The 60,211-nt window shown below is 39.2% G+C and overlaps 2 protein-coding genes and 1 long non-coding RNA gene across 3 annotated transcripts; 1 reads left to right on the top strand and 2 right to left on the bottom strand.

The window, feature by feature from the left end:
• Positions 1–12,100: 12,100 nt before the first annotated feature.
• Positions 12,101–14,762, bottom strand: LOC130653799 (uncharacterized). The gene is made up of 3 exons (XM_057456309.1): positions 13,222–14,762; positions 12,873–13,173; positions 12,101–12,250 (listed from the first exon to the last, which is right to left on the bottom strand). The coding sequence occupies exons 1-3, from the start codon at positions 14,760–14,762 to the stop codon at positions 12,101–12,103; spliced, it is 1,992 nt and encodes a 663-aa protein (XP_057312292.1).
• Positions 14,763–33,008: 18,246 nt separating this feature from the next.
• LOC130654315 (uncharacterized) lies at positions 33,009–35,250 on the top strand. Its single transcript, XR_008984394.1, has 2 exons — positions 33,009–33,097; positions 34,982–35,250. It is a non-coding gene; the product is annotated as an uncharacterized LOC130654315 (long non-coding RNA).
• A 2,012-nt stretch (positions 35,251–37,262) lies between these two features.
• LOC130654314 (aldehyde dehydrogenase family 16 member A1-like) lies at positions 37,263–52,251 on the bottom strand. The gene is made up of 12 exons (XM_057456871.1): positions 51,890–52,251; positions 47,323–47,613; positions 46,962–47,239; positions 46,222–46,374; positions 45,903–46,100; positions 44,235–44,330; positions 43,624–43,866; positions 39,224–39,375; positions 38,753–38,923; positions 38,471–38,675; positions 38,136–38,321; positions 37,263–37,828 (listed from the first exon to the last, which is right to left on the bottom strand). Exons 1-12 carry the CDS (start codon positions 52,077–52,079, stop codon positions 37,529–37,531), a joined length of 2,463 nt encoding a protein of 820 aa, XP_057312854.1. The 5' UTR covers positions 52,080–52,251; the 3' UTR covers positions 37,263–37,528.
• Between the last annotated feature and the right edge of the window lie 7,960 nt (positions 52,252–60,211).

Here is a 60,211-nt window from a genome sequence, read left to right as displayed (position 1 = left end):
ATAATCAGCATAGTCTTTTCCAATTAATTCTGTCTGGAGTACCCCAAGGATCAATTTTAGGACCTATTTTATTTAACATTTTTATTAATGACTTTATTTATTAAAAGCCAGTGTACACAATTATGCTGATGACAATTCCCTTTCTGCTTTCTCAAACTCAATTTCAAACTTAATTAAACTTTTAGAATGTGAATCTAATATAGCACTAGTGTGGTTGAAAAATAACAAAATGATGGCCAATCCAAAAAAATTTCAATCAATCATTGTCACCAGAGATAAATGTAACAATTGTGATTTAGTGGTAAAAATTGATGACAAGTTAATTAAAACAGAAAGCGAAGTTAATTTACTAGGAGTGACCATTGATAATGGCTTGAATTTCGACTCTCACATTTCTAAACTTATCAAAAAATCATCAGCACAATTGAATGCACTGTTTAGACTTAGCACGTTTTTATCTCACAAAGCCAAATTAGCGCTGGTACAAAGTTTTATATACTCTAACTTTAATTATTGCCCTTTAGTATGGAATTTCTCTTCATATAAATCTTTGTTGAAGATTGAACAAATTCAGAAGAGAGCTTTGCGTTTCTTATTAAATGATAATGATAGTACTTACGACGAACTCCTTTTGAAAGCAGGAAAATACCAAATGAGCGTCTATAGACTTAAAACATTATGTACAGAAATATATAAGACTTTGCACGAACTCAATCCGACATACATTAAAGATATCTTTAAATTTCATGGGAGTGGTAGACCAGTGAGATCACAAAATGTTAATAATTTAACAGTCCCAAATATAGATACCGTTAGTTTTGGAACAAAAAGTCTCTCTTCCCTGGGGCCAAAAATATGGAATAAATTACCCAATCACTTGAAATCCTCAGAGTCTCTTAGTACTTTTAAAAATGCGATCAAAAGTTGGAATAGAAGTAAATGTTTTTATGAGGTATGTGAATTGTCCCAAACACGCTTTTAGTTAAATTTTACTCTTTTTTGTATATATAAAAATTTAAAAATATTTTCTCTCATTAAATTAATATTATTTAATATTATTTCTATTTGCACTTTAATTTCAGTCGGTTTTGATTAGCACTACTTTTTAGAGCTATGCATATAATTTTTCTTTTCACGAAACTTGTATATAATGTACCGACTATAAATAAATTTACAAACAAAATCATGTTTATTCTTAAAGAAAAGATGAGCATTTACTCATACAACCCGAAAGCAAATATTTGGACATTTGGAGAGACTTAAGGATCTTTCAATGCAGAACATCGTTATTGATGCTCAAGGGTCCTCGTTCAGGGTGAAATTTCCAGACATCTTTGTCGACTATGAATTCTATTCCGGCACTAGCGGGCTAGTAAAGGAGTGGAACAGCCACCCTTTCAGTCTCTGGTCCACTCAACTTAATTTTGTTACCTACTGTGCAACATCTGCTTGCGGTATTTCTATGCAGCATCTTACCTCCAAGTTGCCTATGGTTCGTGCCGTATATCGATTTCACGCCTATTTCCAAATCCGTAAAATTCTATCGGAGCTTGACATTTCTCTACCGGGCTCAGTTAGATTTCAACGTCTAAACAACCCGTTCAACAAACAAAAACTCCAGCAACTGGCTCGCGAGTTTGGAGTACCTGGTAGTGAGCAGGAGTGGAGGAACGAAACCATCTTCAGTAGTTGGCAACTTCATCGCAAAGATTATTGAAAAATCCAAGGGCCTCACTCGTATTGGTATTGAACGGTTATCCCAAAGCGTGCGCTTCTATGCCTACCTAATTCTCGAAAGCCAGCCAAATGCAAGATCTGGAATCATTGGAAACCAAGGCAGCGCAATTGATGCTCAACGCCTGTGTCTGACGACATTTGAAGCCGTGATAATTAGAACTAGCGATACGGTAAAGGAAATTGCCGAATTTCAAAATCTGCTGAAATATGCGCGGTCCAAGGTGGATTTTAGTGTTGCTCATGGCGTCTATATGATCCCAAGTGACATGAGCCTTAATATTGGAAATGTTGTGAATTTCACGAACAAAATTTTGATTAGCAAGGATTATTTTTCAATCGGTATAAATCCGAAGACTAACGCGAAGCAGGCTGTCATCATTATTAAGCGCCGCCCTCCACAGGTGAGCCACGTGGATCCCTAAACATGAGAAACACAGGGTGGAGACTACGCTAGCAATAGAGGCCGAAAGACACGATGACAACAAAGCTGCCTTAATTACAACTGGGTTAGTAAGTATTTTACTGTACATTTGGTTGAAGAAATAAAAATGTCTAGTGTGTTTTGATCAACACATTAGATCGCCTAGCGTCTCCGCAGGAGCACTAATATTTACGAAAGTTTGCCTCTCTTCCCAACGTAGGCCACAACAAAAGCGACGGCAGCAGCGATTGTCATGTAGAGGTGTTTGGCAGCGTATTCAACAACTTTTGCTGCTACTCTAAAGAAGAACGAGACAACCGTGCCAATAATCCCAGGTAGCGCCGCACCTGCCTTACCTGCCAGGTATTTTAAAAAATTTCCAAGCCTTTCCAGCTGTTTTTGTATAAAACCCTTCCCCCAGCGCTTCCTGCTGCTGCAGCACCCGCTCCCCCACCACCTGTAACTGCGAGTACGATGGTGGAAATCAGTAGACCAACAGCCGAGACGATGCTTGCTATAGTAATCCCTTGCTCCTTAAACAAGATTCTAAGCTTTTCAGCCAGAGATTTATCACCTTCTGCGATTTTCATCAGCGTTTCCTTAATTGCTTTCAGTTGGCTCTGAATGTCAGATGATAGTAAACCGTGTGCTTCTCGTAGTGCTTCCTTTTGATCTTGGAGTCGTTCTAGATCTTCCCTAGCCTTTGCAATGTCTTCGTTCCAGATAATTTGCTGTTCCTCTGATAGAGTCGCAGATTGCGCTAGCACTCCAGGTGTAGCTTTCTTTGTCTCAAGCCTTTTCACCTTGGCTTCTGCTTTGGCGATCTCGCTGTCGTAGAAGATCATCTTGCTTTTCAAGTGCTTCAGGTTACCCCTTAGTGTTTGAAGCTCGAGGTTGAGCCCTCTTCTTTCACGCTCTGTGAAGGCTTCGCTGGCGCCAAAGGGAGTCTCTTCGATCAGGCTCTCCGTTTCATCAAGGACATTCTCGAGCAGCGGCATCATTTCGATATCATCAGCCTTCTCTTCAACGTGAACAATCTCGTTAAGGAGTTTCTGAGCCATTGCTTTACTGCCTTCGTTTGGTGTAGTATAGTCGGTAAAGCCCATGGCTCGCAAGCGATTTGTACCTAACCTCCTCCGAATCTCGGCAACGCTCCTTAATTCACCATGCCTTTTCGTGATCTCTATGCCATCGAAAAGAAGCTGGTTTCCTCGTGCCTCAAACTCGTTGTAATATCTCGCGATTGGCTACCCCAGCTCCTCACCAAGGTGTTCGTAAAGATCGTCGACCTTTGATTTTAGTAGCTCTTCCCTCTGTCTTGTCGTGGTGTCTCGTGCTGAGCCGCTAGGCGATTGACCCTGCTCCTGATCTGGCGTTAGCGTGGAGCTGGCATCAGGCTGGAGCCTACTGAAAGATCCATCCTCGTCTGGAATGTTTTCCTCTGGCGTAAAGTCGTCTCCTTCGTATATTGGATTAATCGGCATTTATTTGAAACGAAAATCAGCTAATAATAAAGCATGAGTAACATATTCGGAACTAAGCTCGATCCCTACGCGGAGATTAAAACAATGATGGCTATAAAAGGGAAGAAGCAGCGTGTAAAAGTAAGTCATGTGCTTAGTACGATTAATCAGAACAAGGACTTGTATGTTGACATCCCCTACATGGGGCAGAACGATGTAATTTTTCCAGGCAGTATCAAACTACTTTTCGATCTGGAACTTACGGGAACAAGTACGAAGCGCACTATCGTCAGCAATATAGGTAAATCCTTGGTGCAAAATCTTCGTATCACTTTGAATGGCAACAAGGTGCAAAATATTAGTGACTACAGGGTGCTCGCTACCTACAAGGACCTATGGTTGCCTAAGTTTGATCGGGAAAACAACTTGATCCTAGAGGGGATCAATCCCAACGACGGTACAATCCGCGCCCTACAGGTAAAAGCGACTGATCATGCAGGCACGGACGAGGAAAAAGCGATCGTCTCAGCCTATGGCAGCACCTTTTGTATTCCTCTAGGAAAAATGTTTGAATTGACAAGAGACTTGCCGTTCTGCCAGGCAGGATTATACGACAGGCTGCAATTCGTTATACATTTTGCATCATGTGGTGACGTTAGCAAAGATGGAGGTACGGCAGCTGTTGGAAATACCGCAGCTAAAGCACCGGATGCCGCGTATAAGATCACTAATATCACACTAGAGTTTGACAAGGTTAATAACGAGGGTCTCGCGAGCGCTATGGTGTCGCGGTATAGTCGTTTTGCGCTACCCTATGAGAGGGTACTCCGTAGCAAGGCTGTCACGATGAAAAAGGCTGACACAAGCTACAATTTGCAAATTGATACGCCTGCAAAAAGTTTGAAAGGCGTTTTACTGCTCTTTGTAGACCCTGGACGGGCGCTAACGAGGTGTTTTATAACCCAAAGATCGAAAAAATCTCGATCACTGTCGAGGGTGCGATGCTCCCAAAAGATCACCTCGAGCAGATCGTAAACTTATTCGGTAGCCACGATTCGGAGGTGACGATTGGGCATTTCTTCACAGAGAGATACGCCCTGTTTGTTGATTTCCGAGCATCACCATCATAGTCTCCACGGTTCCGGAAGGCAATTACAGAGATTGTCAGACGGTATAACATTGCATATGACAAAGAAGGCAGACGAAACAACCGGGAATATTAAATGCTACGTTTTCCTACTTCAAGATGCTCAACTGAACCTCTTAGATGGCCGTTATCACTCTGTGGAATACTGAAAATAAATGGCAACTATCGGTGTTCTTGTGGCTGGTGCTGCGATTAATGCATTAGCCTTTAGCGGATCAAATTTCCTGTTCAGTAAACTCGGTGGGCATGGTGAGGCCGAGCGTAAAAGGCATGATAAAGCAATTGAACAACTTCAAGCAGCTCAGCAACAGTGGGTGAGAGATCGGCAGGCAAAGATCGACTGGTTTAACAATCAACGAGAGCTGAAAAGGCAAGCTGGAGAGAGCTTGAAGGAGCTCGATGAAGGCATGAGGGAGTACTATATCGCAACGATCGAAAAAGCTCCAAAACTATCCGATTTTTACACACCTTCCAAGCAACAACAGCATGGTGAACTGACGTTCATCGTTGGATCCCTAGCCCTCCTTGGTTTTGCAGTGTACAATTTCGCCTAGCGGCCGTGTCAGCGGTTATATGAGCAAGTAAAACAGGGTTATAAATTGGACTTAAAGAGGTTATGTAAGACAGATTATTTATCTGCCAACTCACTCCCTTAACACGACTGTAGAGCTGTGTACATTTCAGAGCCTGGTTTGTACCAGCTGGAACTGTGTTCCCCTCTCGGATTATATTCTCATCAAGACTGGAAGCCGCCGAAGCATTCAGAACGTGGGTTTTCGAAGAGGTTTTGCCTTCTATCAGGAAAACGGGTGGTTTTCAAGCATTAAAGAGCTCGCTCTCAAGGATAAGGCCCATGATAGTATATGTAAAATGTTTTCGACATGTAATAAACATGCCGAAAGCACATATTCCCACAGAGAAGGAGGTAGAAAAATTGAGCAGTATTTACTATACCCCTGAAAATCTCTGGACTGGTCGCAAGGCTGTTGAATTGCTCACTGAGCAGAGTGGACTACCTAAAAAGAAAGTCGTACACTGGCTGTCGAGCCAACTCTTATGGCTTAGACATATTTGAGGACCTAAAAGGATTGATTACCCGCATTTTACCAATAAAAAACCTAATGAAATGCAACAATTTGACGATGTAGCCTCGCGCTACAAGGTAGCTAGACCATTGAGAACGAAGAAAGCCAGCAAAGTCGCTGACATGATCAAGGACATTTACGCGAAGCCCGAAGGCAAAGCAGGACCTTTACGTTATCCGAAGATCTTCCAGTGCGACAACGGTAGTGAGTTCAAGTCGAATGTGACAAAACTGCTAGAGGGTAAAGGGGTCGAGATTAAGCGCGCAACCACCAAATATCATCATACGTTCACAGCCTTTGTCGAGTCCTATAACAAGGTGCTCTCTGAGAGACTTTTCAAACCTCAGGACGCGCAAGAGTTGGTCACTGATGAAACTAGTAGCATCTGGGTGAAAAACCTTTACACTATCGTGAAAAGCATGAACAATACCAAGACTGCCATGATCGGGATGAAACCCAACAAGGCGATTAAGATGGATGAGGTACCGCTTATGAAAAACGGGCAGCACCCAGATCGCCTAGCGGCCGTGTCAGCGGAAGGGCCGTCTCCGCAGGAGCAAGAGAAGCCTCTACCTCAGGATGGTCTCTACCTTTACCTACTGCAACCTGGAGAAGAGCATGGTGATGCGAAAAGACGTGCTACCGACGCTTTTTGGAGTAAAAAGACGCATAGGTTGGATCGCATCGAGCAGCAACCAAACAACCGTGTGCTATATTACTTGCAAGACGGGCCTGAAAGAAGCTTTGTTTCAGAAAAACTCATGGAAATTCCGGAAGATGTTCAAGTACCTCCCGAGCATGTTAAGGAGTGGTAAGCATAGTTTTTGTAATCTATTAAGACGGGCTTCGCCCTTCCGCTGACATCGCCTGGCGGCTCCGCAGGAGCACGGGTTACAAAAAAAATCCTAGATCTCGGCAAGCTCCATCAATCTTTGATGTGTATAATTACAACCTAATCGAAAGTGCCTTGGACGTTCGGGATTTACTTTGATGCATCCACGCTCTCGTAGCCAGTGGTAATGTACAATGGCATTTGGAGTTTCTGCAAGAACGACGAGTTGACCGTTGGGATGATCTGTTAACTTGTTGCGAATCTTTTGCGCTACATAGCCTTGTTGCCCACATATAAAGACATACGGATATTCATCGTTGTTATTCTTTTGGATTATAACCATTCCGTTATCCTTTCTAGGGTCTTCAAGGTGAGGAACGGCTCGCTTATGTAGTTCTTCAATTTCTTGCTTTTGTGCGGCTATCGTTCGATCTCTGTCGTCAACATCTTCCTCTAGGGTAAGAATTTGACGATCCTTGTCCTCCAAGTCGTCGTTGAGGAGCGCCAGCGCCGCTTAATTTTCTTCTACAATTCCAGCAAGCTTGCGGACCTCTCGAGGTAAAACCTCTTCAACAACCCATTCCAAAAATGGTTCTGCCTTGGATTTCTTACACCTTAAAAGGAAGTAATAGAGACCGGGTTCTGTCAGTAACATCGTGTCTGGATGAAGGGGGTCGATATCGACCCCCTTGTCTTCTGCGGTACTTTTAACCTCCCAGGCCCGCTTTACATTCTTCTCCGGTACATGTGCCTGAATAGCTTTTCTACCATCACGATTATCATCATAGCCGACAGCTCTCCACACGTCTTTGGCTACGAGGCATCGGCCTCTTTCCTTAATGTACAAAGAACGAACTTTGCTGTCTTCGAAAAAATTACTGACCAAGGACATCTTTCTTATACACGCCAAGGCTTAACCACAGTTTTTTTTGTGATTCGAAAAAAGTCACAAAATTACTGGATCCAAGCTGACACGGGCGATCGATGCATCCACGATCTCGGAGCCAGTTGTAATGTACATTTGGACGAGTTGACCGTTGGGATGATCTGTTAACTTGTTGCGAATATTTTGCGCTACATAGCCTTATTGCCCACATATAGCGATATTCATCGTTGTTATTCTTCTGGATTATAACCATCCCGTTATCTTTTCGAGGATCTTGCGACATGTTCCATGTCGCTGTCGTAGCTCTGTGATTTCTTGCGCTTGTACCGCAAGTTGTCTATCTTTTTCTTCAAGATCATCCTCCAGCACCATAAGTTGTCTATCCCTGTCCTCCAAGTCGTCGTTGAGGAGCGCCAGAGCTTGACGCTGCTCTTCGATGGTCTTGAACTCTACTTTTTGACGTATTAGTGGGAACATTTTGTTGCAGCAATATTTCCTGAACCTTCTCGCTTTGGGTTGGTGGCTTCTAAACACCAGCTCATACATACCCTCTTCATTGATGTAGAGGTCGTAGTATTGAGAGTCGGATGACCATTTCACAGGTTCCCCGGGGGAACCGCTCAGTTGCCACTTTTGAGTGTAATTTTCCTGACTACAGTGGTTGCGGATGGTATCAAATGTGTCTTTTTTGTACTCCAGTGCGCCTTGTACTACTTCTTTAGCACGAGTCCTAGGGCGACCGTTGATTTTTACGGTATGTAACTTGGTATTGTTAACTTCAACAAGACAAGACATCTTTCTTATGCACGCCAAGGCTCAACCACAGTTTTTTGTGATTCGAAAAAAAGTCACAAAATTACTAGATCCAGCAAGCCTTCGCATTTTCTGGGCAGCACCTCTTCAACAACCCATTCCAAAAAGGGTTCTGCTTCAGGTCTGCCACACCTCAAAAGGAAGCAATAAAGGCCTGGCTCTGGCAGCAAAACTGTGTTTGGCTGGGTGTGGACAGATCTGTCCACACCTTGTCAAGGAGTGGTAAGCTGACGATATTTTTTGTAGCCTCGTGAATCTACAAGAAAGTTGAGTCTTCGAGCGCAGGCACTATACACGCCAAGGCTCATAGATCCAATAATGAACACCAAGCTGAGGAAGCCATGGATATTTTTTGCATAACTCTTTAATATCCCGAGTCGTGTTTACCAGTTTGCTGTCATCGTCATCATGCACTGCATCTATCAGTCTGTCGTGGGCTCTCAAAAGAGCCTGATACACAGCTTTAATTACGCTCTCATTATCCATCTTTTCTTATATGTCAAGAGTCTAACTTGCATCCAACAATCTTGTAACTTCTAGGATGCTCCAGTCTTACGTACAAGCAAGCGTGCTTTGACTTTTTGAGCTGAGCCTTGATGTTTTCCCAGTCGCTGATCATGTTTGTTTCCTCGTCGATCAATTTCAAATCCGATCGTTCGTGGGGGTACCACATGAACAACTGCTTTTTTTGCCTTTGAAGGTTCTTCGGCAAGGCGGTATACGACTGCGTTAGTAGCCAGAGACTGTGTTTGCGATGTCTACCACTGATTGCAAGCTCAAGCAAGGGCTGTCGCTTTTTATCAAGCATCGTCTCGGCTATCATATCGTCAACGATAAACAACGTCTCTTCGCCCGCCAGCAATGATAACAGTTTTTGGATCCATTCGAACAGCTGCTCCTTGGGCTCCACCAGAAACACGTAGTCGTTGTTCCACAGCGAGGACCTCTCTTGATAGGTCTTATTCCAGCGGATTGTAGGGCAGAGAATGACAATGTTGTCAAAATGCTGCCTATACTCGTTCTCAATCAAATTCAGGACACGCTGCGTCTTGCCACAGCTTGTAGGCCCAGTAAAGATTGCCGTATGCGGGTCTTTGACAATGTCCATTTTATTCTGAGGGTATTGCTTTGTGTTTGCCTAGTGACAGACACGAAGCTTGTAGGGCGCTTACTTAGAGATGAAGCGGTTACCTTTTCTAATGTTCTCGCTTGCCCACATTGGTTGGGTATTTGTATAGTGTAGTCTTCTCGTCACCTCATCAAGCGATGGGACATCACCATTTTCATGATACCGTAGCGGCATTTTATGATCTATGTGCCACTCCCCGTAATTATCCCATGTCATGCCATCTGAAAACTGAGCTTCGATATGTGACCGCAGTGTCGCGATATCGCACCCGAGATATTCTTCGGAACTAAGATCCTTTTTTACAGCATGCCAGACCCGACATCCCACAACACTGGCGCGATGTCCGGCGGGGTCGCAGTCCCTGCAGCGGGATATCCGCCTACCATGTTCGATACAGATACCACCACCTCCGCAGTCTTTGCATGTTGATCTTACCCTGCCGTGTTCCAGGCATATGGCTCCACCTCCACAGTCTTTACAGCAGGATATCCTCCTACCATGTTCAATGCATCTACTGCGTTCTTGCGATTCCTTCTTTTTATCTAGACATTTGACACAATACTTTCGTTCCCCGTTCCCTTTGATTCTAAAATTGTTTAGCGGCGAAAGACTTTTTTTACACTTTGAACAGCATTTCTTGGTCTCCATGTTTAACTCGTGTTTACGCTCGGGGTAAACACGAATGTGGTCAACTATTTTGTAGGCATCATGGAACGCTTATACCACCCTTGTTTTATCGCGTAATCGTCGAATAATATCGCTCCTGTCATATATCCAGCGAGCTTCAAGCCGTCCTCCGTGTCCATCTTGGCCCCCGGTCTAGAAACTCCCAGACAATAGTATAGGATACTAGTCTGACAGATTCCCACAAGGAATCAACGACTTCTTTCTCATACTCTTTGCTGCTCATTTATTATAGGTTATCGCATCTTGAAAATGTCGATATCAGGTTGACGCTCTTCGCGTTGCTTTTGCGTGGGTTGAGACGGGCTTCGCCCTTCCCCTAACACGGGCGCACGTACTCCTGTGGAGACGCTAGGCGATGGCTCTGGGGTTTCAGCAGGCTGCTTACGTATGTAATAGACTGCCACGCAAACGGCAAGTACGACAATACCTGCTGCGCCATAGAGATATGCACTGTCCGGGAACTTGTGAGGACCTGCGACAGGTTCCTGATCATCTTGCGAAGTACTTTTTCCCAAGTTCTTCTGTAAGTCAGCCTTGTTCTTGCGATTCCATTCAGCAAGTCTTTTGCCAGCAGCAACACGACCCTCATTCTTCTTGGATATGACTTGGTTAGATTGTTCTTCACTCATTTATTTAGTTGGAGACTTGCCCACTCCCCATCTTTTTCTTGCTGTTCGTCATCTCGCTTTTCATCTGTTTTGGACACATTCTTCACGGAGACGTGGTTAATCGTGTGAGCAGCAACCATATGCTAATCGCATGTGAATATATTGCCTCGGCGGTCTTTTCGCCTTTCTCGTTAATTTCACGTTGAATGAATTCCGCATACGCTTTTTCGATCACCTCATCTGGTGCCTTGTCAGCAAAGCTTTCAGTACATTTCTTCGGCAAGAGATGCTGTTTGCCTTTGCGTATAGCATCTTTCAAAGCTTGACGTTTGTCGATAGGTTTTTCACGATGTTCAAAAGCTTCTGGTGTGTCGACTTCGTCAAATATTTCTGAGATTGCAGACATCTTTATTAGAAGCCTTCTATAGCGCAAAAAGCAGAGCACGATCAAGACGTACGGAAGAATTATTGCTACAGTGAGGTCTATGTCGTGAAAGCGATCACCTTCTGGTGTCAGGATTACCCAAGCGCGTGAGTAGGAGTCACTGTAAATGCTGCACCAAGCTGTGTACCGTGCCTATTTTCCCCTTGTTTACACGATCAATAATTTCACGATTGCTCATGTGAAACTTCAAAAGACTGTTTCCCATATTTTTCTTGCTGTTCGTCATCTCGCTTTTCATCTGTTTTGGACACATGCTTCACGGAGAGCTGAGTGTGATTAATGGTATGAGCAGCAACCAATAGTGGCGCTAGATATTTTCCAAAGGCAGAGTACACAAGGATCCCCAAATCTGCCATGGAGTCCCTTATAATCGGATCTTCCTCGATGTCTTTTTTCAGACCCTCCGCACTATCGAGTTGAACAACATTACCTACGGCCTTCGCGTACATGATAATCGCATGTGAAGATAGTGCCTTGGCTGTCTTCTCCCCCTTATCGTGGAGCTCTCGTTGAACATAGTTGGCGTACGTCTTGTCGATCGCCTCCTCAGGAGCTTTGTCGACAAATCCTTCGGTACATTTTTGGGGTAAGAGATGCTGTTTGCCTTTGCGTATAGCTTCTTTCAAAGCTTGACGTTTGTCGATAGGTTTTTCACGATGTTCAAAAGCTTCTGCTGATGTGTCTACAACATCAAATATTTCTGAGATTGCAGACGTCTTTATTTGAAGCCTTCTATAGCGCAAAAAGCAGAGCACGATCAAGGCGTACGGAAGAATTATTGCTACAGTGAGGCCTATGTCGTTCATCATTTTTATTTTTCAAAACAAAACCCTCGCAAGGGAACCCTCTAGGTTTTTGTTGTTTTTGTTGTTGTTGTTTGAATCCAGAGGGTTTTTGATTCTGTGAGTGTACCACTCATAGCCTTTGGTTCACCATATCCGAGGTGTTTTTCAGTGCTGTCCTGCTTTGCAGGCTTAGCGTACTTGCTCTTTATACTCTATACAGAATGTCGTGCTTGTACTACACATTAACGAAACCCACCCTTTTAAGTGAGCACTTTCAGAGGCCGTTCCTAGCACTGACATTTAACCGGCATTTGGCACAATTTTTCCCGACTGGCACAATTTTTCCCGTCGTGACACAGTGTGGGAGAAACCGGGGCGAGACGGCCGCTTCCAGCTAGGACGTGCTCTCGCCCGCGCACTTCTACCCTTCAGCCAGGATCTAAGCCTGCTCCCACAATTTTACTATAATTCGAGCTTCGTATATAGGCTATTCAGTATCACCTTGAGTACCACCTGTGTGAAAATTCACGCATCACCGGCTAGCTCGTTTGCACATCATACAGAAAACCTCTTGATTATTCAGAAATGTGTTTATCATTTTTGAATGGATGAGGCAAATGAGTTTTATCTTGTTGCTACCGCTTTATACTGAAGAGGAGTGACTCAAAGTTGTGAAAAAAGAACAACACAAATATTTTTCAACGCGACCTACAACTCTAGCGGTACTGTGTGGATGCCATCCTCGAGTACCTTCCGCTTATCATAAAACGCCGAGAGCCCCAGCTTGTTTTGTTCGTACGTAACCATCCCCTGGTTGCGCACCCGGAAACCTACGTTTTTCGCAGTGTCAATAGAGCCATTCAATGCGTTCTTATACCTCTTCCATGTCATAGCGTTCCGCTTCTTTGACATACCCTTACAGGAGAACTTTGTGCCCTCTTTCCCTTCCACAAAGTAACACTTGATTGAGTCAGCAATCATCCTAAACCCGATAAATCCCGGTTTGAATATCCCTCCTGTTCGACTTGAGTACTTATCAGTGACGAGCCAGTTTTTCACGTCTTTGTCGTACTCATCAAGCAGTTTAGGGCGAACGACATCTGGCAACTCTTCTCCAGAGATGGCAAAATAGGCACTGTCCGTATCCATGTAAATATATTCAAAGTCTCGACGATCCACGTACTTGTCGATGAAGTCGTAATAGAACTCAAGCATGCGCAATTTGGCCAGCTGGTACACCGCAATGCCGCACTGGTACGCTCTGTCGATATGCACCTTTTTCTTTCCTTCTCGGATCTCGTAAGCATCACCTATCTCTTCAAGATCTTCAAGGTACGGCGATCTCATCGCTGCATCCACCTTCTTTTCATCTCTCGTAAAAGTGGTGTTCGCGTGCCTCGCTTGATCTTCGATCATTTTCCCATAGAACGAGGTCCCTTTCAGCTTTGCCGTATCTCCAGCAATACGCTTGTCAGGATCCTTGTCGGCTTGTCGTCGTGCATCCGCAATTTCTTCCGGAAACCACGCAAACGGTTTACCTCGCTTATATTTGATAAATTGGTAAAACGCTGTCACCTTCAGGCCATGGTCAAGGTACCACTCGAGCAAGGTTGTGAAAAGCAAGATCTTTTCAGCTTCCATCAACCCTAGGAGCTTACGTGTGCCTGAAATACGTTTGCACCCTGTTGCTTTTAGGTACTCGTGCATGTGCTCGGGGATCTGCTCGTCGGGTATCTCCTTGACCACAAATAGCGGAGCCATCTCGCTAAACTTTTCATGCAGCTCCAGAGAGACCTCGATGTCGACCTGCGCAAAACCAAAGAGGGATCCATTTTGCATACCTTCTATCAACAGTCCGATGTTGTGCTCAGCCGTGGGTGGGTTGCTCTTGATCAGCTTCTCTTTACCACATGGAAAGTAGTTCATCAACCTACTCGGGTACAGTAGGTTCGCGTCAAGCCCCAAAACAGTTTTGCACTTCCGTGGCTCCTGGTAGATGTGAGATCTGATACCCGTCACGTCTCTCTCGTGGTACCTAAAGAACACGATCGCAGGCCCTCCCACAATGCCCGTCTGCAAGAGCTCGTTGGCCTCATTCTTCGTGCACTCAGTGCACCTTTTTGCACGCCTTGCACTTCTTATTGAAGCAGTCTTACACTTGTGCTTGCATGGTTCTCCTGGCGCGTATAGCTCTAGCTTTGGATTCAGTCGTAGAGACTTGTTCAAGACGTAGCGCATCGATACGCCTGGAATGCTTACTGCGTCTTTCAAAATGTCTATCTCGTCGTTGTAGTACTGCAACCTTGTCTTGTCCACTGCTTCGATGAAAGGTTCCACGTCGGCTAGATTGTACTCGCGCAACCAGTCCATCATGGTGACGCAGCCTCGCTTGTAAAACTCTGCACGGAATGTTTCGTACTCTTCAGGAGAGAGGTTGTTTTTCCCAATAAGACTGCTATAGAAATGTTCGTACGCCACGGGTCCGACGTGGGTTAGCTTGTCATAGCTCGTCAGCCACTCGTATGGGAACACCAGCTTTTTGAGCTTGCAATCCAGAGATTTGCACCATAGGTCGTAGCTCATACCAGGAGCAATAAAATTTTTGATATCGAGAAATTTGAACCTCGAGGTCGTGAGAAACATGTAGTCGTTGTCTTTCTTCGCCACGTTGATCTTTTCGCTATCGTTTCTGACAATTTGATCGACAAAGTACCGCTTGATCATGTTCAGGTCATACTTGCCATTGTTGAAGCCGATCACAGCCACTTGGTTTACCCACTCGTGTCATGCCTTCTGAGTCTTGTCTGGAAGCATGTCAAAATCATTGGGTCTCGGGTACATTCTCTCCACCTCTTCCACGATGAGGGCGTGTCTCTTTTCGAGCTGCTCCACAAACCGTTTAACCAAGATCTTTGGATCATCGTGCTCCAGGAACGTTGGATCCCAGTTCAGACTATCGTGAATGGCGACGCTGACCGGCACATGCTCCGATACATACATCAGGTCTGCTGTTTGCCGCTGGTGTAAAAGTGCTAGGATGGCCTCGAAATCAAACACGATGTAGTGAGGGTAGGGTCCAAATTCTTTCTTGAAGTACCTCTTGGCTTTGGGTGGGATCTCACACTCCCACACTGTCACGAGGTTGTAGCCAAGTTTTCGGATGCCTTCCTCCTTAGACTTGGTGGCCGTATATCGATATTTATTCGTTTTGTTCCTTGGCAGGGGCATCCGTGCCACTTGCAACCGTGGTACTCATAGACTGTCTCAGTCTCTGGCTCATAGCCGTCTACAAGGCAGACTTGGTTTTCCTTTTTGCCATAGCGTATGACCCGTTCTCCTCCATGCCCACACAGCGCGTGATGGATGTGCCTTCCCGTTTCCCTCGACATGTGCTCGAGCCATTTACAAGCGTCATAACTGAAGCCCTCACCGTAAAAGACCTTCTCTGACTTGCTAGGCATGCGCTTGACCTTCTTGCCTTTGCAGATGATAGTCGGCTTTTTTCCTTGACATATCTTCTTATGTCTCGTAAGATCTCCGCTGCTTGTAAAGATTTGCTTGCAGGCTTCGCATTCCCATTTCTGTCGTGCCAGTACGTCTAAATCCTTGATGTAGAAACAGTGTCCATCCAGCATGCCAAGGTTGATTGTGTCTAAATTTTTTTTGTATTGATTCTGACCGTACACGAGTCTCCATGGCGCTTTCTCCGAGTTGGTCTTGGGTTCAAAGACTCTGATGTTGATCTTGAAACACTTCGCTATGCCCTCGAAATCAACGAGCTTTGTAGGACGCACGTCCTCACGCTTCAGTTTGGGGTTCTCGTAGTACTCGCGTGCTAGTTTGAGGGCTGGCCTTGTAAGGTACTCTGTTCCACGTTCTACCCCGGCCCTCTTTTCAATGGCTAGGCATCGCCAGACACATAGGTTGTCCGTTCGCTCTTCTTTACCATCCACAGCGTAGATGCACCTCTTTTTTCGCAACCAGTCTGGCAAAGGTCCACAGCTTAACAGGGGCTCCCTTGTGGAGATGATCTTGATCTGCACATGGTTGAAGACTATTTTCCCTTCGTACGATCCTAGGGTCTCGATTGTTCTTTCTGGTGGCAAGTACGCCTTCCCCAAAAACTTGTTATCTCCAAGATCTAATCGCTGCATTTCACATTTTTCGATAAAGGCTTCGATGTCAGCTAGGCTCGTAAGCGATCCTTCGCTTCCCTTGGTTTTGTGATACGGAGCCGTGCCACCTCCTGCTTCGTAGATGGTGCAAGCAAAACTGTAGACTACCTTGACTCTCATCTCTATGTAGGGTTAATTTTCGCATGATGGCCTCCGCCAGTGGCTGATTAAGGTTCTTGTTGAACCGCCATGTCTTGACGCGATTTCCGTCTTCCAACATCTGTGTGTCATTTTCGTCAAAAATATACTGAATGTCTTCGACGCCTTCGGATCGTTTTTTCTCTTGTGAGAACATGTGCTTGATGTCTTCGACTCCGCTGTATTCGTCTTGTATGTCTCCAGCATCGTAAATGTCCTCTCGCGCTTCGGTTTCGATTTCGTCGTGCAGCGTCGTCCTTACAGCAATTTGCTCCCTCGCCTTGTTATAATAATGCCTGACAGTGTCTCGCACGCTCTGTAGTCGATCCGCAAGAGCATCGCAATTTACTGCTACTGGCGCTGCGACAGCGCTGTATAGCTTGGTGATTGCATTTCTGAAGTAATTCATTTCTCTTTATTATATACAGATTTTGGACTTCAACTAACAGCGGTCGCAATTTGAGTAGGGAATTTCCCTTTTCTAATCAAACAGATTTGCGCGTTTGTTGATGTCAGCAGTTTTGTCGAGTGCCGTCATGATGTCACGTGACTTGTTTACTCATTTCAGGTATGATGAAATCTGTGACGTCACAGATTTTTTAGGGGGTCTAAAAGCAGCGTTTTTTAATGGGGTTTGACCGTGGAAAACCGAAAAACTGTTTATAAGGGTGTACTACTCTAGCTAAATGCACTTCTGCCTAAACTGCCTACAGGCCTTTCCCACAATTGAATTGAGAAAAAACATCATGGCTACTGCAAAAACAACGAAGCTGTTAAAATTACAATGCCAACAGAGGTTGAAAAATAGCTATACTACAGAGATGGACAAGAGCAATTCAAGCTACCCTTTGCCATCTATGAGACTTCGAGAGTCTACTCATCCTGGTAGAGGATAAGGTTAAAAAGACTAAAAAGCTTAGTAAGCACGTAGCATCTGGATGGTGCACATACAGTACATACGCCTACGGGGATGTACCGGACCCGCTGACAGTCTACAGGGGTGAGGATTGTGTGACGAAGTTCGTGAACCACCTAGAGGATGAAGTGAAAAGACTATATTATGTCTACCTGCAGCAGGACATGCTGCATCTAACAGAGGTCCTGGAACGAGGCCGAGAAATGCCATATTTGCCTAAAACCCTTCGATGACTGCGAGAATAACCGCAAAGTTCGGGACTACATGGGGTTATATAGAGGCGCGGCACATAACAGCTGCAACCTCAAATACAAGTTACTTAGCTATTTACCAGTGATATTCCACAACTTGTCGGGTATGATGCCCACCTGTTCATAAGGGAATTGGGTGAAAAATATGACACGCAGGACATTGGGTGCATCGCTTAGAATACCGAAAAGTATATCGCTTTTAACGTGAAAATCAAGGTACCACTTGGAGGTATGGGATAAGGCGATGAAGAGACATATAAGAAGATCGAAATCAGGTTCAAAGATTCCTGTCGGTTTATAACACCAAGCCTAGATAAACCTGCAAGCAACCTCGACGACGAGCAATGTAAAAATCTCCGCTGGCTTTTCAATGAGGATGACACGTTTCAACTCATGCGCAGAAAGGGCGTCTATCCGTATGAGTACATGGATGGATGGCAGCGATTTGAGGAGGTTGAGTTACCCCTCAAGGAGACGTTTTACAGCAAGCTAAACATGAAGGTATCAGTGATGAAGATTATCAATACGCAAAAAAGGTATGGAATTGCATTACCTCAGAGGGCGATAGCGTCACCAAGGGAGACTACTAGGATGTGTACCTGACCACAGACATCGTGCTATTAGCCGACGTCTTCGAGGCATTTCAAGGTGTGTGCTTGACGGATTACAAGCTTGATCCTGCCCATTTCTATAGTGCACCGGGCCTGGCCTGGAAGGCAGCACGCAAATTCACCGGGACCAGACTAGAGCTCCTCACAGACCCCGACATGCTCCTGATGTTCGAAAAAGGTATCAGAGGAGGTGTAACCCAAGCCGTACATCGTTATGCCGAAGCAAATAACAAGTACATGGGAGACCAGTACGATCCGGAGGTGGAATCATTCTACCTGCAGTACCTCGATGCTAACAACCTGTACGGGTGGGCCTGCGTCAGGACCTTCCAACGGATGGCTTCAAATGGGTATCGGACGTAGAGGAATTTACGGAAAGGCGGATTGAGAAGCTCGTTAGGGATAATAAGCATGGGTATATCTTGGAGGTTGATATCGACTACCCGGAGAGACTACACGACAAACATAATGAGTTGCCTTTCCTACCGGAACGCACAATAGTCCACAGGGTCAAGAAATTAGTATCAAATTTGGAGGACAAGCGAAAATATGTAGTACATATCAGGGCATTAAATGAGGCTATAAACCATGGGCTTGAATTAAAGAGAGTGCGCAGGGTCATCTGGTTTAACCAGAAAGCATGGTTGAAGGGGTACATCGATCACAACACAAGGTTAAGAACGGATGCCAAAAACGAGTTCGAGAAGGACTTTTGTAAGCTAATGAATTTAAGCGTGTTTGGCAAAACGATAGAGAATATTAAGAATCACCAACTGGTCACCAAGGTGGATAAGTATACGAAACTTGTGATAAAACCAAATTTCAAAGGTGGAAGCAGGTTTAGCAAGCACCTAGTAGACGTTGAAATGGGGGGCGTTGAAAAAAACACCGAGGTCAAGATAAATAAGCCCGTGTATATAGGCCAGGCTATATTGGACATATCAAAAATGGTGATGTATGAGTTTCACTATGATTTTATGCAGGATGTTGAAACACACTTTGACACAAGTGCCTATAATGCGGATGATGGAAGGCCTCTCTCAATAGGCAAGAACAAGACGGTGGTAGGTTTAATGAAGGACGAATTAGGTGGGGAAATCATGGCCGAGTTAATCACCCTAAGGGCCAAGCTATATGCCTACAAGAGCCTTACAAAAGAGGGCGGTGACAGGAAAGCGAAGAGCGTCAAAAGATGTGTGACTAAAAAATACATCACCTTCGACGACTATCGGCGGTGTCTGGAAGAGGGCGTTGACGTCTACAAGAGCCAGGTATTGATCCAAAACAAGGGCCATAAGGTATACACGCAAGAGGTGAACAAGCTAGCACTCAACAGGGCAGATGACAAACGGATCGTGCAGGCCGATCAAATTACAACGCTTGCCCGTGGCCATTAGCGCCTGGTGCCTGCAAGGGATTAAAATGGAAGTGTGCTTGTGTATCGCTATACTTATACCCTATGCCCTGATCACTTATATTATTTTTCGTTATAAACGACTACTAATAAAGATGTCTGATATTGCACGAGTCTTTGACAATACCTCCGCAGAATATGAAAATTATCAAAAAGCCTACCGATAAGCGTCAGATCCTGAAATAGGCCCTACGTAAGGGCAAGGGGCACCTTTTACCAAGGAAGTTTACAGAGAGCTTTTTTGACAAGGCCCCTGATGAGACCATCGATAAGGTTCATACCGACTACGTACAGCTAGAACTCCACGAAAAGGGGGAAAAGACTGCAAAAGCATTGACCACTCACGTGATTAGCCTGTATGCAAATTTGATTGGGAACTTTGTCGACATCGACAATGTAGATGAATTACGTCGAGATAGCGAAGAGAACCCTATAATCCGAGACAGTATGACAGATCTAGGTATCCTTGTGTATTTCACTATCGGGAGGTGCTTAGCCCCACTACTGGTAGCGGGCCATACCGCGAGACATATGGATAAAAAGAAACAGGAGGTGGAGGAGGCGGAGACTGTGCTATAATAAAATGAGTGAAGAGGAGAAACAAGAAGAAAGAGTTATTACAAAGCCGCCAAACCATCCGGGAAGAGTTGCGCAGGGACACAATTTGGCGGCACTGATGAAGAAGAGGAAGGAAGAAATGAAGCAACAAGAGGGTGCTGTAGTGCCTACAGTTAAAACCTCTTCTGGAGCCAGTCCCGTACAGTCAATGGATGTCTACATGTACGGGGTCGGGACTTTGGCCATATTACCTATAGGGGTTGGCGTTTGGTATATGTTTGGCATGGGTGAGGACAAGCCGGCGACCCATCCGGAGCCCCAAAAGGATAAAAATCAGCCACATATTGACATCTTCAAGATGCATTGAATTTTTTCAAAAATGACACTTAATAAATGACAACAAGCAAATATATGGATGACAGCAACATGGGTCCGAAGGAAACGATGGTTATTGACTCCCTTTGGGAGTCTGTCAGACTAGTCTTATACACAATCCTGATCACAATGTGAGCAAAAAAAGCTTTGGGGTTTTCTAGACCCGGAGCCAAGAAGGTGGTACAAGAAGTCTCTGATATCTCCAAAATAGACCGCATGGTAAAACTTCTATATCTCCTGGGAGATATAGAAACATGGAGGAGGCAAAAAAGTGTTCCAAGTGTTCAAAATACCTTACCTTAAACCAGTTCAAAATCAAGGGCAATGGTGAAACTACAAGTACGTGCATTTCCTGCTTAGATAAAAAGAGGCTGTCAAAAGGCAAGCGCTCGCACCCCCATACAACCCCTACATGAGGTCATAATTATACTACAGGATCACGTTAAGGCCCAGCTCTCCAAAGGCTATACTTGGGAGAACTTTGAGCTATATATACATCACAAGACACCCTTCAGATACCAGGAGACCTACCGGTCTCCAACGTTTGCTGATGACATAGGGCGTATACCGCAACCTCGTCCCCAGGGTCTTGTGGCCCCTGAGCCGTTATTACGGAGTGGCCAACAATGACCCTTGAACAGGCTGGTCATGTGACACAAAAATGGCCAGATATACTGGACATTTTTGAAATTCCAAAGACAATGAGATGCAAATTTGGCGCTCGCCTACAAGCAAGATTTAGAGATGGCGGGGAAAAAAGACACAGCGTCAAAGAAACTATTTTGTCCATAAAAGCAAAACTGTCAGAATATTACTGACGTAAAGTCTATTAACCTGGCTTAGCTTGATTGTTCAATATTGGTGAAAGGCTTTTAATTTAGAAAATGTTTTGAAAGTTTGTTTCCATAAAAATTCATGAGCTCTAGGTAGCTAGCTAGCTGGGCTGTGTATTATATGTAGCTGCCTTAGCTAGCTAACGTGGCATCGAGACAGCTTTACTCAACCACATATACAAAGGACATATTAAATGGCTATTATTTTCCAGGTAGGTGATTTTGTTAAGAACGCGTTAGAAATTGTAGGAGAAAGTCTGGGCACTCTGGTTGCACTCATTTTTCTAATATGCACAACAAATTTTCCTATTTTTAAAAACAAAACTAAGAATGACAGGTTGTAGTGCTAAATTTATGAATTATTCTCGGATCCAAGTTAACATGCTTGACACTTTCTGATCATTTTCAACCAAAATGACCAATATTTAAATTCAGCATCAAAATTTATGGAATGATGCAATTTTCAAATTTATACTCCAAGTAAACTGCCCCTATTAGTAACAAAACATTTAATGTTTTATGATGAAATGACTACACAAATCAGCTGCAGTGAAAATGGTTCACTACAGTGGAATATTACAGTCAAACTCTTATAAAGTTAATTCATTTTCTCCGAACGTTTTTGTTTTATCTTTTAAAATGGTCATAACCACTCTATTCAATTGAAAAAGTCTTGACCAGGAATCGAACGTGGGTTTCCTACTGTTTAAAACAGTGAGGTGTCCTACTTTCAGGACCGTCTTTTAGGTAGTACAAAACACGACTACCCGGTATTATACGGTCCAACCTATACATTTTCCTGCTCCAAAAGGCGTCAGTTGTGCGTCCCCGGGTTGTAGCAGATAGAGGTAGAGACCATCCTAGTAGGCGTTTTTTTTCGGGATACTTTTCGCTTTTCGCAAGCGGTATCTCATCCAGCTTAATGGCCTTGTTAGGTTTCATGCCAATCATGGCAGTATTGGTATTGTTGAGGCTTTTGACGATGGTATACAGGTGATTGACCCAGGTGCTGCTAGTCTCGTCAGTACCTTGTTATATGGCTCTACGAAGGCCGTAAATGTATGGTAGTATATTGTGGTAGCCCGTTTAATCTCCACCTCTTTACCCTTCAGCAACTTCGTTACATCCGATTTAAATTCAGAGCCGTTATCACATTGGAAGGTTTTTGGGTAGTGTAAAGATCCTGCCTTGTAGATGCCCTTCAACATATCCGCAACTTCGCTGGCTTTTTTAGTTCTTAAGGGTCTTGCTACCTTATATCTCGAGGCCACATCAATACCTGTCAGAATATACTTGTAAGTGCTACCGTATAGCTTGTCATGGGGCATGTACAACAGATTAAACTGGTGCATATCATTGGGTGTTGTAACTGTAAAATGAGGGTAGTCTATACGCTTTGGACCTCGAATATGTCATAGCCAGAGCCGTTGTCTGGATAGCCAATGAGTTACTAGCTTTTTGGAGAGACAGCTCTCCTTCGCAAGCAATCTAATAGCCTTGTGCCCGGTCCAGAGATGTTCTGGGGTATAGTAAATTTGGCTCCTCATCGGTAATGATATGTGATTTTAACATGTCTTTATTATATATGTTAAAAGCGTTTTACAGATACTTGTAAGCCACAGACCCAAATCAACCTGAGTTCCCCATCTTGCTGCTGCTTCGAGGGTGTGTAAAAATCCTTCAATTGTGGGGCCTTTTTCTTCTGAAGCAATGTAATACTGATACATGTCGTCGTCTAGCTCTTTCAGGATTTTGCCTGCCCTGAGCTGCATCTCCCGCTGCCTGGTGAACCAATCGAGCTTATCTTGCCGTTTCCTGATCCACTCCCCTGAGCTTCGTTAAGCTTTTCAACGGATTGGTCATGACGTCTTTGTTCTGCCTCGCCGTGCCCCGAGAGCTTGCTAAATAGATAATTTGACCCACTGAACGCTAATGCGTTGATCACTGCACCTGCAACAATAACAGCTATTTTCGCCATGTCTCTTTATTTCAATACTCTACGTTATGGAACCTGCCACCCAAATTATTCACTTACGTGTCTTGGAGCAAGTATACATAGCATGTAAAATCCCCGGTTCCATCGGCCTTTTTGGTCATGTGTAGTGTTATCCCATCACTTAAGCGTTGCAGGGGCCTTCCGCTACCATGTAGGATATCGTCGGGAGAGGCTCGAAAATCAATGAATAACGCATACCTTTCATTGAAGAATTGACCAATCGTGACATTGCTGTCGTGGGCACCGAAAATGTTGACAATCTGTTCCAGATGGTCCTTGGGAAGCATGGCATGGGAGTAGAGCTCATTGGTTCCCTTTCAACGGTGATACTAATACTCTCAATTTTCGGGTTCTAACACCTCGTTGACACCGGTATATGGCTTCACTTTTCCAGGGTCTATGAAGAGTAGCAGCACACCCTTCAAGGGCTTGGCAGGAGTGTCAATTTGGGGGTTATATGAAGTATCCGCCTTTTTCATCATGACTGCCTTGATACGGAGTATCCTTTCGTAGGGTAGGGCCACCCTCGCATACCTTGGCATCATAGCGCTCGCGAGACCCTCGTGAGTAATTTTGTCAAACTCGAGCTTGATATTGGTAATCTTATAGGCAGCTGCCTTGGCCGCAGTGCTCCCCGGGGCTGCTTTCCTTGCGTCTTTGATGACGTCAGCACGGGACACAAAATGTACGGCAAATTGTAGCCTGTCATATAAACCCACCGGATAAAGGGGGAGATCTCGGGCCTGTTCAAACATTTTAACCAAGGGTATACAAAAGGTGTTACCATACGCGACAACAATCGCCTTTTATTCATCCATCCCAACGTGGTCGCTAGCTTTGACTTGCAGGGCCCTGATAGTCCCGTCATTGGGGTTGATGCCATCCAAAATGAGGTTGTTGTCCTGATCAAATTTGGGTAACCAGAGGTCCCGGTGCACTGCCAGGATGTTATAATCCGATATATTCTGGACCTCTTTGCCATTTAATGTAATGCGTAGATTCTTCACCAGGCTTTTTCCGATGTTGCTGACAATGGTACGTTTCGTGTTGGTCCCCGTCAAGGTCAGATCAAAGAGCAGTTTGAGACTGCCGGGAAAAATGACATCATTCTTCCCCATGTTGGGAATATCCACGTAGAGGTCTTCGTTCTGGTTGATGGTTGAGGGTATATGGCTTATCTGAACCCTCTGTTTTCGGCCCTTGATACCGAAAAGCTGCTTCGTATCCGCATATGGGTCTAGCGTCGTTCCAAATACACTCATGTTTATTATATATAAGGGACATGTTCTAATAAAATGACTGATAATCCAATATTTACACATGAAAATTATCTTGGTAGGGGTGATGGGGATGATAAGGAAGATACTCCATCGACGCAACAACTCCCCGGAACATCAGGGTCTTCAATGCTGGGACAACAACAGCAGGGAGGTGCGCGTAGGCGATTGGGGTTGGGTACGAAGTCGGCCTACTACGAGCATCTTGAATCGAAGGTTGATAGTCTTTACTCATATCTTCTGGTTAATCTGGATATGGGGTCCGACGCGATGCATTACGACAGGTTTAGAATGGGGGAGGATAACCAAGTTATAATTAAAAAGGTTGTGACGGGGAAAAGATCCTTACCGGAAGTAGTAATCACGTTGCAAGATGGTAACTTTCCAGCTATTAAACAGCTCCAGAGGTTGTTAGATAGAATGCGTATGAAGGCCATAGGTTTTGAGGAATATCAAAACCTAACAAGGGTAGTAAGGCAGAGACCCAGATCCTCATCCAGGATGTTAATGTCCTTGTGAATAGGGGTGAAGAGGAGGCTTCGGGTAAGGAGGGTAAGATAATTGAGATGGGAACAATTGACGGTATTCAAAATTTTGCATACGATGTAGAGAGTTTGTAGATACTTCATTTGCTGGCATCGACTACGATGCCAGCGAGGTCCCTGATATGAAGAAAATAAAGCTCGAAATTGAAACCCTACAGGATAACATTAAAAAAATTGAAAGATGAGATTATTTCATATGATAGCAAGATCAAGGAAAAAGAGGGCAGGTTGAAGCAACTTAAGAAGCAGAAGGCAGGGGCGCAAAGGGAAGAAAAATCGCTAGCCTTAAGGAAAATATTGAATATTTGAAGAAGGATAGGAAGGCTGTGCTGGCTAGACATGGCCTGCTTTCCTCCGAGATTTTTAAGCACCTGAAGAATATCAAAGCTGAGTTGATGAAGATCGCCGGAGATGACATACCCTTGCTTGAAAAGCTTAAAACCCTCTTCAGGGAGCAGGGTATAACTATAGCCAACATTGTCTCTGCCATCGGTCTATTGATAAGCACCATTGTACTCTCTGTTAAGGGAGGAGGTGCAGCGGCAGATGCTGCGGGGGGAATTGCAGCGGGAGGTGGTGGAAAAAGTTTTGTGGAAAAGCAACTTTAGAGATTGGGTAATATTTTAAAGTACTTGGCAGGTCAGGCTGGTGTTGCATTACCCGGGATTATTGGTACGGTAGTATCGTTCCTTCATGCTGCAAAACACCTGCATATGGCCATCGCGACAGTAGCAGGCTTTGTCGTGCTGTAGGTGAGGAAATGGGCCTATTTTTTAAGCTATATATAGGCAATGATGATACCTACCCCTATCGTGATTAACGCGGCCTTGGTATCTTCATGCTGGTTTTGTGGTGGTTGCTATGTATAGGAGGCGTGGCATGTTTGGGAGGTATACATGGTATAGCCTGTATGGTATGATCGGGAGTATGTATGGGAGGCGTAATAGGTGTGGTATGCTTAGGAGGTATAGGAGATATATCATGCTTGGGTGGTTTGATAGCATGCTTTGGTGGTGTGGTATGCTTGAGTAGTGGTTTGATAGCCCTCTCCGTATGAATAGGTTTGTTGTTCACATTGACCTGCACCCCCACGTTTACGTTGGCAGGTGCGATCAAAATATTGTTATTATATCCTACAATTTTGCCTTTCCTCAAGTTCATGTCAGAGGGTAGCATGTAGACGCCGGGCATGACAGCAAAATTTACCGGAGTTCGGGCATACTGCCGCACTTTTTGGAATTCGGTGATGTCATGCCCCACATTCTCTTGACGTTGTACCATGGCCTCAAATTTTTTGCAATAAAATCTGCCTTGCCGTATAGTTGTCTGCACTAGACCCTAGAAGGGATGCCTGAGCCCCTGCTTGAGACCCCAGTAACAAGATCACGTAAACCCTAATGCTCTCGCTCAGTTTGGTTAGACCTTCTGACGTTAGGCCTTGACTTGTTGGAATGATAAACTTGGCCCAATCCCCATCAGCTTGCGGCCACCATCTACCATTTGTCAATGAGGACATGCAGCCTTGAATTTGTACAGAATATTTGGGTTAGCACCGTATTCGCGACAGACCTGTGCATGCACAGATGTTGAGTAGGGATTTTTGTACTGGGAGAAACTGTCGTCATACGGCATGGGCACCTTAATTCTTGCCAATATGCGACGCATGTGGTCATAGGCATGGAATTTGAAGATCGAATTAACAAGAGGCACGGAACCTATCATGTGTTTGGCAGAGATGCCTAATGTCGTCGTTGCACAATGGTGGCAAAATGCACCTGAATATTCCAGTAGTCCAAGGCCTGCCCTGTCCAACCCACTCTATTAGGGTCATTTAGCAGCTTGGTGGGGATTTTTATGGCATATTTGGTGAATTCAGGGAATTGCACTTCAATATGCGAGTCTGTAGACACGTGCAGACCCTGATGCTCCAGGTTGGTTACACTAAGTGCCCATTCTCCCCTGTTACTTTTGTACTTTGCCTTGGGGTTGTATGAGTATATGTTCATCCTTTTCTTAAAAGTGATATCGAGAAGCCTACGATATTTGAAGACTACTTGGGACAGTATACAAGAATTGCCTTAAAATCCATCAGCATTCGGCCTGTATGGTTGAACCTGTACAGTAACAATGAGTTTACTATACGTAAGGTAGGGCACGATCAGAGAGTGACTCGGATCGAGATCCTGAATGGTTTGTACAGAATAGAGGATTTCGCGTCCATTGTAAATAGCTAAGCAGAGGATGAAATCAAACTGTTTGTCCTGAAAAATGGACTCTGCAGACTCCGTGTCAGTGATGGGTACTCTGTGGTGATAAATCGACAATTACAAGAGCTCTTAGGCCTAACCTACGATCCCGCAAAAAAGTACTATATGAAGGGCGACTATGATGCTTACTATAGGACGGATGTTTACTATAGTTTGAGACTCGTCTGCTGCAGTTGGACAAAGACGACTGCCTGCTTGATGGCAAAAAGTCTAAAAGTCTGTCCTTGCTTCCAACCAAAGAGTTAAACGCTTGGGGAGATATGCTGACCTGGAATTTTGATACCCTTGTTTACCTACCACTGAAAGGTTCGACCGATCGCCTCGAGTTCATGCTAACGGACGAATATCACCATAAAAAGAACGTTTAGTTCACCGGCCTTACGATGTGCATTCTCATAGAATAAAGATGTCTGATATCAGCAAACTGTACCCGAATTTATTAAGTGCACCTGCACAAAGCGGCGACATACAGGATGAAGGACAGGTCTTTAGACTTAAAAAGATTGAGGAAATAGATGTATATCTACGGGATGAAATCAAGAAGCGGACAGGCTTGTCAAGAAGTTTTAAATGCATAATACGTGGGTACGCTTCTGTGACCACGGACTACTTGGTATAAGCGTCATTACGTCGGGACTAGGGATTGGAGCTATAGCTTCAGGCCTAGGGGTCCCATTGGCCATTGCCATGGGGGGCTCACAGTTGCAGCTGGGATAGGACAGGCCGGTCTTAGAAACGCATCAAAAAGGCTCGGCGTCAAATGGAAAAAACATGAGGGTATAAGGCTATTGGCCGAATCGAAACTGAACTCTATCATTGATTTCATCTCAAAGGCAATGGAAAATGGTGTTGTTAGTGACTACGAGTACAGCTTGATCAGCAGGGAAAAGGAGAGGTATATGCTGCTAAAGGAACAGATGCGGCAGCGGTTCTCCAGAATTGTGAATGCTATCAACGAACAAGAGCGTGTCCAAATAGTTGCCATGGGTAGGGAAGAAGGCAGAAACGATGTTTTAAAAAAACTTCAGTCTGTGCAGTATGCAAGCGCTACCTAGAATCTCCACCTCAGTATAAGCCTTAATTTGGTATATTTTATAGGCCATACAGGACCTATAAAATATATGGTTTCTAATCCTCACTTAACAACCATTCCTTTTTAAAGTTCTTGTACCGACATTCCGTGATATGTAGCTGAGGGTAGTAGTTTTTACCTTGCATATACACCGATGAAATGGCCAAGATGGCACCGGCTTGGCAGGGCTCATCATAGGGTACTGGCATACCATAGAATATAGTCTTGATCGCGTCCTTGTAGTATTTAAGCTTGGTGTTCACATAACGGTCCTTTTTCACGGGCTCTGTCGTCAATTGCTCGGATATCAACTCTTCAATCTTGGACCAGATTTGGCGATACTTCACAACCCAATCAGGATACTCTTCAAAATCAAGACTCTTTGCTGGTACTGCATTGGCGTTATACCGGCTGACCCCATGCAGGGACCAGATATTTGGTGTTTTTATCCCGAGGGCTACCACGAGGTCCCGTGTATGATATCCTACTATGTATTGTTGATCCTTATCCCCATTAGCAAGAATGGGATCCGACACCGTCAGGTAGTCCTCATTGATATCGTTGATGTCTGTAAAGGTAGCAGCAAATGAGTAGAATAATTTAGGCCTGACAAGCTCATTTTCAAACTGTAAAATCTTATTTATTGTATTTCGAACGACTTCAGAGAATTGCATGTCATTGTAAATACGCAATCACCTCCGTTGTACGTGATATGATCCTGATAACAATACCAGCACAACATTTTATCCTTTACCACGAACCTCCGACCACAGGTACATCTGTCGTACGCATCCAGCATACGTTCACATTCTGATCAATCTGAACAGGGATTGTGTACTCTTCGTGTGGCCAGAACATTTTGTGTACGGCCATGACTAAAAGTGCTTACATTTTGTTGGTCGCCCCCTTGCCACTTGCTGGTTTGGTCGTAGTAGTTTTGTTGATGTAGCTGGGGAGCTAAGCACATTTTTTGAAATCGTGTATTTTATCATGTAAGAATTATTTTTTATTAAGTGAGAAAGGTGTGCTGCCTAGCTAGCTATCAAAATTTTTGGTACTGACATACCCCTTTTAATATTGGTGAAATTACTTATATACTCACTATCGTATAATAACTTCGTATAGAGCCATATAGCTAGCTAGCTAGCTACACAAGATAGTGCTTTGATTAGAGTTTCTATTTTCTTAAAGAGCCAGCAACAAAAAGCCTTTGTCCTGCTTTGCGTAATTTTTCCATTACTGGACACCCGACTCACCCGACTCCTGTTCTTATGGGAAAAGGGGGGCTAAAAAAACTTCCAAGCAACACTTTGTGGGGCTACTTCTGTCAGATAAAAAGGTATATTCGCACAGGATTTTTTTATATTTTTTGCAGAAAAGTTGTCGAAACATGACAAAAGTTTATTGTTGCTGCACCGAACAGTCAGGGTGAACTGATGATTAACCTGTAACAATATATATATATATATATTTAGCTGATGTAGGATAATTAAACGCTACTCATAGTATAATTAGTCGTTAAAAGCTTCCTTGTGTTCTTTACAGCTAACTGTTGAAGAGTCCTAGAGTATTTAATGCTTATTTTGAGCTACGCAGACTCAATTAGGGTCCGCGCTCTACCAGACAACTCCCTGCAACATCCAACAGCCCACACAGTGTGCCATCTCCCCTATTTCCCTCACATGGTGGGTTAACCCTATTCGGTCCGGGGGGGGGGGGGGCGGATTCCGCCCCCCCCCCCTGACGGTTTTTTTTTTAATAACTCCTGATTGCTTTCTTATATCGCTATGATACTTACTGAGTTTCAACATTTATCTATTAGACACCTGCATGCTAAATTTTTAGGTGCCATACCTGTCAGAGGCTTTGATATTGGCCATTACTCGAAACTACCCCGAAAATCTCTATGAAATCCTTATAATGGGGAAAATATAATAACTCCTGTTAGGATTATCCTTAGAACTTGAAACTTGCAACACAACTTTGTTTCATCAAGAAGAATCATTTTGAATAATTTTGACACGTGACTAATCCGTTTTCCCGATTTTGTCGGATTTTTTTCGGAAAAAAACGGATTTTTTTGGCAATTTTTGGCAATTTTTTATTTGATCCATGTAAAAACCAAAAGATATGTTAAAAAAAAATTATTTAGCTTTCAGAAACTTTAAACAGAATGTAAAAATTCGCTCTAGAACAAAAGTAATTATATTTTAAGCAGATAGTGGTATTTTATAATCCGCCCCCCCCCCCCCCCGGTCATAGTATGTTCGAAAAACCCCAGACCGAATAGGGTTAACCTAGGGCTATCGTTTTAACTGTTATTTTAGAATACTTCAAATAGCTTTGTAAAAATTTTATTTTATTTTTTATTTATTAGATTGTATTTTAACATTGCAGGTTAGTCACAATAACAATTGAGAATTGGGATACTCGGTGATTTCTTTACCCCATAATTCTCCCTTTTCAAGGTCCGCTTCAAATTTCAATATTTTTCAGGCTATTGACGGAAATCTTCAAGCCGCAGGGCTTCTTGTTGTATTTTGATTAGCTAGCTGATGTTTTTTAGCTGATCTGCACATGTCATTTGTAGTCACCAAGAAGCTAGCTAAGCTATAGAATAGATAAAGCTAGCTAGCTACCAGAAAAGCAAAGTTTTTTTCTTTAGTTTTACAAGGGTTTTAATTATCCATTTCGGTAACTTTCATATTTTTTATCTGAAAGCTTAGGCACTTTGTCGAACTTGGTTGGTAAATTCCCTAACCAACCAGAAGCATTTTAGGTACAAAATTTTTTTTTTCGCTTGGATAAAATTATACTTGAATTTTGTAAAATCACTGACCCTATTAGCTAGCTAGTTACACATGTTTCATTATGACACAATGGTGTTTATATATTTCCAGACCCCAAACGCAAATTGCCAGGCTAAAATATGCAAGCCATAGACTATTTTTTTTCAAACATTATATCAAAGATTTGTGTATTGCTAACTTATATACTATGTTTTATCGTTTTTTACATCTATATTATAACCGGGACATGTATGTTTTTCCGTAACCTAATAATCCAGACCAGATATATATACTATTTTTGGTAAAAACATTGTGCAATTTTTGTCAACATAACTTTTTGTCCTTTGTGTTTATTTTTCTTCAATATCGAGGGAAGGTGACGGAGAAATTTGAAGGCTCGTTAAAACGCATCAATGCATTATGCAAAATTGTCTCTACAATTAAGAAAATAAAATCAGTTTTACCATCATTGAAAGCACCTGTGGCGAAGCCTATGCAAAGCGGTTTAGTGTACAAAATAACGTGTTCACGATGTCTATCGTGTTACGTGGGGCAGACTACGTGAAATCTTCTAACCCGTATCAAAGAGCATAAATATACTGCTGTGGGACGTCACTTCAAGACATGTAATGTGGAGCTATCAATCAATCATGCAGAAATAATGGCAAAATCGATTAAGTTGGAATATCATTTAATGACACTGGAGGCACTTTTCATTCGGGAAATAAAGCCTAAAGTAAACACAAAGGACGAGTTTAAAAGCCGTGAATTAGTAATAAAAGTTTAATTATGACTTATCCCTCATGGGAGTTTTAATCAATTAATACCTTTTAACTTGTGTATAGTGTACGTAGGTAAATGTTGATATGTGATGTGAATACTTTTTATTTAGCAGTTTTACTGTTTATATACTTTTATTTATAGCCTGATGATGAAGTAATACTTCGAAATATATTGCTAAAATAAACATATTACATTGTTGTCTTGCATACTATGCAGATATATATACGTTTAGCCTTTCTAATTCACGACAGCATCGACACTGCAATTGGCCGATTCACGTTGGCATGTATTCGCCGACATGGGTTTTATTTACATACATATAAAGTTTTTTTCCCATTTTCTTATACATTTCTCTCTAAATGTAACTGCGATTTGTGTATGGGAGCATACAATCACAAACAAAATATAAATTGCCCACATGAAACGGAGTTTGCTAACTAAGAGCAGGCAAATGGTGGTTTATGTTGGGAATATTTTGCCAACAAGAAATAAATTGAATTAGAAAGGCTGATGTTTAAATATCTTCATAAACTATAAGAACAAAATTATGAGTCTACAATTGCTACAACACTTGAAGGCGAAAAAGCGTCAAATCTGCTGAAATTTTGAAGTTACTATAAAAAACCTGACCCTATTAAAATAAAAGCAGCTTTATACTTGGAAGAAAAAATGTTTTTTCGTCTTTCTAGTGATATTTCACTGAAATTGTGTTTTACCGATGTTGTATAAATTTTTGAAGAAGTATAATTAAAAAATCAAATATTTTCACAATCTCTTTAATAATAGCCGTATTCCGTCTGTCTGTTTCTGCGCAACATGGCGGAGCAAGTAGCGAGACCCGCCAAAAATCCCCGCGGCCCTGCAGCTTTATTTCGAATCCCCGGCAGACCCCGTTTTTTTTACCGGCCTTGCTTTGCCGCTCATTGTAATAAACCAATCACGAGGCTCCATTTTCACTAATGACCAATCCAAGCGCTTCGCGGCCTCAACATGCCGACGGGAGGAAACATGCTACCCCTACGAAGGCCATTTTGGTTTGGAAGTGATGGTGTGAAGTTTGTAGGTTTTCTTTCAATCCTCCTTATTTCTTCTGAGTACTTTTTATCCTATAGGATTATTTAGTTTGTTTTCACATGTTAAGGTGAATATTTCATCAGGTTTTCTAGCTACGTATAAATCTTAAACAAACCAATTTTAAGTTTTTGGCTAGCTACAAAACGTACATTTTGAGGCAGCTAGCTATAGCTAGCTTTATTTATTCCTATTCTTTTAAAGTTTTTATTCAGTTTGGTATATTGTTCTTTATTTTTATGTTGAAGTTGGGTCTACCTATCTAGCTCCTTTTAGCTCTACCTCTGGCTAAAAAGTGAAAGTAGCTAAATGCAGTTATAGGCAGCTACCAATTTTATTACTGCTATGAAAGCTTATGCTGAAAAATAAAATTGCTGAGTATATATTTTTTTAGCTGAACTTGACAACGACAGGCGGTTTCCTGATATTTTTTAAACTGAAGTCGCGATAAAGTTTTTTTAAAAATGGTGTTATGCCTATACTCATGTGCGACACAGTCTAGATGTACTAAGCGCTTAGTCCGGTGGTAACAACGGGCTGTTTCCTGTGTTTCTGTTTAACCGAAGTTGTGATAACGTTTTTTACAGAAAAAAAGTACACACTGTTTACAGGGAACATTCCCTCAAAAATAAAGAAGGTTGGCCAGCTGCTTTCGCTATGACGGGGTAACATTAATTTGTAATCTGGGTTTTTATTTGACCTAAGTTGTCGTAAGTTATTTTTTGAATAGTATATTACCCCGGAAACACCATAAAGTTGTGTGCACTTCACTTGATTTTCTACACACTATATGGCTGTACTAAAGCGCTTTACTTGAATGTGTGGCACAGTTGACGGTTCTTATAAATCACTCAATCTGGTGTTTAACGCTGGGTAACACAGCTACTTGTGGCTTAACCCGGCATTTCAACAGAGTGTATTCTGTGTTGTGTAAACCAAAGCTTCAATAGTTTTTTTAAATAGGGTCTTAAGCCTAAACGCATGTGTTGCATGATTTACCTGTACTAAGTGCTCAGTCCAGTGTCACAATTAATTTGTTAACCTTTACTGAAACTTATTTCGCAAAATAAAATAAAATTGACCAATTGTTTTTCCTATGACGGGGTAACAAATGGTTGTAAATTGTGTTTTTATTTTGGCTAAAGTTACAGTAGAGTTATATTTTCAATAATACACTACAGCCGAAACACTATAGTGTTGTGTGCGCTTTACTCCATTAACGACATACTGCGTACCTGTACTACAGCGCTCCACCTGACCGTGTAGTACAGTTTACGGCTCTTATTAAGCGCTCCACATAGTGTTTAATGGCAGGTCACACCTTGACTTGTGGCTTACCGCGGCGTTTCAACGCCGGGTTTCCCGGCTAGTCTCTATAATAATAGCCGTCGTCTGTCTGTCTCTGCGCGGACCCCCCGCTGAGTTAGAAAATGATGTTACGGAAACACGAATATCAAATGCGATATATTTTTGTCTACTTTGTTGCGACGGGTAAATTTAAAGGACGGGCGACCCCGTGGATTTTTCCACGGGCTAACGACTAGTCTATATTATAATACCCGTATACGTCTGTCTGTCTGTCTGTCACGCAAAATGGTAGCTTAGCTGCGCAATAGCGAGAAGCACGCAATGCGGTATAAAAAGGACGGGCGAACCCGTAGATTTTCCACCGGCTAACGACTAGTTAATAGTTTTTGTATTAGTCTTTCTTACATGTGAAATAAAATCATGTATATATCTGTCATGTATATACGTCATCTTTCCTGATGGTTTTAAAATTAGATGGAGGGATAAAAATGAGGGATAAATATGTTGTGTAAAGTATCCAATTGTATCATTTTCCTCATTCTTTGAATGTTTTTTCTTTTTTAGATCAGCATTTATCAAAACATCCACCGTCGGCATTTTCAAATTGAGCAAGAGTGTAAGAATAACGCCTAAATTCTGAAACATTCAGAAGTTCAATGTTACATAGAAGAATTTGTATATATCATAAAATGTCCAAAATTTTCTAGATTAATTTCAAAGACATCAAGTTAAAGCTTTTATTTTTTTAGAGAATAATATATGTAAAACATTTTATTTTTTTATTTATATATAGACATTCTTTTTTATTAAAACATGAATATGGAAGAAAGCCCTTTCAATGTTTTTAATGTTTGAAATGCAGCCTATTGATATTCTTGAGATGTTCTTAATTTACCGTAAATGACGAAAAAGCACCTGGGGAGGGAGCTTATTTAATTTCGCCCATTAGAGGGGGGCGCCTAATTGGCAGGGCAGTTAATTAAGTAGTGCTTATTCAGTCGGGGGTAATTATTCTGTAATTTAAGGTGTTACCTTAATTTGATGATAATTGCTACAGAGTGTAGCACTTGGAATTTATTTTTATTTTTTTATATTTTTATTAAAAAGATTTATAGTCAAGCCTTAGAATAATCTTAACATGTTTTTAGATTTTAATACTTATGTTCTTATATACTTTGTTTCGTCCTCAGAACAAAAGATATTTACGCTGGGCTTACTTTTTTTTTTTTTTTTTAAACTTGTTAAACTTTAGTTGCAGATAACATGCATCGCGTTTTTGAATAATCTCACACTATGACATATTTTAATGCCATAGTTCTTATCTCTGCTGATGGCGGAAATCTTTAAGCCACCGGGCTTCTTGTTTTACTTTTAGGTTGCAAAGAACAACAAGGGCAAACTCCCTCCACAAATCAAGGCTAAGAAACGAGGTAGATTAGCTATGTTGGTTGAAAAAATGAAAAAGGTGATTACTATGGTAGAAGCATTGCGTTTAAAGGGTGCACGAGTAACAGCGGGAGTCATCAACAGTGTTGCAAAAGGCTTGATTATAGAAAACGATCGATCTCTTTTAATTCCCCGTTCCCTCTATACGGCTAATTCGCAATGCATTATGAATGGCGGCTACATCTCATTAAGTCACCAATGGGGTCGCAACGTTTTCTACAGGTTAGAGCAAGAAAGTAAAAAAAATGTGCAGACCATAGCTACAACTGCAAAAATCCCATCGCACCAGGTTTATTGAAAGAAACAAAACTACATTTTCAGCGCCAGACAAAGGAACTTCAATAATGGCACCATATACCTGGCGATCTCATTACACACTTTGATCAAACCCCGCTTACGTATACGTGTAGCCCAAACCATACCCTTCATTTAAAAGATGGGAAAAGTGTCATTGGAAAGGGAAAATCCAAGCAAATAACTGGGACTTTTTCGTGCACAAGTCTGGGATATTCCTACCAATGCAGCCTATTTATGAAGGTAAAATGAATCCACCCAACAAGAGTGGAATTTTCCCAAGGGTTTAATGTGAGGCATACAAAAAATCATTGGTGTAACGAGGAAAAGGTCGTTGAACATCTTGATTCCGTTATCTTTCCTTTTTCTGAATCTAAGCGTACTGAATTGGGCTTAGAAGAAGATCAAGAATGCTTGCTTACATGTGTTTAGAGGTCCATGTACTCAAAAAGTATCTGACTTAATCAAAAAAAAAAAAAAAAAAAACTGTGTTGGCTTTTTTGTACCACCAAATCTTACACGTTTTCGAACCATTAGATTTATCTATCAATGGCGTGGCCAAATCTTTGCTCAAAAGCAAATGTAGCGAGTGGTATGCCAACGAGATTTCTAAGGGCCTTGACCAAGAAAAAGACATCGACGAAATAGAAATCAATACGACTTTGACCATTATGAAACTGATTCATGCAAAATGGATAACTGGTATATGATCGCTTGAGAGACGACCCAGAAATGGTAAAAAAAAAGCGTTTGAAGAGGTGGAATAACATCTGCGATGGAAGTAGATCTTTACAAGGATTTGGATTGAGAAATTTATTAAAAATAGTGCTTTTGAAAAAGAACGATATAACTAGAGATGTCCGAAATTCATTGTAGTCTTTCAATTTGTCAGAAAATAAACAGATCGAAACTTTTTGAAGTTAACTTATGATGGAGGGTTGTATATGGCCAAAACCATCGTCGGCCTCGCATAGCACCGCCGGGTCATCAAAACGTCCGCCGAAACACGACCGCCGACCTGATAAAACGCCGACCAAAATGATTGCCTGGGTGGCACCGAGGTTCTTACGTAGCAAAAAAAAAGGGATGAAAAATAAAAACGAAATTCAGAAAAATAAAATTTGGCAATTAAACAAAAAGAAGAAACAATCATATATAAAATATATAAACTATAAAAACCGGCTATAACATGTCTGGTGCCACACCATATTCAATTAAACGCCGCCCTCAAATAAAGCGCTAAATGAAATTTATTAAAAAAAGCGTTGCTTCATTCAATAATTATGACATGGCTTGAAATGTGTGGTTTTAAGTAAATTGTGGTGCACGTTTATTATTTTTTTGTAAGTACTTTATCTTTTACATGAAAATCTAGTTGGCAAAAACATGGCCCATCGGAATCCATACACTTTTGCATTCAACAGCCTTGATTAAAAATTCTTCCCCACAGCCCTGCTGTCGATCATACCAATCACGCGACTGGCCGTAATTCACCCAGACACGCTTTATATTCACTGCGGAAGTGTGCTCAACAAATTTACTGCCTTCACTGCTACCAAAATACCACATTGCATTTACGTTCTGGTGCTCGGCTAGAATCTTTGTGATATGATCCCGGCTACCCGTTAAAATGTTAATAACACCAGGCGGAACATCTGAAGTTTCCAATATCTAAAAAGAAAAAACCCACGGCTCAGCTCACCTATTGGTAGGGCATTTGCGTGAACCTAGAAACCGTTTTCTCGTGTAGGAGAACAGAAAGTGGTGAAGTTTCACTACTCATGAAGAATACCCGCATATTGAGAAAGTTCGTATATATGGGAAAATGATTTCCCCTGATTTCATAGTAAGTAGAAACATATTCACAAATAAACACAATTAATTTTTACATTATTTCGCTGAAATACATTTTGACCTATAAACTCACAGGGCGACGTATAAGTGGGATATTACATAGACTATTCGTTTAAAAAATTACCTGATAGAGTTCGACAGCGGGCAGTGGGAATTTTTCACTGGGAACAATCACTGTAGTGTTACCGCGTATGAAGGCAGGAATGAGAAGAGATAAAAATGATAGTAGTGGTGCTTCGTCAGGACAAGCGATAGCCACGACTCCGACCGCTTCGTGAACGCGAAGTACTGTCCCGTAGTGTTCCGTTTCCTGAAAAATAAAAAAAAAAACATACTGTTAGGCATGCTTTATGCAGATGAAAAATAAAAAATATTTTTTAATTACAACTACAACTATCTTAAGATTCGAAATGAAATTAGAATTTGAAAAACATGGGTAAACATAACGCCACTACTGACCTGAACATTACCCCCGTATTTGTCTGCATATGCTGCCCAATGAAACAAACGTTGAATACTAGTATCCACTTCTTTTTCAGCATCTTCGACGCTACAACTAGTCGAGTCAATTAAACATCTGACAAATTCGTCTTTTCTTAGTTCCAGATTTTCTGCGATGAAGTACGTAAGTTGAGCTTTATTGTGACCAGAACGCTTTGACCATCTAGAGCATACAGATGTTGGAAAATAAAGTAAATACGCGCTAAGTAAAAAATGCAAAAATAAAAACATTATACACACCCAGAGAGAGCAGCGTTGTTAGCTGCTTCGACAGCATTTCTCACATCCTTGCGATTTGATTCAGCTATTTGACCAAGCACTGACCCCTTGCAATCCAGGACCGGACGAGAAAAATTTTGGTCCGGGCGGACTTGCTTACCGCCAATATAAAGTTTTAGTGTGCGATCTATCCTGAGAAAAAAAAAGAGAAAAAATATTAACATTAGCCGTTAAGATTACACGTCATCGTTAAATTCAAATAAAATCACCCGTTAAAAAATCTACAATTTTAAATAACAATTCAGTAGAATCTCAAAATGGTGTCACTGCAAATAGATTCGGTAGATTACACATTTTTTCTTACTGCGAGCGGAAATCATGTTCTTGCACATCAAAGAATTTAAAATGCAAACCTTTCACAGGTAAAGCAGACAAATCAAAAACATTATAAGATGATGAAGAAAAATTCTTGACGAAAAAAATGAGATTTACTTTGGTAAACCTTTTTCACTGTGTTTCAACGGGTTAATATTCGGATTGGAAACGGTTGGAAATGCTTGCGCACCAAACTTTGTCACATCATAGCTTGATATATCTACTTTAATCCTGGGTTGCCATGACGGTTTCACATATTCATACAGACCCTAAAAGGCAATTTCAAGTTTTTTCTTACATCACCTAAAACAGGTTGTTTTCCACATTTTTTTGTCGAACGGAAAAAAACAAAGGAGGTTCAACAAATATATTTCGGTGGAAATAAAAAAACACTTGCAAAAATCAACCAATTTAGGAAGTCGAAGTCTCAACTAAAAGGTTGAATCAACCGACGAGTGCCACGACAGTATTGTAGTTTCTCAAAATAGCAAATTACAAACGAACTAGCTGGGGAAGCCGTCATCAAAAGGGCGAGTTAACCCACAAGTAACTGTGTGAACCGGTGTTGAACACCACGTGAGCGCTTGATAAAGCACTTAATCAAGCCGCAAACTGTGCAATACATCCGGTTGGAGCGCTTTTGTGCAAGTGTACACTATGTTGTAAATCGAGTTAAGCACACACATTATAAATAGTATTTTAGGTATCTGCAACTTTACCTGAAATGAAAACACAGTTTACAAACCGTTGTTATCCCGTCATAGCAAAAAGGCGATATTACTTTATTTTACAGAAAAAGTTTCCGTAAAAGTTTAAAAAGTATTCATGACACCGGCTAACCGGTTAGTACATGTAAACTGTGTTGCATATCCGTACTGACGTAATACACTTTTCAAAAAAACTTTATCACAGCTTCAGTTTAAATAACAACACATAAAACAGCCTGCCCAGCTTAAAAAACCACTCAGCAATTTTATTGTGCGGAATAAGTTTTCGTGACAGTAATAAAAGGTGTAGCTACCTAACTGCACTTTGCATTAGAATTATTGATTAAGAATTTTGTTGTATACAGGTAAATTATATTAGCCAGAGGTAACTAAAGAACTAGCTAGAGAACGTTATGACATCTCATTCATTGATTATGGGAAGCCCATGAAAAAAATAATTTAAAATGATGCTCAATGAAGTCAAATAAAGAAGTTTAAAAAACCTCTGGCTAAAAAGTTTTAAATTTAACTATATACTATATACTTGAGAAAATACTTCCTATAACCTTTGTAAAAACATTTAATATTTGAAATTACAAAAATTTTTCCTAACATAATTACTTTCCAGTACAATTCTAGAACATCTTCGATTTTTTGGCAAAATTTCAGGATTTTCCAGGAAAAGTTGATTTTCCAGGACCGTGGTCACCATGCGTCATGTGGTCACCATGCGACACGGTCAGGTGGAGCGGTTTAGTGCGTGTATAGTGTCGTAAATAGAGTGAAGTGCACACACCATTATAGTGTTTCAAGTGTAAAATATTTTTTTTTAAACTTTTTTGGACCTTTAGCTGAAAAACAACAACAATGTTTACAACCTGTTGTTACACCATCATAGCAAAAACAGTCCCCAATATTTTTTTCTCCAGAGTAAGTTTATGTGAAAGTTAAAAACTTAATCATGACCGCTGAGAACGCATCATATCTTTTCCAAGAACCTTTGTCCCAACTTCCATTCAAATAAAAACACAGGATAGTTTGTTGTTAATACCGGGCTGGGCGCTTAGTACAGGTTAACCGTTTTTTACATGCGTATAAGTGAAATGGACTTTTCCAAACTTTTAACTTTATCGCAACTTAGGTTTAAATAAAAACAGAGGAACCAGCCCTTCGTTAAAACCGGGCTGAGCGCTTAGTACACAGGTATACATATCCATATGTATATGAGTAATACCCTTTTCCAAAACAACTTTATTGTAGCCTTGGTTTAATAAAAAACACAGGAAACAATGAGTCCGTTGTTAACACTGGCCTGAGAGCTTGGTGCAGGTAAACCATGTCGCACATGCGTATAGGCGTAATACACTTTTTCAAAAGCACTTTAATCACAAACTCGGTTTGAATAAAAACAAAAGAAATAACCAGTCGTTAGCCGATCCAGTTAAAAAAATCACTCCATAATTTTATTTTGTGGAATGAGTTTTCATGACAGTAACAAAAGGTGTAACTACCTATAACTGCATTTAGCATAAATATTGTGTTGTAGCTAAACTGTATTTGGCTACTTTCACTTTTTAGCCAGAGGTAGCTAAGGAGCTAGCTAGATAAACACAACTCAATATAAAAATAAATAATATTGGCCAGGATAAAAAGCTCTTATACCAAACTGAATAGTACAACTAAGGTTAGCTAGTTGACTGGCTATAAAATTCTCCTTAAAAATCTTCGTTCCTATCCAAAAATCCTAAAATAGGTTTAAGATTTGTACATGGCTAAAAAACGTGACAATATATTTATGTTACCATGTAAAAACATACAGAAAACAAATATTACAGAAATAAAAAGCTTTTAGGACACAAAAAGGTCAAACAGACCTACAAATATAATTCTGGCCACGACCGTTTTCAAAACCAAAATCGCCTTCGTGATAATGTTCCTTCGTTAGCATGTCCTGATCGCGAAAATCTTGGATCGGTTTTTCCAAGAATCAGGCGTTTTGATTGGTATACTACGCGTAAACGGTCAAAACAAAGTCAGTGGTCAAAACAAAGCAATCCTGTAAATCCAAAGTACTGAAAGCCGACATAATAGGTGGCGACGTTTGGCGGCCAAAGGTCGGCAAAACTGATTCAGAGGCACTTCCTAGGTGGGCACGTTATAATCTCCCTTACTCTGGGGATTTAAGTTACAAAATTTACCTCAACTAATATCTTTTGCAGACGTGGTATTCTTCCCATTCATCGACAACTTTTAGACTTTGTCTAATTTTCAAGGTCTAAAATAACTTAAAATGCTGATACAACGTAAGATTAAAATGGAGCGAAGTGGGGTTTTTTTGTCTACAACTAACGATGTATTAAAAACTTAACGTTGATTTTTTTCTCATTTTTTTCAACATCCTTTAAAACAAGGCCGGTCCTGCCGACTTTATAAAAAAGTTTTCTCGACATGCTTATCATCTTGACACAGATATAGGGCGGAATAAAAAACCTGTTCTTGAATCAATGTAGCTCGGGTGACAATGCCAATTGCCGACGTGAATACACAGGACTTTCCTGCGGGAAATCGGAGATTAAGAATACGGGGGTTAATTAGCATTAAAAATAGCGTATTAAAAAATAATTCAATCATTTTAATCACTTAATTTACTTTTTAATTGAGTTAATAAATTAAATTAAATTAATTAAATTTTTTAAGGAAATAAATAAATTTCTTGAATTATGAAGTTTTCGATTAAACCACCCCCTGATTTCTAAAAAATCGCGGAAAGATCAAAGGAATATTGGCAACCCCTGTGAACACACAGACGGACAACGGCTATTATTATAGAGACTAGCCGGGGAACCCGAGTAAAGCCACAAGTAACTGTGTGACTTGCCGATAAATGCTCTGTAAAAAACTTAATATTAGCTGCAAACTGTTTCACACAATCAGGTGGAGCGCTTTAGTACATGTATACAGTGCGTCGCAAATCGAGCAAGGCGCACACAAGGTTATAGTGTTTCTGGCATAATATATTTTTTTAAATTTTACTTCACTGCAACTTTAGCTGAAAGAAAACCACAGTTTACAACTTCTCGTGACCCTGTCATAGCAAAAACAATCATGCAACATTGCTTTATTTTGCAGGAAAAGCTCCTGTGAAAGTTTAAAAATCAATTGTGCCACTGGGCTGAACATTCAGTACAGGTTAACCATGTCACACATATGTATAGGCGTAATATCCCTTGCAAAAAACCTTATCGCAACTTCAGCTTAAAAAAAGCTAACAACAGCCGTTGTTATCACCAGGCTGAGCGTTTTACAGGTAAACCGTGTCAGTAAACCCAGTATAGGCGTAATACCATTTTCCAGAAAACTTTATCGCAACTCGTAATCCTGTCCAGTTTATTTTTTTTACATAAGTTTTCTTGGCTACTTTTATTTTCTAGTCAGAGGTAGGTAAAGAGCTAGCTAAATAATCACATCCCCAAATACAACTAAATAATATTATACCAAACTGAATAACTTTAGGAATAGAAATAAATAAGACTAGCCAGCTAGCTAGCTGAGAAAAAGGTCAGAAAAAGGTCAAAAGAAGACCAAAAACCTGACACTATCACTTCCAAACTAAAATGACCTTCGCAGCATGTTTCCGTTTTGTTCAGGCTCTGCTGTGATTCCGAAATTAAGCTGCGTGCAATCAAAAACAGAGGTCTGTAAAAATCGGGTTCTGCTGGGGTTTTTCAAAATAAATCTGCGCTCAATCCTGCAGAACAAAATACGGCTATTTTTAAAGAGATAGAAGAGAGATAGAAGACAGATAGATACCTCTTTTCCTCCATCCCTGCCATAACCACTCTCTTTGTATCCACCGAAGCCAGTGGCAGCATCAAAAACGTTATGATTGTTGATCCATACAGAGCCAGCTTTTATGTTGCATGCCACTTCCATTGCCAATCCAATGTGCTCTGACCATACACTTGCTCCAAGTCCGTACAAGGTGTTATTAGCCAACGCTATTGCTTCCTTTGCTGTTCGAAAGGTGAGTACAGCCAAAACTGGACCGAATACCTTAAATTGCGATTCAAAAAAGGTTAACGTTAGTACATTTTTTCGTGTAAAAAATGCATCAAATCAGTCCTCTGGAAGTGCATATTATGTGACTAACATTAACCTTAAGCGTGAAATTATGTTACATGCATTAATATACAGGCCTAATTGTCGCATATGTCCATGGTTCATTGCTTTTATTAAATTAAGGTTTTAAAATAAGCATTGTTCGAACATATTCTTATATTTTTTTGGCAATATAGGTTACCGTATTGACTCTTTGAACAAACTAGTAATCCTGTCGACTTCAAACTGAACTAGGCTAAACGGTTTAGCCTAGTTCAGTTTAAAGTCGACAGGATTTAAAACCTAGATGATGAAAAACTTGCCTCCTCTATGACAATCTTTGATGTCGTTGACAAATTAGTGACGAGTGTTGGTGGATAAAAACATCCGTCAGGTATACACTCGCTGGCTTGATAAACCTAAGCACACCAACAAAATAACTCAAAAAACGTTAACACGCTGGAAAAAAGGCATAAAATTACGATCTTATGAGCATAAAACCAACAATAAATTTTAAAGTACAAAAAAACATTTTTTAATTTGCAGAGCATGTTTCGATTGTAACACATCAATCATTTTCAACTGAATAAAATATACAATTTTTCATGGACGATATATATATATAAAATTCAGCAATCAAATAAAAGGCTTTATTAATAATACAATAAAAGTAGTATAAAATGCTATACACATGCGTATAATAAAAGTGTATGAAGGTGTTAAAATCTGTTATAATAGAATTTATATGTGATGAAATGTTACGATAGAAAGAAAGCAATAAAATGAAGAGAATAGTAATAAAGTAATCATAACATAAATAGATAAAGTACAACTTAGGTGCCAGGCCTGCTTATTAAGAAGGGGTTGTTGCCAACCTATATACAAAACCTTCCTTCACATTTAATTGAGATTTGCAAAATAAACAATACTTCGATAGGTTTTGATTTTGACTTGAAAAATATTTTTACTATTCTAAAAAAATTCTTATCCTGAACATTTCGTTAATAAAGTTACTAGAAGTTATTTAAATAAAAAACATAATCTTGCCACTGACAATAAAAGTGTGATAATGGTAAGCAAAGATATTTTAAATTACCTTACATAGGCAAGCACTCAATTTTTACTAGAGCCAAATTGAGTAAATTAGTTACAAGATATTGTAAACCAGATGTAGACATTCGTTTAATATTTCAATCTTTTAAAATTGGATCTTGTTTCAATGTCAAAGAATCTATTCCTTGTTCCCTTAAATCTAATGTAGTTCATAAATTTAATTGTGCTAGCTGTAATACTAGTTACATTGGTCAAACGACCAGACATTTTGCTACTAGAGTTAAGGAACATTTAAAGAGTGACAAGAGTTCCCATGTCAAAAACATCTTAATAATAATTTGGAGTGCAAAAACAATTGTAATGAATCTTCTTTTTCTATCATAGACTATGCGCCAACCAAATATCAATTAAATGTGAAGGAAGGTTTTGTATATAGGTTGGCAACAACCCCTTCTTAATAAGCAGGCCTGGCACCTAAGTTGTACTCTATCTATTTATGTTATGATTACTTTATTACTATTCTCTTCATTTTATTGCTTTCTTTCTATCGTAACATTTCATCACATATAAATTCTATTGTAACAGATTTTAACACCTTCATACACTTTTATTATACGCATGTGTATAGCATTTTATACTACTTTTATTGTATTATTAATAAAGCCTTTTATTTGATTGCTGAATTTTATATATATATCATCCATGAAAAATTGTATATTTTATTCCATTGAAAATGATTGATGTATTACAACCGAAACATGTTCTGCAAATTAAAAAATGTTTTTTTTACTTTAAAACATAAAGTTACCCAATTGCGTAACTAAATCACTGCTAAACTTTTTGAACGACAGCTGCAGCACATTTTACAAAAACACACCCTTTCGAAGAAGCATCTTAACATCTACTGATATTAATTTACAACGACAGAATGTAAAAACCTCTGCTCCCTCTTTTTTGGCATCTTCGACATATTCGTCCACCGATTTCCTTTGAGAGTCGTCAACAATAGCACCAATGTCAACACACTTATCCAGTGAGTTTCCTACTCGTAGATGCTTCATCCTTACTTTTAGCTTGTGTATAAGCTTCTCTGCCACAGTTTCTTGCACAAGAAGTCTCGACCCAGCACTACAAACCTGGTGTATGAGATGTAAAAAATATATACCAATAACATGAATAGACATGAGGCACACACCTTTGTAAGTTTTTTTAACAAGTAAAACATTCAGTTATTTCTAAAGCACATCTCAACCTTACCTGTCCTTGGTTGAACCAGATGGCCATCACAATCCCCTCGACAGTTGAATCAAGGTCAGCAGTGTCAAAAACAACAATTGGTGATTTTCCACCTAGCTCAAGAGATAATTTTTTCCCTGTACCAGCAGTGACCCTGCGGAGAATTTTGCCAACCTGGTTAAAAAGCATTCACAATCAGTCCTGACATTAACAGATTAGCAAACACCAATGAGAAAATTGTCGATGCTGTAGGTTAAAAACTGATCATTAATTTCTGTCCGTGGAGAAATCGTTAACCACAAAAATAATTTGTATTAGCATAAAAATTGAAGCAGATATAGCTTGCTTTAGACAGGACTTGTTAAAAAAACTTTCTCAAACCCCGCGTTTCCCTGACAACACAGAAAAAGAAAGTTAACGATAGGAATTTTCTAAATGTTATACAACAACGAATATAAACAACTTTATCAGGATAGCCCTAAAAACAAAATGTTTCCTATGCAGAAGAAATTTCTGTCTGTCTAAACCAATTATTTATATTAAATTTTCGTTTAATAAAAATTGAGATAAATGAATCTATCAAAAACTGCCGAATATTTCCAATTTTCTTTGCATTTTCTGGAATGTAATGCTAACAAAACTAAAGATGTGCTAAGTGTAACACATAACCAAATAATTGACATCACATATATATGAAATGCAAAAATTTAAAATATATATAACACTGTTGTACCAAAAACACACATGAAATGACGTCAAACCTCAGTTGATCCTGTGAATCCAACTTTGTCCACATCAGGGTGGGTGGCTAAAGCAGATCCAAACCGGCCATCACCAGTTACAACATTAAAAACTCCAGCAGGTAAACCAGCCTCTGCACAAATGTCTGCAAATAGCAATGCACTCAGCCTAGTGTAAGAGGCTGGCTTAAGCACAACAGTATTTCCCATAGCAAGAGCTGGGCAAACTTTCCAGCATAGCAACATCAATGGAAAGTTCCATGGCACAATTGCACCAACAACACCAACCGAAATCCAACCTAAGGAAAAAATTACATTATCTTAAATAAAAGAAAAAAGCAGTGTTTATTCCTCATGTAAATTAGAAATTAGAATTTCCTACCTTTCATCTCAGTCTCCATTAATTCTGCCCATCCTGCATGATGATAAAGATGTCTTACAACAATAGGAATATCATAATCCCTTGTCTCACGAATTGGCTTTCCATTGTCCAAACTTTCAACAACTGATATTAAACGCATGTGTTTCTGTACATGGCGAGCAATGCTGTATATATACCGAGCTCTTGCATGTCCAGAGAGAGAAGACCATGACTCATAGGCAGTTTTTGCAGACTGTACAGCAATGTCCAAGTCATTTTTAGTTCCCTGAATAGTTGAAGCCAACACTTCGCCTAAAAAATTAACACCAAAAAACAGTGTACAAAACCATTGTTGTCTTGAAAACCTACGACAGACTACACAAAAAGATTTTTTTAATTTTTTAGATTATACTTTTATTTTTATTATACTTATTTGGACATTTGTAGCTGCCTAAAATACCAGGAAACCATAAATTAAATGTATTACATTTACAACGCAATCAAGCATTTAAGTACTGTAAATAAACTTCTGCATAATATCATATATAGCAAAGTATTTTCCACCATTTTGCTTAGTTCAGAAAGAAAATTATGTAAATAAAATGTTGCAATAGGTGATTACATGAGGCACAAAAACTTGAGAAACTTACTAGTATCAAATAAGATAAAGTAATTTTAAATAAAAAGAACGTTTTCCAAAAGCTTTTACAACAGCCTTTCTAATTTAAGTTGGGACTTAGCAAGGTCTTTGTAGAAAGGCTGTACATAGATTTCTGGCTACTTTCATTAATCTCAAGGAATGCTATGAAGATAAAACATAAAATCAAAAGCACAACAGGATTTCTGACTATGAAATGACATTGTGAAAAAATTTTAAAGAGTTAAACTTAAAAAACCTGGCCATTAACAGCAAAGGGAAATCAGAAAAAAATATTTTTCTCAGTAACCTTTCTTAGATAACAAACTGGCCATCTTATTAATGTGATAGAGATTCTTGAGGTATTTGAGAATATAATTTCAGTATATAAAAGTTTTGTAAAAAGATTCGTTAAAAATTTACTCAACATGATTAATTTCTAAGGCATATTCAGTACATCTTAAATTTTTTGTCCAAATTCCAGGAATTTCCTGGACAAGTTTGTTTTTTCAGAACTTTCTAGGACCATGGTCCCCATGTAAAAAATGTCATTATTTTTGAGGTACACAGATTGGTTATCCAGAAATAGAAACTACATAAAAATTTACAGCATTCAGTAAAAAAAATCCTAATGCATACTTTAAACAGAATCTACAAAAGTTTTAAAATGGCTTTAAAATCCTTTTTTTTACAAACAATTGATTTTTGTACTTCGCCCGAACATTGTTTAGCTACTTAGGAAAAAACGCAAAAAAAGTTGTTAAGTTATGTTCACCTGGGTAAAATTGTACAGAGTGAATAATTTACTTTTAAATTATTTCAAAATGAGTCAAAGTGTTTAAGGTTACTGTAAAGGAAACAATTTTTTTTTGTAGGTTTTTTGCAAAAAATTCATGACATATAGAAAAAAAAATTCTCTTTCCAATGACATATTTTATAGTCTATGAAAATATTTGGAACATCCCTTTTTTCTGGAAAAAGCCTTTTTAGAGCTGTTATATCCTTCACACCTTTGAAAAAATATGTGCAAAATGAGTTGAGCATATTTTTTGTAAACATTATGCATAATATGGAACTCCCGTATAAAAATATGCATAATAATATTTTTTAGATAGCTTACTTTCACTATCGAATTAAAAAAAGTCAAAGTTAAGGAATATGCATATGAGCTCTCTCTTGTAAACCTGACTTCTGTCTATTAATAATTCTGAACGTGTGCACGCATATTCAGTAAATTTTCGCATACATGCCTTTACGTTTGTGGTCTCTTTTTCCGAAAGCTTCCTATTGGCTCATTGAAATTTTCGGTAATAAAAAGCTGAATAAATTATGCACAAAAGGTTCCCGGTATAAATTACTGATTAGCGAATTATGACTACAGAAAGAAAAAAATATGCATTTTTTTGAATGACTATATATAATTACAAATAATTTCATAACAACGTTATTAGAAAAAAAAAAAAAACAGGAACCTTTTTGAATTTAATTTATGCTGAATATAATGGTGCGAAAACGAGAAGTCTGCGACCACGCGTTCGGAAAAAGAAGCTATTTGAAAACGTACGGTGAAAAAAAATTGGTGTGTGTTTATTTCATTATATTTTCTTTTTGGAAAATTACAATCTCACGAAAATAGCACCAACAAAAAAGTCTTTCATCAAGCATTCATAAACAAAAAAACAAAAAAAAAATATAAAAGTATTGATAAATTATAAGGGTTTTTCTGAGACTACTCATCAAGTGAGTTTTTTCCTTTACAGTAACCTTAAAGTAAGAACAATAAAATTTGCAAAATATTCATTCAAAGAATAGCAACTCACTTTAGACACCCAAAAGCACTGGGAAAAAGAACTGATGGTTTATAGTAAGGAATATGCAGAATTTACAATTGCTTAATTTTCGACCATGCTAATTGTTTAGCAATTGTTTAATCTTTTGAAAATTTTAAGGACAATTGTTTAAATTTGGCATTGTTTATAAAAAAAGTTGAAATAATAAACTCAAATCAAAACAAAAGACACAACTGACTAACTTCGTTTCTGGGCAAAGATGTTCCAATAAAATTTATATAAATATATACAGTACTGGACACCTAACATCTTAAACCGTGTATCGTCCACGTCGCCTACCATTTGTGATGCTGTCACGATAGTTAAACTTTTTTAGCATCGCAAGAGTTACGATCCATCGTGGGGACCACTTTTATGATGCATTGTGATTTTCGCGATTCAAATCCGGACATTCATGATACATCTTTAAACATTATAATAATCGCTTAATTAAAGTCATGAAATAATAACGGCAATAAATATAAATAATTGTTTTTTTCGTTTTGTTTTCAAATCAAAAATATTTTTGTTGTCTTAAGCTTCTTTCTTGTTTAGACAATTCTCACTATAATAGCATAAAAGATAATCAATAATGTTATTTTTTAGTGGTTGAATGTCAATCTACAACTATACTGACAATGTGAAGCAATAACGTTACTTTGCGACCACCATTGGTAAGGCCACTTGCAGTTGATTCTTTGTTCATGGAAATTTATTGCAATGAAACTAAAATGCCAGATGCAATAATTTTGTAATTACAAATATAGTAACGTGGTTAAACAGAAGTTAGCTACTTTCCCTATAATTATAATACAAGTAAAAAACAAAACAGAGTTTTATTGCCTAACACCCTCTTTCGTTATGACTATTATATATGTTTAAAATTACGGTTGCTAAAATTTAATTCTGCAAACTTTTAGTCAATACTATTTAGGAATAATAAAACAATGTAGAATACGCTTGTCGTAACACCCTCCTCCGTTATGAATTTAAATATATAATTATAATGCTGCGAAAGACTTTAAATATTGTCAACTGAACTAAGTCTGTAAAAAGATTTTGCACTTAAATTTAGAGTTTCTTAGACTGCGCAAAAAACATTAAAAAAAAAAACAGTAAAATCTTTTATCAAAATAACTTTTTTTTATTATTTTAAGTGGGAAAAGAATAACTTGCTGTATAAATTTCGAAACAGGCTAAGTATAACTTGCTGTATAATTTTCAAAACAACACAATTATATTCTGTGCAACTTTCCAAACAACACAAGAATAATTCTTGCTGTATGGCTGAAGTTTTTGAGCATGCAAGTATTTTTATCTTTTTTACCTTGATTGCTAGTTACAATTTATTAGTGAGACAAATTATTATTATTTTTTCTCCGCAACTAAAAAATATAAACTGCGTGTTATGGAAAAATACATAGAAAAATATGCTTCTCGTAACACCCTCCTTCGTTTATTATTATTTTTGTTGTAGTTCTGACAATAGAACAACTAATTAAGTTGGAGTCGCGTATTTCTAAAATCTGATTTCCTATTAAAATATATTACAAAATGGAAAAGAATTTTTAAATGCATGAAATGCCACATAGTGATGGTGTCACTTTAAAAAACACCCAGTCCGGTCTGTGAACGGTTGGCGCTAGGAAGGGCATCCAGCGGTAAAACAATGCCAAAACTCTTTATTAATGGCCGTAAGAATAGTTGATATGAGAATGGTTAGGTGGATGTGTAACGCCAGTCTGAGAGACAGAAAGAGTTCCGATGAGCTAAGACGCAAGTCTCCGTAGAATTAAAGTTGTTATCCAGATAAGAAGATTGAATTGGCTGGGGCACTTGGAAAGAATGGAGGAGGATAATTGGGTAAGAAAGTGTAGAAACTTGATAGTTCCTGGGGCAAAGCCCAGAGGCAGACCGAGAAAGACTTGGCAGGAGGTTATAAGGACAGACTTGATACAGAGGAAGTTGAGTTTAGATCTAACACAGTCTAGATCAGATTGGAAGAGGGTCATTAATGTTAAGCCGAGAATGATGTGTGTGTGTATAAGAATTAGATTTTTTACTTTATTACAGTATACCACCATGGATTTTTAGATCATGTGACACAATAATAAAGAGTTACCAGTAGCAGGACTTTTGCATTCCACTTCTTTCCGATCTCCAGGATTTATCCACTTTCCATTTATAAAATGACCAAATTTCCGATCATGACTATCCATCCATTGATATGCAATATTTGGTGATTCTGGAGCAGGCCCATACTCAAGATTTTTAAATAACTGAGCAACTTTGGATTCTTTATCAGATGACATTCTGTAGTTGGTATCTAAAGGATTGTGACAAGCTTTGCAGTACCGCCTGAATGTAACTTTACATGTAGCTACACAAGTTTTACGACCTCATGTAACGATCTCATGTCTACATAAAGAACGTTCACATATCTTTGTTTATACACGAACTTAGGGAAGCACTTCATGGAAGGATCCATATAGTCTGTGAATATGTCGTATACTTGAACCTCTAACACAACCTCACCTTTACCCGACATTGTCGCATTCCTTTCCTCACGACAGCTCAACTGCATCCGACACGCGACGTTAAACAATTTATCAACGTCGTGATGTTGTTAATACATACTACTGCCTAATGTAATATCTTTGTTATATACAGTAATACACTGTAGTACTTAGTAATATGCCGTATTGTATACTGTAGTACTTAGTAATATGCCGTATTACTTTGTAGTATCCAGTAATACACTGTAATACCTTGTAGTATTCAGTAATACACTGTAATACCTTGTAGTATTCAGTAATACCCTGTAATACCTTGTAGTATTCAGTAATATACTGTAATGCCTGGTAGTATTCAGTAATACACTGTAATACCTAGTAGTATTCAGTAATATACTGTAATGCCTTGTAGTATTCGGTAATACACTGTAATACTTTGTAGTATTCAGTAATACACTGTAATACCTTGTAGTATTCGGTAATACACTGTAATACTTTGTAGTATTCAGTAGTACACTGTAATACCTTGTAGTATTCAGTAATATACTGTAATACCTTGTAGTATTCGGTAATACACTGTAATACCTTGTAGTATTCAGTAATACACTGTAATACTTTGTAGTATTCAGTAATACTTTGTAGTATTTAGTAATACACTGTAATACCTTGTAGTATTCGGTAATATACTGTAATGCCTTGTAGTATTCGGTAATACACTGTAATACCTTGTAGTATTCAGTAATACACTGTAATACCTTGTAGTATTCAGTAATATACTGTAATGCCTTGTAGTATTCGGTAATACACTGTAATACCTTGTAGTATTCAGTAATATACTGTAATACCTTGTAGCATTCGGTAATACACTGTAATACCTTGTAGTATTCAGTAATATAATGTAATACTTTGTAGTATTCAGTAATACTTTGTAGTATTTAGTAATACACTGTAATACCTTGTAGTATTCGGTAATATACTGTAATGCCTTGTAGTATTCGGTAATACACTGTAATACCTTGTAGTATTCAGTAATATAAAGTAATACCTTGTACTATTCGGTAATACACTGTAGTACTTTGTAGTATTCAGTAATACACTGTAATACCTTGTAGTATTCAGTAATATACTGTAATGCCTTGTAGTATTCGGTAATACACTGTAATACCTTGTAGTATTCAGTAATACCTTACTGTAATACCTTGTAGTATTCGGTAATACACTGTAATACCTTGTAGTATTCAGTAATACACTGTAATACTTTGTAGTATTCAGTAATACTTTGTAGTATTTAGTAATACACTGTAATACCTTGTAGTATTCGGTAATACACTGTAATACTTTGTAGTATTCAGTAGTACACTGTAATACCTTGTAGTATTCAGTAATATACTGTAATGCCTTGTAGTATTCGGTAATACACTGTAATACCTTGTAGTATTCAGTAATATACTGTAATACCTTGTAGTATTCGGTAATACACTGTAGTACTTTGTAGTATTCAGTAATACACTGTAATACCTTGTAGTATTCGGTAATATACTGTAATGCCTTGTAGTATTCGATAATACACTGTAATACCTTGTAGTATTCAGTAATATTCTGTAATACCTTGTAGTATTCGGTAATACACTGTAATACTTTGTAGTATTCAGTAATACACTGTAATACCTTGTAGTATTCGGTAATACACTGTAATACTTTGTAGTATTCAGTAGTACACTGTAATACCTTGTAGTATTCAGTAATATACTGTAATGCCTTGTAGTATTCGGTAATACACTGTAATACCTTGTAGTATTCAGTAATATACTGTAATACCTTGTAGTACTCGGTAATACTTTGTAGTATTTAGTAATACACTGTAATACCTTGTAGTATTCGGTAATATACTGTAATGCCTTGTAGTATTCGGTGATACTTTGTAGTATTTAGTAATACACTGTAATACCTTGTAGTATTCGGTAATATACTGTAATGCCTTGTAGTATTCGGTAATACACTGTAATACCTTGTAGTATTCAGTAATATACTGTATTGCCTTGTAGTATTCGGTAATACACTGTAGTACTTTGTAGTATTCAGTAGTACACTGTAATACCTTGTAGTATTCAGTAATATACTGTAATGCCTTGTAGTATTCGGTAATACACTGTAATACCTTGTAGTATTCAGTAATATACTGTAATACCTTGTAGTACTCGGTAATACTTTGTAGTATTTAGTAATACACTGTAATACCTTGTAGTATTCGGTAATATACTGTAATGCCTTGTAGTATTCGGTGATACTTTGTAGTATTTAGTAATACACTGTAACACCTTGTAGTATTCGGTAATATACTGTAATGCCTTGTAGTATTCGGTAATACACTGTAATACCTTGTAGTATTCAGTAATATACTGTAATACCTTGTAGTATTCGGTAATACACTGTAGTACTTTGTAGTATTCAGTAATACACTGTAATACCTTGTAGTATTCAGTAATATACTGTAATGCCTTGTAGTATTCGGTAATACACTGTAATACCTTGTAGTATTCAGTAATATACTGTAATACCTTGTAGTATTCGGTAATACACTGTAATACCTTGTAGTATTCAGTAAAACACTGTAATACTTTGTAGTATTCAGTAATACTTTGTGGCGGCTGACAAGGTGGATTTGTTCTGCTACTGCATGGTGAAAGCAAAATTCCGCCTATTATTTGGAGATCTCACAAGTTAAAATGGGCTGTTAAAAGCGTCATGGGTGCGGAAACCATGGCTCTCTTAGAAGGTGCGGAACATGCTATGTTGATCAGATCCCTAATTAAAGAGATTTTTTCAGTTGATATACAAATTATCTGTATATCAGAAAATAAATCACTTGCGGAAGCAGTCAAAAATACCAACGTCATAGAAGATAAACGATTGTATATTGATATTTGTGCACTTCGTGAGATGGTCGAAAAAGGAGAAATGGGGGAACTCATTCTTACGAAATCAAGTGATCAGATTGCTGACTGTCTTACGAAAGGCACTGCTTCAGCTGAAAACCTGCTACGTATACTATCCGGTAGAGAACAGTTGAAATACCGTTAAGTTTTGGTTAATTAAAACAAATATAACAGTATGCCAAATGACACTTTAAAAGCATTCTTACATTGTGTTCCTGCGTCTTGCAGTTTCTTTTCTTGAACATACTTTATGATTTTGTTTTATTGAGAGAGAATGTAGTGGCAAGATTGTCATTATGTTCATTATATCTTTTAGGTTTAGATGTATGGCTTTATGCCATAATAAAGAATACAGATCTATTCACAGTATACACTATATTAGTGAAATATTATCCAAATTATACCGTTCTGGGATTAAAAAATCAAGACTCATTTTGTTTCCTTGCAATTTACTCTTCAACGCAATAAATAACAAACCAACATTTCAATCTTTTTCAGTAATTTCAATCAGGATTCCTAATGATTACCATGATAACAACAATAGCTAGAACATAGAACTCGGTAATACGACGACCATCTTTTTTTAACGAGCGTCTAAAATACATATGTTACCTCCAGCAAAACAACACTTTTCTTGCTGATTCAAATCGTGAATTTTTATGAAATGAATAACAAAAGATCGACTTTTTGTATTGTGATTATTTTTTTACGTAGAATGAAGTTTATAACACTTTGAGAGTCATTTTTAAAATTCACCTGCACGAGGACCGTTAGTTTGTGTACGAGGGACACGAAATAGCCAGTGGAAAGTAGGGTCTTCGACTGTTATGTATTTAATTAGCTTCGTTGCACTCACTTTGGCGTGGAAGTTTAATATTAGAACTATTTATTCATTGGTGGTTCTGTGATGATACTGCTGGTTCGCTGTTGGTTTTCTGGTCGTTCTACAGGGACTGCTGGTTCTGTGGAGACTGGTAGTTACCTGTTTTAGTTATTACATCCCACTTCAACTAATTTACAAACCTTTGTTCAACCGATTTGGAGAGGTGAACGCAAAATGCCCTTTCTCGAAACGAAAAAAAACAGGTCATGGTCCTGGACGCGAGATGAAGAGGGATTGCGAGGATGATGTTGAAGGAAGCAATGAGGCAGTATGCATGTACTGTAAAAGGTCATCTATGCATTAACCAACGTGCTGGATCACTAGCCATGTGCAAGCAATGGAGTTGGTCAAATGCGTAGACAGCAAAAAAACTTATATTGATTGGCAAACTAAGTTACAAAGTGTTGTATGTAATCATTTCCTTGCAAAGATGCAGAAAAAAGACAACACACCAGGACTTAACCCTTATGTGTGACTTATTTGTGGTCATTCTTATAAGGGAGACATTGTGACCACTGCCACTGTTTTTACATTCAGGTCATACTCACCTATATCATCCATCGAAATACACAAGGCTAAAAGAGCATTAAGCATAGGAGAAGAAGCAGGTCAAAGTTAACATACTAGCACTTCTTAATTATTTCCACGTACCTTTTGGGCACAGGATGGGTAGGCGGAATAAAGGGAAAAAAGTGCGCAAAGCATCAACATTGCCATTACAGCAAAACCGAAAGGAGAATGGCAGCTGAAGTTGTGTCAGTAACAGTTGAGGGCAATATTTGTGTTCTTGTGGCCGAAATACAATCAGAGTTTCCTAATTGAGCCCTAGCCCTTTTTGGGGCCCTGTTAGCGGGATATTGGCGCTAAGGGAGGGAGGGGGGTTCAAGTTTGAAAAAAGAATCCGCGAACGATTGAGAAATTTCAAAAATTTGTTTGTGGCCTAAAAATTCTTTGTTCGCGAGCATAATGTCTCATGTCATCAATTCCGATAACTTTTATCTACAAAACGCGCCCCTGAGCCTTCTAAGATTTATCCAAATGTATGTATTTCACGGACAGAAATCTGCTAAAAGAGGGGGGAGGGGGTCCAAATCTTAGCGGCGATATCCCGCTAACGGAGACCAAAATATTTTTTGAAAGCCCCTAATTTTGTTTCTAGGGAATTGCACTGGATTGCTTTTAAATCCAACTTTATCAAAATTTAAGGTTACAGACTTAGCTTTACTCTTTCTCGCAGCCAAAGTTTTGTTTTAAAGGAACATTTTTTAAGCTTTTTTGTTGTAGTTGTCAGAGGGATTTTCTCCTCCTGGAGGTCAAAGTTATTGCACATGCTCCAAGGTCTGACAAATGGCTTTGTATTTTACAGGGCAGGATCAAAACCAGTCAGTAGCCATTTTATTACCTGGATTCTATTCTCGTCTTAAAGCAATAATCAAATTTTGCAGAATACCAATGACAAATTTCCCTCCACAACTACTTAAATTAGAATATACAGTTCGAATTTCGAAGGAAAAAAAACATTCGAAATTACATAAGAAACGAACCAACGAAATAAGGGTATTTGTTTCATTTATTTTAAACCGACTTACCCTTCCAAACATTCCAAGTCAGCGCATCGTCTGATTCAAATGTCTTTTCGCATGTTACGCAGAAGCAAATTGTATATTCAGCAGTGGCTTTTACTTTTACTTTTTGCTCATGAGCAATCAGAGCTCTTGCAGTATTGAAGTTTGTACAAATTTTTTTGCATAGGGTCCTACTCGCATCTTTTAACTGGCCTTCGGGCTGTTTTGAGAGGTCCCCTGCTGGTTGTGATAGTTTGTTAATACTTCCTTGTATTTATTCAGTTCAATTTTTGTAAACTTTCATTCCCAGAAAAGATTATCTGTATCTGTATCTATATCTGTATCTGCAGCCAACGTTCCATGTGATATGTGAACCAGCCCACGCTGGAAAGAAAAAATACCCAGAATGCTTTGCGCAACCGTCAAAGATCTATTACATGTATTACAGTATATTACTAAGTATTGCAGTGTATTACCAAATACTACAAAATATTACAGTTAGATGTTACAAGTACTACAGTGTATTACCGAATACTACAAGGTATTACAGTGTATTACTGAATACTACAAAATATTACAGTATATTACTAAGTACTACAGTGTATTACTGAATACTACAAAGTATTACAGTGTATTACCGAATACTACAAGGTATTACAGTATATTACTAAGTATTACAGTGTATTACTAAATACTACAAAATATTACAGTATATTACTAAGTACTACAGTGTATTACTGAATACTACAAAGTATTACAGTGTATTACTGAATACTACAAGGTATTACAGTGTATTACTGAATACTACAAGGTATTACAGTGTATTACTAAATACTACAAAGTATTACAGTGTATTACTGAATACTACAAAGTATTACAGTGTATTACTGAATACTACAAGGTATTACAGTGTATTACTAAATACTACAAGGTATTACAGTATACTACCGAATATTACAAAGTATTACAGTGTATTACTGAACACTACAAGGTATTACAGTGTATTACCGAATACTACAAGGTATTACAGTGTATTACTGAATACTACAAGGTATTACAGTGTATTACTGAATACTACAAAGTATTACAGTATACTACCGAATATTACAAGGTATTACAGTGTACTACAAGGTATTACAGTGTATTACCGAATACTACAAGTTATTGCAGTGTATTACTGAATACTACAAGGTATTACAGTGTATTACCGAATACTACAAGGTATTACAGTATATTACCGAATACTACAAAGTATTACAGTGTATTACTAAATACTACAAGGTATTACAGTGTATTACTGTATACTACACAATATTACAGTATATTACTAAGTACTACAGTGTATTACTGAATACTACAAGGTATTACAGTATATTACTGAATACTACAAGGCATTACAGTATATTACCGAATACTACAAGGTATTACAGTGTATTACCGAATACTACAAGGCATTACAGTATATTACCGAATACTACAAGGTATTACAGTATATTACCGAATACTACAAAGTATTACAGTATATTACTGAATACTGCAAGGCATTACAGTATATTACCGAATACTACAAGGTATTACAGTGTATTACTGAATACTACAAGGCATTACAGTGTATTACCGAATACTACAAGGTATTACAGTGTATTACCGAATACTACAAGGTATTACAGTATATTACCGAATACTACAAGGTATTACAGTATATTACCGAATACTACAAAGTATTACAGTATATTACTGAATACTACAAGGCATTACAGTATATTACCGAATACTACAAGGTATTACAGTGTATTACTGAATACTACAAGGCATTACAGTGTATTACCGAATACTACAAGGTATTACAGTGTATTACTGAATACTACAAGGTATTACAGTATATTACCGAATGCTACAAAGTATTACAGTATATTACTGAATACTACAAGGTATTACAGTGTATTTCTGAATATACTACAAAGTAATACAGTGTAAAATACGGGATATTACTATGTACTACACTGTATTACTGTATATTACAAAGATATTATGCTAGGCACTAGTATGTATACTAGGCAGTATTATGTGTTAACAACATTACGACGTTGATAAATTGCTTAACGTCGTGTGTCGGATGTCGTTGGAAGAATACGACAATGTCGGATACGACATATTCACAGACTAAATGGATCCTTCCATGAAGTGCTTCCCCGAACTTAATTGATTTCTATTGTTATCGTCGTGCGCGAGTCAGAACAATAAGATTTGATGAACCTTTTGTTGTCACATTTAACATGCATGTTATTGTTTAAAAGTGTTAAAGATCACGAAGGCTATTGAAATATATTTTTTAGAAAAATGAACAAACATAACACGTTAAAAGCATTTTTATCGCTGTGTTCGCCAGGCTGTAAGTTTCCGTCCCGAAAAACGTGAACTGTTGAAAACCATTCAAGAAAATTCATCTGGGTGTGTGATGAAAAAAATTTAAATTTTCCAATGAAGATATTCTTATAACAGACTATTCATCTGTCAGAAAAGCTGAACTAAAGTTTGACAAAAAAA

The sequence above is a fragment of the Hydractinia symbiolongicarpus genome, chromosome 8 (assembly GCF_029227915.1).
Source record: "Hydractinia symbiolongicarpus strain clone_291-10 chromosome 8, HSymV2.1, whole genome shotgun sequence".
Taxonomy (NCBI): Eukaryota; Metazoa; Cnidaria; class Hydrozoa; order Anthoathecata; family Hydractiniidae; genus Hydractinia; species Hydractinia symbiolongicarpus.
Note: the sequence above shows the minus strand (reverse complement) of the source record. Positions and strands in the feature narration are given on the sequence as shown.

Excerpts from the sequence above, each read along its gene's own strand:
- LOC130653799 (XM_057456309.1), bottom strand. The coding sequence starts at position 14,762 with ATGATCAAGCGGTACTTTGTCGATCAAATTGTCAGAAACGATAGCGAA. Across the intron at positions 13,174-13,221 it reads TATTACGACTTCATCGACAA|TGCCTATTTTGCCATCTCTG; the intron begins GTACGTGGATCG and ends GGATACGGACAG. Across the intron at positions 12,251-12,872 it reads CTATTGACACTGCGAAAAAC|AGTATAAAGAGCAAGTACGC; the intron begins GTAGGTTTCCGG and ends CATTCTGTATAG.
- LOC130654314 (XM_057456871.1), bottom strand. The coding sequence starts at position 52,079 with ATGTCATCTGATAAAGAATCCAAAGTTGCTCAGTTATTTAAAAATCTT. Across the intron at positions 38,676-38,752 it reads AACAACGCTGCTCTCTCTGG|ATGGTCAAAGCGTTCTGGTC; the intron begins GTGTGTATAATG and ends TGTATGCTCTAG. Across the intron at positions 38,322-38,470 it reads AATACGGGGGTAATGTTCAG|GAAACGGAACACTACGGGAC; the intron begins GTCAGTAGTGGC and ends TTTATTTTTCAG.